The following is a 66,380-nucleotide window of genomic DNA, read 5'->3' as shown; positions in this document are numbered from 1 at the left end:
AGGACCTTTCATTGCTCTTGAAACTCCACACAGTTAACCGCTGATCTTCCCTCTGCCCTCCTCATCAGTCTCTTTATTCTCCTTGCTCCTTCCTCTGAGCTCTCCAGCAGCAACCCCATCCTAAAAATAGCCCCCCCCTTCAACCTGCCTGCTGATTCATGGTCTTTCATGCTCTTCTACAGTGCTCTTCCTTTTTTCCTTTCATTTCTAGGTGCCTTTAGAAAATGAGGGGGAAATCTCACTTCAGCAATTTAATAATAATCATAATGTAAATCACAAAAGTGGAGAAAGAATATTTACTGAGCATTTACTTTGTACCAGGCACTGAGCTAAAAAATATACAATAAAATGTATATATATTTGTATGTGTGTGTTTCTGTGTGTATATAGATATCCAGCATGCATGATCTCAGAATAAAAACATCTTCTGGGCTATTTTTGTTTAGACACAGAATGTGATTGGTTTCACACTGTCCACTCTCTAAGATGACAATAATCGATTGTGTTACCACACGAGTGCTTTCAAGTAGCCCTTCATTGTGTGACAGCCACACTCTATAACCAACCATCTGGCTGTATGAGGCCTGCACTGTAGCCAGAAATGTGAAGATGGATGACCATCCCCTCCCACCCCAGGGGAGCCATGAGACAGGCTGTCTCAATTTTATTCTTATGCTACCAAAACTCAGATTTCAACATCTTTCACCAGAAACACATCACTCCTGCTTGAAATGCTACCTCAGTTTGAAGCCATGCAACATGACAACCCAATAGCCTCAGTCTTACGAATTTGGAAAAGAAATGAGTGTGAAGATGAGCTTTGAAAATCTCTCACTTTTACCTACAAAGTTCTTATCAAATGTAACTGTCTGGGTTGGGAAATTTGATAATATCTTCCTCATAAAGAAATTCCACTAGAGGGGCACCTGGATGGCTCAGTCGGTTAAGCCTCTGACTTTGGCTCAGGTCATAATCTCACGGTTTGTGGGTTCGCGCCCCGCATCAGGCTCTGTGTTGACACCTAGCTCAGAGCCTGGAGCCTGTTTCAGATTCTGTGTCTCCCTCTCTCTCTCTGACCCTCCCCTGCTCATGCTGTCTGTCTCTCTCTCAGAAATTTAAAAAAAAAAATTTTTTTAATTTAAAAAAAAAAAAAGAAAGAAAAGAAATTCCACTAGAACTAAAGATCTAAATAACTCATGGAACTTGTGATACTATGTTTTCTATGCACCCATTGTCACTTTTTAAAGGACTCGGTTGAACATTTATCCTATTCATCCTATTAAGATAAGATTGGTGGGGCGCCTGGGTGGCTCAGTCAGTTAAACATCTGACTTCGGCTCAGGTCATGATCTCACGGCTCATGGGTTCAAGCCCCGCTTCGGGCTCTGTGCTAACAGCTAGCTCAGAGCATGAAGCCTGCTTCAGATTCTGTAACTCCCTTACTCTCTGACCCTCCCCTGCTCATGCTGTCTCTCTCTCTCTCTCAGAAATAAATAAAAACATTAAAAAAAAAGGTCCCTCCTCATAGATCCTTTGGCACAGAACCAAATGTGCCACAAGTTAATTTGATTTTTAAAATATGTTGATTTGACAACCATGCAGATAGAAGCATGCAGATTGCCCACAATTTCAACATTAGCTCTTTTTCCATTTCTTCCTTAATCATATTTTATTTCCATAGTCACATAAGAGCTAAAGAAATCTTCAGTAAGATGGTTTTCCTTGATTTATATTTCACATCCACTTAGTTTTACAGCTCAGGAGAACCTGAAGTTAGTCTTGTTTCTAAGATTAATTCTGTATCTTTCCTGCACAGAAATAAATAATCTAGGCCTATGGTCACTAATTCCTAGGAAAAAGGATGTACCCAGTGGAAAGCTGGAAGATAGGCCATATAGGATTTCTGAGAAAGAACCCTTTGGAAGGCAGGATTCCCTTCAAGGACTCAAATGATGCTCTCCAGCAAAAGGTAAATATTTCTGTTTAAAGTGTTTCGTGATGCTATTTCCCTAGGGCAGGAGCGCTGCAAGCAAGTACCTTTAACTGTGCCAGCTCCTTTTGTGTTTTCCACAATTAGCTTATCTCCAATCACATAAATACGCACATGATGACAGTCTTTAGTTATGAAGGTAATACAGGAAAATACAGATTACTTCGGCTTTGAGAATTGGTTTGAGGACAAACCAGATTAAAGTTTATATGGATATACAAAATAATAGGCAAATACTGGTGTCTGCTTTCCTTACATTATTTTATTAGAAGAACATATTAATTATAATGGAAGTAAACTTGGACTCTGTGGGTTTTGAAAAAAATTCCTTTGTAGCATCACGGCAGGATTTCCCACCATTTTTCTCTTTCTGATGAAATTAACTCCCCATGGTTGGTCAGCATGATAATCTAATTTTAGCCAATCAGCTTGGGAGCTGCTGTTGACCTCACAAAGGGAGAGAAAAGTATCTGCAGTCATAGCAACCACCCGCTCAGCTCTGATCATCTCTGGACCCTTCCGCCTAATGACAGACACCGGCTTGCTTCTTAGATGATTAATCTTTTCCCCTGTGAACCTCCTTGAATACATTAGCCAAACAAGTCTGATAAATTTGTTTATCCCAAGACAATCATTAGAAAATTACCTGCAAAAGTAATTCTCACTAGAGCAGTTTGTGAATGGAAAGCCATATGGCAGATGAGAACAGAAATAAGCAATAAAATCTCTTGCTTTATGTCGCAACAGGTCAGGAAAGTTTTCTCCCCTTAAAGTTTATCATTTTACATTAAATCACAAAAGCACAGCAGCCTAAAGCCCATTTTATATGAGCAAAAGAACCTTCTATCCAGTCACTAGCTGTTCCTCCAACACCACATCTACTAGGTGTTGAGTTTTAGGGATGCTCCTCTGAGCTATCTCCGCCATCCTCAGTCCCACAGTGCAGTGAGAGGAGACACACATGTAACTACACCATAAGGGCCAAAGCAGAGACAAAACAGAAAGCTCTGAGAGCATTGAGAAGGAGTGAAAATTGTGTATTTTTCCGGAGTCAACAAAGAGTGTCGTGACTATGACTTTCAACTTTGGCAACAAAGGATGAGCAGGATTTTCCAAAATGGAAGAACATTCTAGGCAGAGAGAACAGCATTTGAAAGACATGGACTTATGGACAATGGTGATAAACCCCTAGGCAGCAAAATGTCTGGGGCAGCTGGATATTGACCACATCTCCGTCTAGGAAGTGAGACTGGAAGTGTGAGCTGGGACAAGGTTGACAGTACTTTGCACAATGGCATGAACACATTTATGGGGCTTCAAGAAGGCTGGACAATGAGGATGGATGGGAAGGACCAATCTGGAAACTCCTTCTAAAATTTTGTTTTAATGTTTATTTATTTTTGAGAGAAAGAGAGACAGAGTGCAAGTGGGGGAGAGGCAGAGAGAGGGAAACACAGAATCTGAAGCAGGCTCTAGGCTCTGAGCTGTCAGCACAGAGCCCGCTGTGGGGCTTGAACCCACCAACCGTGAGATCATGACCTGAGCTGAAGTTGGACGCTTAACCGACTGAGCCACCCTGGTGTCCCTGGAAGTGCCTTCTGAGATTGAATCAGGAGAATATAATTGTAGTCCTACCCTTGGTAATGCTCCTCACTTGTGGAAAGACTGAGTAGACAGTGAGCGTTTGCTGCGGCCACACAGCCAAATGGGCCATTTCCATATGCAGTCATTGGACCCACTACTAAAGGGTCAACTTGATGAGTGGGAGAGAGAGCAGGGTCTCTGTTTGGTTGAGGGGTTTAAAATGAGAGAATGTGTTTAAAACTGCTGATGAGACAACATTGCGGTCATAAATGTGGGCATAGTCTAATTGACCCTACAACAGGCTTTTAGAAACCAACATTCGGCAAGCCTCGTGCAAACCAGGGGTCAGGCAGCAGAGGGCTGGACAGCAGCCCAGGCAGTCTGAGTGCAGATGTGGACGCTAGCAGCAGCAGGAAATTCAGGCCCATGCCAGAAGTTCCAGAGCAACACTCTGGTTCCATTAAGACAGCTTCAGAAACACAGACTGGCACGAAAGATGTCATGGAGCTGGCCCCTCACTGGTAATGTTCTCCAAAGCCATTCAGGAACCCCAGCAGAAAGTGTGCTCCAAGCTCAGACCAAGGCCCTGGGCCAGAGGGCTTCTACATCTACAGGCCCGTCTGAGGATCCCAGGTCTGGTCTCCGGTTCTCTCATGTCTTCCAAGATAAGTGTTGCTCACCAAACTCACTCCACAAGGTCTCAAAAAAGAAGCCCTTCAGTAAGCTGAGAAATCAGTATTCCCTATATTTTCCAAATAATCAGTAGTGAGCATGTTATTAAGTTTCTTAATATAAACATATCTTCCACAAAGCAAAAATTACAAATCAAGTGACCTCAAATGCTATTCTCTATAATAACAAATACACAGCTAGTTGAACATAAATCATCACAAGTGCTTCCTTAGCACCTGCTCAGAACTAGGGCTGTGTGAGCCCTTCACAGGCCCTGAGTGGTTTAATCATCACAGCGACCCCAGACAAAAAGGAGTTCTGGGAGTTTCTCCTGTTTTTTTTTTTTTTTTATGGGGAAATGAGGTTGGAAATGTACTTCTTTTAAAAAAAAGTATAAATGCAATTACAGTTTTAGATAGACTTATCTTTAAAAAAGGACTTATCTTTAAAAAAAATTCAAGATTTTAAAGAGAATATTGCCTTGAGGCTATTATTTTTAAAAACTATATGTATATATATTTATCATGTATATGTACATATGTATATATAAGTATATATATATATACTTATACATACACAAATATACGTATATATAAGTATACATATACTTATATATGTGTCTATGTAATGCATACATATGTATGTAATATGTTCTGAGCACCTGTATGCCAGGCTCTGTAATACAAGAAGAAGCACATGATATGATGAGGGAGACACAAGACAACTAGTATATGATGGTATGATATGTGCCTTAAGAGCAGGTTGTGCAGAGGTACCTGGATGGCTCAGTCAGTTAAATGTGTGACTTCCTCCCAGGTCATGATTCCCCGGTTCGTGAGTTCGAGCCCTGCATCTTTGCTGATATCTCAGAGTCTGGAGTCCCGCATCCGTGCTGATATCTCAGAGTCTGGAGCCTGTTACGGATTTTGTGTTTCCCTTTCTCTCTGCCCCTCTTCTGCTCAAGCTCTGTCTCTGTCTCTGTCTCTGTCTCTATCTCTGTCTCTCTCTCTCAAAAACATTTAAAAAATTTTTTTAAGAAGAGTGGGCTGTGCAGAGTAGTACAGGAGTGTAGAAGAGCCAGGAATCAGCCCATAAGTGCCTTGTTTGAGCAAGAACTGCCCTTCATTGAGTACCAGGCTACTTCATTTACGTGGATGATGATGGCGGGGGGGGGGGGGGGGGGGGAGGTGTCGCTGTTTTCTCCTGACAGTTTGTAGCCACAGAAGGTAGAGCTTAGAAGTTAGGGAGTTTATCCAAAGTGTCATGGTCATTAAATTATAGCTTTAGGATTTGAGCCCCAGTCTGTACAATTCCAAAGTTTGACTGCTTTTCACTACATTGTAAACCACAAGAAAACACTCTACACCCATCTCACAAGCTCAAGTTCTTTATGCCTGGACAATCAACTTGCATTCAGAGGCAAATTCCCCATTTACACTCCAAGAGCTCTTCCCTGGATTTGCTTCATTTATTCCTCAGTTTCCTTGTTTCCTTTACTCTCTCTGAAAGAGGACCAAGAGACAGTATTTTCTCAAGGTCCAGGGCACAGACGACTGCTTCATGAGAAACTCTGTGTTTCTTTTTTTTTTTTTAATTTTTTAAATGTGTTTTATTTATTTCTGAGAGAGAGAGAGAGAGAGAGAGAGAGAGAGAGCATGAACAGGGGAAGGGGAAGGTCAGAGAGAGAGGGAGACCCAGAATCTGAAACAGGCTCCAGGCTCTGAGCTAGCCGTCAGCACAGAGCCCGATGCGGGGCTTGAACCCATAAACCATGAGATCATGACCTGAGCCCAAGTCGGACGCTTAACGGACTGAGCCACCCAGGCGCCCCTAGAAACTCTGTGTTTCAATTCCAAATGACACAGGCTACATGTTTAATTTTTTTTCCTATATATCTCTTCAGACCCTGGAGATTTGCTGGAGTCTCTCTTTCTCTCTCTCTCTCTCTCTTTCGCTCTCTCGCTCTCTCTTTCTTTAATGCTGCAAGTCCATAGTCTACCTTTTTTACAAAGGAGTTCTCCATCGATAATAACATGTCCTCTGTTAGTTTTCCCACTCTGAAACCCACATGATTAGAACTATTGACCTTAACCTTAACTCTGTAAAGGAATGCAATGGATTTAAAACCCAAGGAGACAAGACAGCAATAAGGCCCTACATGAGGGTAGGAGGCCTCATCATATAACTCAGGATTGCTGTAAACTCCAAGGAACTTAAAGCCAAAAACACTGGACCTTTCATAGAAACCTTTTCCATTTACTTTCTTGCTTTAGCCCAGAGGGAAATGACCTTTAGGACAAATCTGTCTAGGCAGAACCCCTGAGTGTCTCAAGGCCGGTGTGCATCCTCACCTTCATGTTCATGCAGAAGTGTCCACGGGGACAATTACAAGGCCCTGCAGGGCACGGGACACCTCATGGGGATGCAGATGTTCCAGGGGAACAGGGTCAGCAGAATGAGGATGTTTGGTTCTATGGCAGATTCCACTGGGTAGAGACAGTGGTCAGCAGTACCTGCACAGAGTTCTGATCACCTGGAGAGGGTTGGCTGATAGCTTCTGGCAAACATGCTGAGGTCCAGAAAGGATGACTATTTCAGCACAGTGAACTAGAGAAAAAACAAGAACCCAGGACAGAAACCCAGACACATCACACATTACAGCACTAGAACCATCTACTATGTGCTGTTCTCCCACCTCCAAGGCTGCTTCTACATCATGCTGCATACCTGTGACAGAAGAATTATTTCACACCCCTGCTCATGAACCTACTATAGCTCCCTGTTGCCTCCTATTACTGCGGTGATCATATATCCTCATTTGCTACAAAGTCTTGGATTATACTTGTCCTCACATAATTACTAATGGCCTCTCTTACCATCCTCAATAGTGTTCCAATTGGTATAATCAGTTATGTGGTCACTGTATCCCCTGGCTCCTTCATACTCCTCTACCCACTTTACCCTCTTTTTTTTTTGCTCTGTATATCTCAAATCATTTTGTATGTACAGTGACACATTCCAGTGATTAGATTGGACCCACCATTTTAACTTGGTTCTCCAAGTTAACACTCAAGACTGAGTGGAGCTACTTACTGCTCTGTCTGTGCTGAGCCATGGTTCCTAAGCATTTTCATCAATTACATATTTAGTAAGGTACATGTTCCAGTATGTACAAGCTCCTTTTTGGAGCTAACTGTGACTTTGAACACAAGTGTGTTAGAATCCTGACTGTGCAACTTATAAAGTGTGTGGTCACAAGCAGATAACATATCCTCTCTGGACCAGATTTTCTTATCTATGAACATATATGAATATGGGCATAATCATAGAATCTAACCAGAGGGGTTAGTCATAAGCTTTAGGTGCAAAGATGCAGGTACAGTGCTTAACATGTATATATGCAGGCTGACAGTGGAGGTCCCCATCGCCATTCCCACTGCCTGCTCGTCAAGGGCCGCCGGACAGGTGATGGTTGCACAGTATAGTGTTAGCTCTTGCACAGTGCTACACTGCACACATGGAACATGATCTTGAGACCTGTCTGCTGAATTGATTGTGTCTTAGTAAGGTCTGATTTATCAGGGGAGTGCTCTCAGCAGAAAGGGAGTAAAGGATGAAATATGGAGAGAGTATGAAGAGGAGGGAGGAGAAGAAAGCAAGAATGTGATCTCAGCTTCAGATGAGCTTCGGTCAGTTCCCATGAAAGAACTCTGGAGCACAAAGCGCATCACAAAGTGGTTTCCAGCTCGAGCAAAGGGGCTGGCCTTTTGTACCCCATGCATAATGGTCATTAGCCGAGGTCTCGAGGGCTGTATTCCCCCCACCCTCTGGGAATGAATGCAGCTGAGGGATGCAGCTGGCAAAGTGGATGTTACTGTGGGCACCTGCAGCATCCATTCATTTGTGATTCCCACGCCGACCTATGTATGCTCCCTTACGCCTAGACAACCTCTGGAAGACTTTGGAGGCTTGGGCATTTAATACGTGTGACTGAAGGCGAGTCACTTAATTTCTCTAAGACTCAGTTCCCTTATCTGCAAAATGAGGCTGGTAATGCTTAATACTGTAGGTTATTCTCAGGATTTAGAAAGAACACATTCTTAATCCTGGCAATAAATGGGATGGAACTGCACATCTTTTTCTCACAGCCAGATTTTTCTTTGTTCATTATGCACAGAATCTAGGTGCTTCCACTTACATGCCTTTGTCATGCTCTCTCACCACTCCCCATGGAAAGCAGTGCCTGATCACATATGCACAACACACACACACACAACCTTCCCTTCAAGTTGCACCCACCCCAAAATAACCTCCAATGTATCCTCTACTTCAAATTTCCATATCCAAATTCCTCCTCTCTCAGTCTCATCCATTTCCTCAAATTTACACTGTTCTTGCCCTTCTCTGAAATCCCTTTTCACTTATTTCCATATAACTTAACATTTCATTGACTTCTAATTGCCCTGTATTTGTTTGGTCCCTTCCAACCAGAATTTAAATATCTACGCCCCCACTCGCACTCCAGAACTCAGGCATCCAGAGCTAGACACCTAGTGGGAATCCAATATGCCCTTTTGGTTCCATTAAGAATATTTCTTGATCAGAAGAACAATGTTGACCATTTCAATCCTTAGGATTCTCAAAGCTAGCAAAATTCTTCCCTCTGATCTAGAGGTGCTCGGCCGACACCCCAGAACAATAGTGCATGTAAAATGAATGATAATGGCTTCCCCTGTAATTTAGCTCACAGATGAATCTTAGGTGAGATTTTTCTATTGGGTTCTAACAGTTGCTGAAAATTGGTGCCCTAGGAGGTGCAAAGTGGAATGCCCAACACAGCTCTGATTATCAACTGCAGCCTATGCATGCATTACAATAACGGCAGGCTGAGGCTGCTCTCAGCATCTGAAATCTTTGATTAAATCAAACCTTGAGTATTTAACAAGTGTGGGTGTGTCCTGATTTATGCAATAGGTATGTTTCTGAAGAGTTGATTTATGCAAATTGAAATTTGGGGGGCGAGGGGATCAAATTATAATTGAAATTCCCTTGGAGTACTCTTTAATTGGTGGCATTATGCTACTGGGAATTTTTCCTATAAATAATTACCATTCCCTTAGTTAGTTTTAACATAGCATTTTTGGTCCTTTCAAGTCAAGATTTTCTCTCAGACATATAGGGAAATAAAATTTAAAAGCCACCATGATTCAATACTATTTTTTGGTCACTCCCCCCCCCCATATGAATTACGTAATTTTGTTTGTTTATTTTAAAATACCACCCATTTCGGAAGTGCCTGGGTGGTTCAGTCGGTTAAGCATCTGACTCCTGATTTCAGCTCAGGTCATGATCCCATGATTCCATGAGCTTGAGCCCTGAGTAGAGCTCTGCACTGGTAGTGTGGAGTCTGCTTGGGATTTTTCCTCTCTCCCTCTCTGCCCCCTCCTGCTCATGCTCTCTCTCCTTCTCAAAATAAATAAACCTAAAAATATATAAAATGCCACCCATTTTTATGTCACAATCTCCATTTTAAAGATGAGGAAATGAAATTTGAAGAGGTTAAATATACAGAGGTACACAGTACCTTAGTGTGCTAGGGCTACCATCACAAAGTACCGTGGACTGGCTTAAACAACAGAAATGTATTTTTTCACAGCTCTGGGGGCTAAAGGTCTGAGATCAAATTGCTGGCAGGGTTGGTTTCTTCTGAGGCCTCTCTCCTTGGCTTCTAGATGGCCTTCCTCCCTTGTTTCTCCCCATGGTCTTCCCTCTGAGCCTGTACATGTCCTAGTCTCTTCCTGAAAAGGCACGAGTCACATTGGATTAGGGCCCATCCTAACGACCTGATTAAACTTTAAATTTCTCTTTAAAGGCCCTATCTCCAAATTCAGTCATATTCTGAGGTACTGGGGCTAGTACTACAATCTTAGGATACACAATTCAGCCCATGACACACAGCCGAGGGGAGAAGAGCTCAGGTTAGAATCCAGCTACTCAAAAGTCTAAACCAAGGTTCTCTCTCGCTACTTTCTGTGCTTATTCCTAGCTATGTGTTGTTTGTGGAATTATGTTAAGAATAAGGTATTCAAGTAAATATCAGGTTTCACTTACAGTCCTATGTTCCATGTACAGCATTTCTGCTAGCATACAATATATGTGTAACTGAAGAAAATCTTTCCTTCTGTAAAATTGTACATGAAAAATAACAGACTTGGGGCACCCGGGTGGTTCAGTCAGTTAAGCGTCCAACTTCAGCTCAGGTCATGATCTCATGGTTTGTGAGTTTGAGCCCCCCACGTCAGGCTCTGTGCTGACAGCTCAGAGCCTGGAGCCTGCTTCATATTCTTTGTCTCCCTCTCTCTCTGGTCTTCCCCTGCTTGTGCTCTGTCTCTCAAAAATAAACGTTAAAAAAATGTTTTTTAAGAAAAATAACAGACTTTATGGGGGAACTAAGGGTAGGCAGACCCCACAAAATCTATAGAGCTTTGTAATACAACACTAATAAAAACATTAACAGTCCTTTAAAACTCCTTAGCAGTTAAGTCTCTATTAGCATTAGCACCTAGTCTCAAATCAGTCTCCATCATCTGCAGCCTTAAACCTCAGAATTTGGGTGTCCTCTTCCTTTAAGATGTATGTATCAAATAACATTTGCTTCCAAGAGAGACCACTTTTATCAAAATTTAAAACTCTGATCTTCCAAATGCCATATGTTTGCACGTATAGTGGATTAGGAGGAACTTAATGGAGGACCATGGGGGAGAAGAAGGGGAAAAATAGTGGGGGAGAGGGAGAGAGGCAAACCATGAGAGACTCTTGAATGCTGAGAATAAACTGAAGGCAGATGGGATGTGGGGAGGGGAGGGGGGTGATGAGCATGGGGGAGGGCACTTGTGGGGATGAGCACTGGGTGTTATATGGAAACCAACTTGACAAAAAAAAAAAAAATCTGATCCTGAATGCAATCTTCATAAAGATGGTGTCCTCATACTCTTCTTAATATTGTTTATATGTACCTTATTCCTGGGGACCAGGGAACTATGAAGGAATCTTAATTTGTGAAGTCCACACATGATTCTATGGCCCAGAAGTGATAACATGATAATTATTACACTAATAGCTACCATTTCCCAACCACACACCAGGCAGACCCTGAGAGAGATCTCTTACACGTCTATAATCCTCATGGCAACTCTTCAGAGTAGGTATTTTTATCTTCAATTTTCAGCCAAGGAAACTGAGGCTAACAGAAGTTATTGGACTTCTTCAAAAACACCGAGGCACCCAACAGTGTAGTCAGGAATTGTTTCAGAAAGTTGCTTGTTCAAAAGCCTTTGCCTGGTCCGTACTTCACAGGTAAGCTGGCCTGTTGGATGTAGGTCCAAGCATTCAACCAGCCACCAGTTTTAGTTAACTACAAGAATTGTCACCATCCTTATTACTTTCCTCCCCAAAAGTGAAATGTCCTGACCATTGTAAAGTGGGATGACTTGACTTCTCATGAGATCGGAAACAGAGTAACTGAGATGGTCCATCAACATTTCACACAAACTGTTGTCATACCCGACTCCCAATCCCTCCTTTAGGCTTTGATTGTTTTTTAACCTAAATCCATAATTTTATAGTAATCTTTGTTTATTTTCCTCATTTTAGTTTAAACCCACTGTTCAAGAATTGGTTATCTTTTTACACTTGTCATCTGTTCTATGAACTTTCCCTCACAATCTGGACTTCTCTGCAAATGTGATGAATATTATATATGCCCTCATTTAAGTCATTAATAGACACTGAAGAGAACAGGATCAAGGTTAAGACCTTTTCCTTTTCTAAAGAATCTCTCTCCATAGTCACAGAGACATGCTGTTAATCCAACCAACTCTTCTGCCATCCGGGCTTTTAATGAGACTGTATCATCTTGCTGAGAATAAGGTAACAGCTTATCAATGCATTTGGTTCTGACAACTAATAACTCAGCTTTTCTGTTAGGTGCTTAGAAATCATTAGATTTATGATTTGTTTTCAATTTTTGCCTATGATCAGCACTATGATTTTGTAGCTCAATAGTTTCCCCTCTCATCAGCAGCAATAGCATGTGCTCATTTCTTGCCTCCTGGCCCCACTCCTGGCAACATCTCCTTAAGTTCTGTCAGCAGGGCCTTGGTGGTCACATCTGTAGACTTAGTGATCATCCTGCATATATCACTCAAAAATTGAGGCACGAATCTATTTTAAAGGCACCGGCTTATTTAAACTTTTTATCCTATCCTAGCCGTGTGTTCTGTCTAGAATATTTACCCTACATTTTTGAGTCCGAATACTATGTTCTTTAATAAGGAAGAAAGGCATTGATTTTATCTGTCTTCTTTCCACCTTCTATTAATATTACAGTTGAACTTTTAACAATGCAGAGGTTAGGGAGGCCAACACCATCTCCCACCCGCCCCCCACCACAGCCAAAAATCCACATTTAACTCCCTTAACTACTAATAGGCTACTGTCAATCAGAAACCTTACCAATAACATAAAGAGCCAATTAACACATATTTTGTATGTTATATGTATTACATACTGTATTCTTATAATAACATAAGCTAGAGAAAAATTTTATTAAGAAAGCCATAAGGAAGATAAAATATATTTATAGTACTGTACTATAAAACAATCTGTGTATAAGTGGGCCGTGCAGTTCAAACCCATGCTGTTCAAGGGTCAGCAGCAGTCTGTCATTCCCAAGCTGCACATCTTTTTCTTCTTGCTCTCAATGTCCTTTCTGTGGTCTTTGGTGTTTCATGAGGCTTAATGCATTTTAAAACTAACCTTTCTTACAGCCTCCAAACAAAACTGTGCTACTGTTGCATTAATCCGATTTTATTGGCCATTATTCCATGGCTTCTTACCATTTGAGCTCAATGAAAAACTCTGGGCAATCACATTTTTCTCTTCTGACACCTCCCCTAATATTTTGAATGACTTCTTCAAGACTTTTGAACAAGATTTTTTGTGTTTTTGTCTCCAACCACTTTGAATGTGAAAGATAGATTTGCTTCACAGGTTTAATAATGTTTAGGAAATATTGTAACATATATCATGGAATTTTCCTGTTTTCTTAATTTATGCAATAATTTATATAACAGCTTAATATTTTGCAGAGCTTGCAAGGCCTTATCAATAACTTAGTTTTAATGTTTTTATGTTTCTAACACATTACTCTAATTATGAGATATTTATAATTAATCTATGAAGCATATAATTCTTTTTGATTGTTTTAATTTAGTAAACTAAGATGCTAACTTTATCATATTTTCATAAAAGTGGAATAACCAATTCAATTAAAAATGTTATATTGTTTTAACAGACACTATACTGGTTACATAACAGACACTATGCTGGTTAAATAGTACATTAGTAGTTTCAGTCACGTTTTCAGCTCAACAAAATGTTTCAAACTTCTTTAAAAAATCTGGAAACTTGGCAAAAGCCAAAACATGTTTTGTCAATACACGTAGCTTAATTTCTAAGCCCATGTGAACTCCAGAATAACTTCATTCATCAAAATATAACTTTGAAAGGAGTACTTGATGAATCCAGAATTTAAATTTTTAAGTAGCCTTCTTGATATTACAGTAAGTAGGGATCAATTCCCAAACATCTAAAATTTATTTCAAAATGTATAATTCTATAGATGAAAACTTAATTAAAATTGCTTACTTAGAGACACTTGATGAGGTTATAAGAGCTTATGGATAAACAGTGGGTTCTCCTACTCTTTACTCTAGAAGGCTAAAGCAGTATTTGCTAAGAGAAGTTCATGCCGATAAACAGAAGCAACCACCCCATGCCATGCTTCTGGCCACGTCTTCTCCCTACTTAGTTGACATGGGTTTCATAATGCAGGAAGAGTAGGCTGAGGCACACTGGCCCTTAGGAATACAGCTAAGTGATAAGTATCACTTATCATGCTAAGTGATAGACAGAGGTACACTGGAGATTAAAACTGACCTTTGGCTTGTTAGATGTCCTGTTCTCGGTCATCGATGTGTTCTTCTTGGTCCATATTAGGCCTTCAAATATATTCATTAAACAAAGGTACTAATAGATAAATGAATGACTCTATGGCCCAGTAGTTAGTAGACTTGAAACTGCCAACAGAGTTATTGCTAAAGTCATGAGCGTTTCTGGATCTCAGCAAGGCTGAGCTTACAGAAGATGGGCATGATGGAGACTGGCAAAAGGTAGCAAGTGTCCACTAGAAGGAAGATAACTAGTGGTGTCTTGGTGAATGTTTAAGAACTAATGTGCCAGGGGCGCCTGGGTGGCTCAGTCCATTAAGCCTCTGGCTCTTGGTTTCGGTTCAGATCATGATCCCACAATTCATGGGATCAAGCCCCATGTCAGGCTGTGCACTGACAGCACATAGTCTGCTTGGGATTCTTTCTGTCTCTCTCTCTGCCTGTCTCTCTCTCCTCCATCCCTGCTCACTTACATGTGCTCTCTCTCACTCTCTCTGTCAAAATAAATAAATAAACTTAAAAAAAAAAAAAACAAAAACAACTTTCCAGGAAAAATAAATGCCTGATTTGCAGCATTAGTCAATTTTCATAGTGTAAATATTCCCACCGTGACCAAAGTGACATTACTGAATGTAGAGTTGGGAAGAGATGCACACGGTCTGCAATCCCTAACACAGCGTGAGTGGCTTCAGTGCATCAGTAAGCTACTCAGCACATCAGCAGTATCCAATACTTACATGTACATTATGACCTCTTTTTTCTGGCATATATATGTATAATTGTATTCAAATTAAAAATGAGATTAAGTAATTTAATCTCCAACTATTCAGAAATGCAGTAATTTAAGCTTTTTTCTAAGTTTATTTATTTATTCTGAGAGAGAGAGAGAGTGGGGAAGGAACAGAGAAAGAGAATCCCAAGCAAGTTCTGCACTGACAGTGCAAAGCCTGATGTGGGGCTTGAACTCATGAACCGCAAGATCATGATTTTTTTTTTTAATTTTTTAAATGTTGTATTTATTTTTGAGAGAGAGATAGAGACAGCATGAGCAAGGGAGGATCAGAGAGAGAGGGAGACACAGAATCCAAAGACAGGCTCCAGGCTCTGAGCTAGCTGTCAGCACAGAGCCCAACACGGGGCTCGGATCCATGAACTATGAGATCATGACCTGAACTGAAGTCGGACACTTAACTGACTGAGCCACCCAGGCGCCCAGAAATACAATAATTTAAATTGACAAAGTAGATGATATTTATAGACATGAGAGGATAGTCTGTACCAATATTTATTGATGGGAGAGATGGCAAAACAGTTAATACAGCATAGCACTTTACTGAAAATATAAATACATAGGGGCATCTGGCTGGCTCAATCAGAGCATGCAACTCATGCTGGTTATGGAGCCTACTTAAAACTAAATAAATTAAAGTAAATAAATATAAATATATATGTAATGAAATTCACACCCAGAACACTTCAGAGTGAAAATGTAGAGTATGGCATGGACACAAAGAGAAAACATGGAGCAACTAGTGTAAGGCAGGTTGGTCTCTTAAACTACAATCCTTTCTAATAAGGAGTTCCCCAGGTTTTGGAAAGTTACCTATCTTTTAAAAGTACCTTGAACTATCAGAAAATATTTCTTTAGGATTATAAATCATTACTAATAATTACATGTAGATTTTTGACTAAGTGGTGATGGAAACATTCTTTCACTAGTTCATACAAAGCTGGTCATGGGTTCCTTCAAGTTATTTGGGTTGAAAGCCATGGTCAAGAGGCAGAAACATGAAAATCTCCTTTGATTTCAAAAACTGCATTATATTTCGTTCTTATCCTGCTTCAAAACTAAATTTTCTATACTTCACTTTCATTATTAAGAAATATAGTTGTTTGATAAAAATGACCCAAACTTTTTATGAGAGCTGAGGTAAGTATGGAAGTAATTTTATGTGTTAGCTATTAAAGAATCCTCTCGTTCAGCTTAGTGTGTTAAAGAGGGAGGAATAAAGTAACCTTTATGTTCCCCCATAAATATGAGGACACTGTCTTGAATCACTGTCTATGGGCTTATCAACACTGACATCTCATCCTGAAAGTCTATCCCATTGTCAAAAAGAGACACTACATTTGGGAATTCTATGATTGACTGGATCCAGAGACAAATTCAAATTCTAGTATTGCTACTCCCAAATGAATTTCTAAATTTTCCATACTGGATGCGTGATTCTAAAACAGGCAAGGTTGATTCAAATAGTGTGCATGATAGGACCTGGAAAGAATATAAACAGAAAGTTAACCCTTCCCCACTGGATTATAAACCCTAGGAGGACAGGCCTCTTGACTTCTTCACAGCCATGTCCCTTGGGCTTAGTGCAAAGTCTAAGAAAATTTTATTGAACCAATGAATTAATGTATGAATTTTTCTGGTATACTTGTATTTTTTTATTTGAAGCACTGAAGCTTTAGCATCTGGAAGAATTTATTTAAAGCTCTTTGTTTAAAAAATACAGTCTGTAACTCTGTGTAATCTCATGTAAGCACAAAGAGGAAAAGGAGACGACACATCAAAATATGGTCCAGAAACCCAATTCAATGTGTAGTTAATGTCTACTTAATAAAGTTATCTCCCTCATAATGTTTGGTTTCAAACTATGTACATGAGAGTTCTCAGGATCACCTGGGCCAGAATCTACTTAGTCAAGCCCTGACAGGACCAAGAAAAGAATGAGAAAAGAGCCAGCAAATCTGATGTATGGGAAGGTAATGCCGGTCAATGACCCCTATTTCCTCTCTGCCCAATGTTATTCTTCCACCTTTCACACCCTTTGGCAACCCTGCTACTCTCACCCCCACCATCATTCACTGTTATACCTAATGTGTTACACCTTACTTAGCTTTTGGTCTCTGCATTCTCCTTCCACCCCACCTAGAACTTTTTGATCCCCACACATAGGCTGCCTCCCTCTTTCCTGTTTTAGGTACCTTAGGCATGAGAAATTCCAGCTTTCATGTCAGTGCTCTGTCTACAAGGCAACAACAAACAGTAAGTTTTTATTGATTTTTAAGACCATACAACAGTTTTCTCCTCTTTATTTCTTTGGTCAAGTCATCAGCTTCGTGTAAACATGAACACATGGGCATATGCATGAATATACATGTTAATGCATACACGTACATATACAGAGACACACACACACACACACACACACACACATCTTGTATAATCAATAATGGGAGCTGAAAAACCACTTCCCTAGTATCAAATGCCTACAAACTTAAATAACTATTTTTTACAGTACAGCACTATGATGATTTCCATTCATGTTGACAGCCCTTGACGTTGCAAGACATTCATGTGTTTTATGGTATAGCAGAGATTAATCATTTCTGAATGGTTTTAATGGACAATGGGTTCGAACCAGGCGAAATCTGACAGTTCCATCCTGAAGGGTGCTTACTGGTTAACTCCTTCTAGGCACTGGCTTGGTGACTGAATGTCCACAGATTCCTGAGAATTGAGGTTTCTCTTCTCAATGACACCTGAGTGGAGTCTTTAACTGATGTCTAAAATGGACTTTATTGGGGGAAAAAAAGCCCTTGTAAAATTAACTTAAATTCCGTCTATCTAGGTGTCTTTCTATGTACCTTTTCTAATGCATCCATCTATGACATATATTAAGTTATAGAACTGCCTGGCATCTACTATGTGCCTTATAAGAGTTCACTATTATAACACACGGTGTCATGGGCAAGATTTACTGTTCAGTAACCTGGCTTAAAAAGCCAAGGTCTGAGTTTTCTCCTCCTGTTATCTGCTTCTGTATCTAGTGCTGTCTCTTTTTTCTTTCCATGTTACTTGATCTACATTAATTTTGTCTTCATATTCACCACTGGAAAGTAGTATTCACCTACTGGAAAATCAGAAAGCATATAGCATTCTAGGCAAATACTCCGAATTCAACTAACTGAACATTTAGATTTTTAAACCTTAATGATAAAGATGTATTCACTGGTTTTCTTTTCACTGCTATTAATCTTATATAAATTTCTGCACTCAGAATGAGCTAATTTGACACCTTGCAGGGATGCTCCTCAAACTTTTCATGAAGACTTTCTCAGGGCACCCTCGCAAGCCTCTAAATGAGTCTCCAACTGGCAGTGGAAGACTATTTACAGACTTTAGCAGGCTTAGAAAAGGAACAAAGAGCTTCCCACAAAGTGTTTTTCCTATCTCTCTTATTCCCAAATCATGCAACTGATACACATAGTTTGCTATAAGCAAGAGGGCAGAGGAGAGAAAATATAATTTTAATTATCACATGCGTGCTACAAATTGCACAAATATCAGCTATTTTGTTGATCTTCCATCTCAGTACAATAGTAAGTTCTCAATAAATGTTTATCTTATAAATAAATCAAGGTCAGTAGATTTCATTCACCAACACATCTAATCTTACATTGTTCTACTATAAGTGGAAGTTTATTGCATGCACCTCCACTGCTTTATGTGAATCACAGGGATCTACCCCCAAAACCAAGAGCACACTGTATGCACTGTAGGTTAGCTAACTTGACAATTATGTTAAAAAAATAAAAAATAAATTTAAAAAATCACTATGTATGTTCATTGAAAAAAAAATGCCATTGACTATGTAGTGAATGCTTTCTTTCAGTGTAATTTAACCAGAATATCAAAATAAAACAGTGTAATGCATTTCAGTCATGCCTTCTTTTTTATTCAGGTATAGGTCTCTTCTTATTTCTTCAAAACTTAAAAATAAGGCTGAGCAGATTAAGTAATGAAAAGGAACATGTTCCACCTTGTGTTTCATAAGCATTGACCTCTAAGGACAGTGGAAAAGTCTGGCTTTTTACCTAGAAAATTAGAGCTTAGAAACCATCCACTCAGAGGTCTCAGACCAACACCCTGAGGCTGAACTGGCCCCGGTGCAACAGGCTAACATGTACATATGAGATACCAATATTTAGAAATCCTGGATTTCCAGGGTGCCTGGGTGGCTCAGTCGGTTAAGTGTCCAGTTCTTGGTTTCGGCTCAGGTCATGATCTCACAGCTCATGAGTTCGAGCCCCGCATCGGGCTCTGTGCTGACAGTGCAGAACTTGCTTGGAATTCTCTCTCTCTCCCTCTCTCTCTGCCCCTCCCCTGTGTGCTCGCTTTCTCTCAAAATAAATAAACTTTTAAACAAAGAAATTATAGGTTTTCTATAAAAAGTATAGATTTCTAGTTTCTCAGAAAACAAAACAAATGAAAAAGTGGGTTCTGAGCTCCTCAGACCTGGAGGCTTCCCCCCTCTAGGTGGGAGGTCAAAACTGAGGAAGCCTAGGTGTCTCCAGGTATCATTAGTTACACTCATTTCCTTCAAGCTGCTGTAGAAATAAGTAGGCCCTGACCAACTTGTCACTCTTTTCAATCCTGCAACAGAGAAAAATCCAGATGCAAAAGGATACAATTCTGTCATTTTGAACTTTTGCTTACTTATCCATTTTACAACTGGTAAGAGCACATGACAAATCTCCAATGCCAAAAGCTGTTCTCAGCATAAATGGCCACATTTTAATCAGCACAATATTCAAACTGAAACAGAATTGTTGTTTATTGGAGTTTGGTCTGCCAGCAAACCTCAACAGGTTGTAAGGTCTTTGAGAAGAAGGAAATGTTACAGCAGGCCCTATTCCTCCAGCACCTCACACCACCACCGTCGTGTGGCTTGAATACATGCGAGATGGGCTGAGATGCTGAAGGAAAGAAGAGTCAAAGTTAAAGCAACTACTAGTTACCTTTGTTTTCATGCCTACGTAAATGACACGTCACAGCGTTGGTTAAGAACATACAAAGGAAATTTGAACTTTGCGCTCAATTCCTAAAATATTCAGATCACATTGTTATTTCACAAAATGGATTTCAAAGCCCAAATTACTTTAGTAACTGACTCCATGCACTTCATAGCCTGCGTTACATCAACTACCAATTTAGGAAGGAAATATTTAAACAGTAAAAAATGAAATGTTTCTTCACAATAATTGATTCTCCTTATCAAGACGTTAAAATCACTGATACTTTTCAGTTAGTGACAAAAACAAATCCAACTTTCAGTGAATGTAAATATTTTTAAGGACAAAAACCACTTAAATGTAAAACTGAAATTGTTTTGAAGTGATTCATGAAGGCAGAAATAAAAATCATAAATAAGCATTCAGACTCTGAACCAAATTCACTTCATGAAGCAAAACACATGGAATCAAATATTTTTCCATATGATTTTCCTTAGGAGGCTTGGAAAATTCCCTCCAAAGTTCTGATTGATAAGCTTTGTAAGAGAAAGGCTGCTTTTTGATGTAGTAAATCGCCTACTGACATTCTTCACAAAGCTTCAGTGTTTAATACCAAGCTGCCGGGATACAAGTACAAAGACATCAATTATCCCAAAATAGATTGGGGCAGAGTCCAGTTCACTTATTAGTCCTTTAGGCTATGTCCATAGCGGACAGCGAGAAACACAGATTTGGCAATCAGCTGGTTAATTTGATCACTGCAGACAACTGCCTCGTATAATTTAGGTCGGAAACATACCCTGACCTGGTATTCCTAATTTGGAACATTCATCAAATTAATCAAATAATCACCAATTCTCAATTTCACTCTACCCTGTAAACAGAGTCCTAGCATCAAGCTTTCCCTTACAATTACAAACAAAATGCAAGTCTCTGGGCAACTGCACTTTTCAGGGATGTCCCATTTTCTACAGAGCCCTTGCAAGCCATCTTCATTGTCCTCAGCTATCAGCCTAATGCCCCTTATCCCTACTCCTTTCTGCAGAGATGCACTTGCTTCCTACTGTACAAAGAAAATGGAGTCCACAAGCTAGAAACTCCCTCAGGCCCCCATTTCTCAACATATCTACAAACCCTCTTTGTAGCAGCACCCTCCTTAACTCCTGTCTCAACAGGAGAGCTTTCTTCTACAAAACTATCTTCTAGCACCTTCTCCAGACCTCAGCAATACTACTTCTCAGGAACCTTGTTCCATCTTCTTTATCATCAACCTTTCCCTTTATACTGGTTGAGTCAACTTAGCATATAAACAAATTAACCCTCTCTCAGGTGAAGAAGGTAACTTTGTTTACCACTGTTAAGAATTTAAATTAGTGGAGGGGTGGCTGGGTGGTTCAGTTGGTTAAGCATCCCACTTCAGCTCAGGGCATGATTCTTGCGGTTCCTGGGTTCAGTCCCCACGACTGGGTCTGTGTTGACAGCTCAGGGCCTGGAGCCTGCTTCTGATTCTGTGTTTCTTTCTCTCTCTCTGCCCCTCTCCCACTTACACTCTGTCTCTCTCTCTCTGTCTCTCAAAAATAAATAAACATAAAAAAATAATTTAAAAAAAAGTTTAAATTAGTGGAAATGTCTCTGGAAAGAAATCTCACTATATGTATCTAAATACCTTAAAAAGTTCACATCTTCTGACTGGATAAATTCCTCTTCTAAAAATCAATTCTTGAAAAACAGTATGAAATATGGACCAATCTTAATTTCAACTATACTTCTGGAGGTGTCATTATGAAGAGAAATAGGAAAAGAAAGCTAATGATTTAACATTAAGGGGAAGATTTCAAAAGACTTTTTAATGTTGGAGGAAATATCAAGTGGGAAAGTTATATAAGAGAAACTGAGAGCCTGTCTGTAAGATCTGGCAGGTGAGTGTAATAGGGGTATACCATAGGATGGAGTGAAGGCCCTCTGCAAGTGACACTATTCAAGCATCATGAGACAAGTGTCTGCCTCACCTCTCCATCCCTTAGCAACTAACGCAGTGCACATGGTAGACATCTAATAAATGTTTGTTGAATGAATTAATGAGAAGTTTTATCTCTGTCTAATTAAATAACTCCATACAGAAAAATACCCAGGGTGCAGTGAAGAAGGAGAAGGATCTAGCCAATTAGACCCACCAAATCCATCCTGGTAATTAATGCAGGGACAGCTGCTAAAGCCAGTCTTCTGTGTGTGTGGAAGCAGAACCTATAATCACTAATATGGTCTCTTCCCAACTTGGTACAATGTGTGAAAAAGACTGGAAGGAAATGGTTAAAAATAGCAGCAGTGTTGGGGCTCCTGGGTGGCCCAGTCTGTTGAGTGTCCAACTCTTGATTTTGACTCAGGTCATGATCTTATGGTTCATAGGTGGGTTTGACCCCAAATGGAGCCCAACAAGAAGTCCCACAACAGGCTCCATGCTGATAGGACACAGCATGCTTGGGATTCTCTCTCTCCTTCTCTCTCTGCCCCTCCCCCATCTGTCTCTCTCTCTCTCTCAAAATGGATGAATAAACTTAAAATATATATTTTTTAAAAATTTTAATGTTTATTTGTTTTTGAGAGAGAGAGAGAGAGAGACAGAGTATGAGTGGGGAAGGGGCAGAAAGAGAGGGAGACATGGAATCTGAAGCAGGTTCCAGGCTCCAAGCTGTCAGCACAGAGCCTAAAGCAGGGTTCGAACTTGCCAGCCATGAAATCATGACCTAAGCTTAAGTTGGATGCTTATCCTACTGAGCCACCCAGGTGCTCCTCCCAAAAAACTTGTCTTAAATAGCAGGAGAGCTTAGAGTGAGTGGTAGGATTATGGTGATCTTTTTGGCTTTTTAATACTCTGCTATACTGCTCCAATATTGAGTCATGAACATGTACTCTGCCTATAATTTGGGAAAAAAAAGCTTAAAAGCAAAACTCTACACTTACTCTACATATATACACCTCTTCTCCTCATAAGCAAGTGTCCTCCAAATCCGTGGCTTTCCTTTCTCACCCTGAGTCATCCCACTGCAATAAAATTGCCCTGCTATGATCACCAAAGAGCTCAGAGTTGTCAAATCCCATTGTCCTCATGTTGCTGAACATTTTGGCAGCAATTGACACTGTCGGCCCCTAAACCATCTGCTTGAAACCCTTTCCTCCTTGGGATTCCATGACAACTTTTCTATCTTTTATCTTCCACTCACCGCTTTCTCTTTTTCCCTTCTCATACACCAAATGATGGTCATGTCATCCAGGATTCTCTCTTTATCCTTCTTCTCACTATAGATTACCTTTAGGTGATCTCATCACACCTTTACTTCAGCCACTCTGTGTTTATAACTCTCTGAACTTACTTCTCTAGACTCTTCTAAGCTTTGACTGATCCATATGCAAGTATATGACCCACCAAATCATACAGTAACTATGAAATGTGTAACCCACATATTACCAGGTCTGAAGAATGAAAACCTGCCCTTCTGCCTAGAACCTGGATCTCTGTTCATTGCATCCACCCCAAAACCAAGGATCCTCTGAGATACATCAATCTCCATCACTGCTCCAAAATATACAGTCACTTAACAGATTACCAAGTGAACTTTTTTGGGGACATCTGCTGTTCTTTCATTTTTTTCATTTAGCGTCCATTATGTCCCTACAGGTAAAACATGAAATAAATACATCTCTGCACTCAAGGGCCCACAGTCTAGTGAGAGAAGAGTCACATCAGTCATCATGACAATTTCAGTGATGTGGGTATATACAGGATACTATGGGAATGAACAGTTGGGTGAATCACAAGGAGTTTTTGGCAAAGGATTCCTGAAGGACAAAGTTCTTCACTCCAGCCAGTGGTGGTAGGAATGAAGAAAAAGAAAAGATGGGTCTGTGGATATTCTGGATGACACTGGAAGAGTGGTCAGAAAGGACTCTCAGGTTTCTGCCTTCAGTGACTTGATAAATGACCCTAATCCCTCCCTACTGCCACCACCAATTGTGTCAAGGACTATAAGAGGAGAAGCAAGTTTGGGTGGTAACGAGTAGTTGGAACAAGGTAAGCATCAGATGCCCAGTATCCATGCATGTGTGTTGTTTTCACTTGTTAAACAAAAAAAGCATAGACACGAAGTATGTGTGTAATATTCTACTACTGTTTGTGTTAGGAAGGGGAAAAAATAAGAAGCCACATTCTTATTTGTCACTAAATACAAATCAATTTGGATTTGCTGATATGCACATAAAGAACGTCTCGAAGGATACATAAGAGACTAAGAGCAGGGGCTGTCTGTGGGCAAATGAGAGACAAGGATGGGAAAGACACTGCTCTTTCCTTTTTATGCTTCTTCTGGGTTTGAACCATAAATGAGTTACCAATTCAAAAGATACTTGGGGGTGTGTCTGGGTGGCTCCATCGGTTAAGCATCTGACTCTTGATTTCGGCCAAGGTCATGATCTCAGTTTGTGAGATCAAGCCCTACATCGGGCTCTGTGTTGACAGCTCAGAGCCTACCTGGCATTCTTTCTCTCCCTCTCTCTCTGCCCCTCCCCGCTGGCTCTCTCTGTTTCTGTCTCCCTCTTTCTCAAAATAAATATATAAGCTTTAAAAAGAAAAGATACTTTAAGGGGAACATGGTGGTCAAGAAGTCCCACAAAACAAAGGCTGAGACTATGGCTGGATAAGGAGGTCACTGGGGTATGGTGACAGCAGTGTAAGGAGAGGGGGCTGGGGGGAGAGGGGCTACAGGTCTAGAATGGGAAGGGGGGAGCCCCCTGCAGCTGGTGGAGTAAATAGACAGAGGAAAGAGGTTGTGGGGACAGAACACTCCTTTGAGAAGCATTGGTGAGAGGTGAGGAGGTGACAGGGAAGAGACAGAGAAAAGTTAAAAAGGGTGTCTGGTATGGATCTGGTCTTCTAAGCAGCCTCCCAAAAGTCCCTCCCTGTCCTCAGTCTGACCCTCCTGCGGCCATGGCGCCCTTGGGCTCCCCACCATCTCTCAGTGAACGCCACCCCCGTGACACACAAGTCCCTTTACACCACAGTGTTGCTCACTGCACCCTCTGCATCTCCCCACTCACCACAGAGCCTCACTCTTCTAACCAGTGTCAAAGGAGTGTCATTCCTAATATTCCCATTCTTTCCTTCACACGCTGGCATGCTTTTCCCCACCTGGCAAAGGTTCAGTCAGACATCAGCCCTCTCAGAACTTTCCCCTGCCTGCCTCCCTGCCAGGGTCAACAGCCTCTGTTCTGTATGCCAGTAACACCAGGGCCTCCTCTAATGAGGTGTTCCTCGTTGGTGTAACCACTTCACCACATCTGATCTCTTTCTCTCTGTCATTTGGCAAGGACTAAACATATATTGTGTGCCAGACAATTTCTAGCAAGGTGCTAGAAATTTTTTTAAATGAGCAACACCAATATGGCTCTGCCTTGAGGATGCTTACAGGATATGTGAAGGAAACATGAATGAAACCAAACATTAGCTACTCACAGATGCAGTAAGAGCCAGGAAGAGAAGGTACAGGGTAATTCTGTAAGCTATGTGATAGCAAAAATAGGGATTTTTTAAAATTGAACTGAATATAAAAATGTTAACCATTTAACTGAAAAATTAAAATGTAATCAGGTTATTGCTATACATCTAAATAAGTTTGTGTTTCAGAAAATAGTGCAGGGCAAACAACACTTGATAAAATATGTCATATAAGGGCACCTGGGTAGCACAGTCGTTTGAGCATCTGACTCAATTTCAGCTCAGGTCTTAATTTCATGGTTCATGAGATCGAGTCCCACATCGGGCTCTGTACTGACAGTGTGGAGCCTGCTTGGAATTCTCTGTCTCCCTCTCTCTCTGCCCCTCCCCTGCTTGCTCTCTCCCTCAAAAGAAACAAACTTCAATTTTTTTAAAAAAATAAAATAAAATATGTCTTACAGATAAAGGGAAAGCATTGACTAGAAGAAAATCATGACTATCACTTTTTTGTCAATCCTTCTAATTAGTGGCAATCCTTTTAATTGATCGGTTTTCTACATTACTACATAATGTTCCCTAAAAGGTTTATTGAAGCTCGAAAGATTTTTTGGTCACACCAAAACACCCAGGTGCTCTACTGCTTAGCAGTGACTTAAGCTCTCTTAGCTCCTTCATTGGGTAAGTTAAATGTTGGAGGTGTATTTTCCTCACTGACCTCTGACCCTTTAAGCTAATTGTGGCCATGCCCACTTGTCCGTTTACCTGTCTGGGGCCCTCAGCACAGACTGCTAATGTTTGGTCTTCTGGCATTTGAGTCTCCCCTCTCTCTGCTAGCTTTTGGCTCTGCTTTGCTTCTGGACTATCATGGGGAAATCCCTAGCATGATCACAGCCTCCTCCCAACCTAACACCAGATTCAAATGTTGCTGAAATATTTTAATTTTTTTTTTTTTTTTTGAGAGAGAGCAAGTCAGTGAGAGGCAGAATGAGAGGGAGACAAGATCTGAAGCTGACAGCAAAGAGTCAGATTTGAGGCTCAAACTCACAAACTATGAGATCGTGACCTGAGCCAAACTCAGATGCTCAACTGACTGAGCCACCCACACACCCATGAAATATTTTGAAACAGAGGGCAAGACCTCTGAGTTTTTGCTGGTTTGTGAACAATCAGGGGCTCCTGTCCAGGCTAATAAGCTCGGTATGTTAGGACATAAAACTAATGAGACTAAGATCACAGATTTTTCCTAAACAAGTCCGTCAGCTCTGACCTTGCCTAAGGGGCTAAAAAATTTTTGTAAGTTTCTCTATATCTCCTCTTTGACTTCAATCTGAGGTACATTTGCATCGGGAGAGATAAGATGTCTCTCCAAGAGCCAGGTGACTAGAGAAAATGAGTGGATTTTTTTTTTTTTTTACTTTGAGAGCTTCTAAATGTCAAACCTTGTGAATCCGTTACTTATTCCTCAAAAACTCCATTTTAAAAACAAAAGTGAACATGCTCACCTCAATGCCAGTTTGAGAACTTAGAACCTAGATAACCAGGAGTTCCAATATGAGTCTGTGGTCATCATTGGCCTTGCCTCCCACCCTCTCTCCATTTCTTCCCTCTTCCCCCCCCCACTCCCCACCCATGTTCCCTGTTTCCTTTCATCCATGTGCCTTCTGCTTTCCATAATATTGGTAAGTCCTCAGTGCCTAGAGCAGTTGTTTTGCATTTGAATTTCACATGTTTTTCTTAATAAATGCTTACTATTAAGCCTTTTAAATCATGTTACAGCTACAGAAAAAATATACCTTTAATACTGGCCAAATGGCTTACAAATATATCTCTTTGGTCACAAAGGTGACTGTAAGAATATAGAAAACAGTGCAGCACAAATCACGATATCATTAAGTTTGGAACATGAAAGCTACCAATTGTTCATTAAGTTAACAAACATATGCTAGCCTCTCCCATAGGCAGGACCATGAAGTTGGGGAAACCTCTGTTTGATACCCATAGATTATATTTAAATCCACCCCCTTTAACAACATGAATTCATTAATTCCACAAGGATTAAAGTCCACTTTTGTGGCAAGCACTGGGCTGACCCTAGGGATACAAAGTCAAACAAGACATGGTCCGCATCAGGGTCAGGTTGTTTGGGGGAACTGGTGGGCTGGTTACATCTTTGGGTGCCTGTTTGCCTGAGGAGATGTGTGTGGGGAATGTGTTTTTCTCCACAGGAGAGAGTAGTAGTAACTACCAGGGACTGCAGAGGTAAAATGAGGAAAGACTGGCAGGGACCTGAAAAGTCAGTTCGATTTCAGTCCATTACCCCATCCCACTCCCCACCCCCATCCCCCAAACACAGGCACTGGTTTAGATCCACCATGATGAGGGAGATTTTGGAGTGGGAACTTGAACATTTTTCATGAGAGTCACTCATTGGAACACTGGGGGCACAAGCGGGATTTCTGTGAAGTACAGCGAACAGAGTGCTCAGAGGGCCTGAGAGCACACAGTTCCTCCCCCAGACACTGCCACGTACTCTGTGACTCTGTGGAACCCTAGAATCTCAGCAGAACTCTTTGCCATTGAAGCATGTTGTCCCAGGGACCTGCAGCTGGGCCAGAGACAAGTGACATGACAGTTACCAGACGAGAAAAACATGCATGAACTTGTTCCCACTCCGGAAACTGGAAGAGACGTTAAGGGGAGGTAGAGTCCTACAGTCATCGAAGGGGGGCATCAAAGGTCATCACAATTTGGTCCATAATCTTAGTAAGGCCTCATTTATAATCAAAGGCAGACAGAGAAACCCTTGCCCCCAAAACCAATAGCACACTGTGTATACTGTGTGTTAGCCAACTTGACAATAAATTCTCTTTTTAAAAAAATAATAATAAAATAAAATAAAATTGTGCCCAAAATTTTCTCCATGAAGTTTCATCTTTTGACCCTATTTCTATCCCAGTTTTACTGGATTATTTTAAAAATAGCCAAAGTATGATCTACTCAACTGTAATTTCCTTGAAGACAAGTGCTCTATCTCATTTCTCTCCAGATCCATAGTTTCCATTGTAACACCTGTGTTCAACAGATGCTAAACTGTCTTAAATAACATCTAGCCGCATCGACTCCATGGGAAAATACTGCATATTTACATTTAAAAGTTAATAGCCATTTTTCCCTATTCAAAGGGATAACTTGTTTCTTACTTTGGTTACGTGTCTACTAACTGTAATAAAATTTGTGAAAATAAGGCCAGGTCACAGGATTTTTAAAGCTTATGGGAATACTGACCTACACAAAGAGCACACAACAGTAAAGAACAGAGCTGAGAGAAGGTCCCCCTCATTAGTACTACACCCATCAGTGGCATCCTTACTTTACCACCAGCCTTTGCCTGGACCAGAAGACCACAGGCAAGTAAGAGTTACAGGGAATTTGCCATCATCTTTTCCAGTTCTCTCATCATACAGTGTCCAAAGGTCCTCACAGCTTTAAACTCTAGCACTCTGAAAATTTATACTTCTGTAGGTTAAAAGGCTGATTTCTAGGAAGGCTTTGCAGCATTTGTGTGAGAGGAACTGTCTCAGTCTGCTCAAGCTGCTATAACAGAATGCTAGAAGTAAGGTGGCTTATAAACAACAAGTTGTTTCCCCCCCAGAGTTTGGGAGGCCAGAAGTCCAAGATCAAGGTGCCAGTACGTTGGGTTCTGGTGTGGACCCTCTTCTTGGTTGCAGAGGTTGACTTTTCATTATGTCCCCACATGGCAGAAGAAGAGTGACATGGCCCTCTGGGATGGCTTTTGAAAGGGCACTATCCCATCCATGGGTGTTTGACCCTCATGATCTAATCACGTCCCAAAGGCCCCACCTTCTAATACCATCACATGGGGGGTTAGCATTTCAACATACAAATTTAGGGGCGGGGGACACAAACATTCACTCCTTTGAAGGAACTATTTAAATAATAAGATTCCTGTAAGTTTATGAGATTCATATCTGAACAAAATCTTTCAGATGTCAAAATAAAGTTATTTCCATAGTACCATGTAGCAGAAGAATTGCAGGATCAAAAGGTATGAACGTTTTAAATTTCAGTAGATATTGTCAAGAGCTTTCCAAAAAGCTTGTAACAATGTATGTAACTGAAAGCAAGCTCTTACTTCATCTGACCTGTTCTATATGTGGAAATAAAAGAACACCACATTAAGTTAGTAGCTAGCAGACACAATCAAGAGTATCAAAGGTTGTAAACAAACAACTCTCCTCTTTGTACCTTCCCCATCCTCACTGCAAGAGACACCATGTGTCCAGCAAAGACCACCAGTGCCCCAGATGGCTTTCTAGATAAACAGTAGGAGAGAGGAGAATGCAGACATGTAGGCCAACTAAAAGCAATTGTTGGGAGCAAGACCTTAGAGACAAACCAAAAACCATGAATATTTTTCTATCTAGTCCATAAAAAGTACACATATATGCCCAAAAATAAATAAGGAAGGTTATTAAAGCATAGTTTATACCACCCCTAAATTATCTATAGGGGCGGATAGTTAGCAATGCTCATCCGCCATCAAAAGGATAGTAGTGTCCCAGAGATGTGTCTGAGAGATTCCTAAAAACAATGTGAAGAGTATGACCCATTTGTTTATAGGCACAACCGTGCATGTTTCTGTGTGTGCACACGTGGTGACAAAGGAGAGGTGTAGGGTGACATACACCAAATTGCTATCAATGTTATCACCCCTCCTCCTTGAGAGGGGTAGAAGAAATGGAATGGGACAGTGGCATAAAGGGGCTTTTCCTTTATCTGTTTACCTCCATATACTTATAAAAGCTTTTGTCTATCATTTACTTGTACAAATATTGCATGACAAGCATGTACTACTCCTACAATTAGTTCATAAAGTGATGAATCGCTAAGACACTTCCTGTTCATGAGGAAAAATGTTGCAGGCACCAAGGAAACTCTCGTTTTCCCCAGGGACATGGGCCAGAGATTTCTACAAGTGCTGTCAGGTCGGCACCACAGTGCTTGGTGATTAAAACCTGCTTCTGAGCTGCCATTGACCATATAATCTAGCTCTCAACAGGATTCAAATATATCACAGCTTGACTCAATTCCATTTTATAGGATATAATTTCACCCCAAGCCAGGACTCCAGGTCCCCTAGATAACAGATCTGACAGGCTGTGCCATGAGGCAGATGGAATTAATGCGCTGGAATGAGTGGGAGATGAGAAAGTCTTTTTCCAAGCACGTATTGATTTTGAATGACAAAAATACGTCCCCCTAGAAAATAATCTAAACCATAGCATGGTACACAGTGGAAATTCTCTGTCTCTAAAACGTTCATTCAGAAAACTCAGACTGAACACCTCACCAAGGCCCACAGAAGTCTGTCTGTGTCTCCTGGAATGTGAACCCACTACTGTGGCTCCAAGGGCAGAATCAGCAATGGTCACCTACTGAGGAACAAGCCGCTGCTGTGGAGTGCTCCCCAGGGATACAAATCCACCAGCCCTCACTCTCAATTTTGAAATCCAAAATGGCTCTAAAATGGAAACTCTTTTAATAATGCATTTGCCCCCAAAAGTAATGAGACCTGAATTCAAGTGGTAAAAAACCTGATGTGAACTAATAGAAGCTACTTATGGTCTTTATTTATTTTATATATTGTAACATATATAATGTAAATATTCAGTATGTTTAAAATATTAATATATCCATATTATGAAATAGTAGTTATCCAGACTCCCTAGAGAAATTATATTCATTCAGAACATTCAGTATTCTATCTTCCAAGAATATTTTTTTGAACTCTTCACTTAAAAATATATCTGGCTGTAAGAGTTTCAAATAATGGATGAAGACCTATAAGCTCTGATCAGTGAAACTGTGAAAGAAATGAGATTGAAGTTTTCCCAATAATCAAGAGCAATATAGTTCTTGAACACACACACACACACACAACCTTGTTAAGAGCTAACAAATAATAGTCTCATTACCAGAGAAATAAAATGAGTTTCAAGGAATAAAGAGAAGTAAGTGGAAATACGCCATATCAAAACAGCTAGTAATAGGAAATGACTTTACTGCTTTGGTACTGAGAGAGATTGCCCTACATTTGTTAAATGATGTAACACAGACAATATTATATTCATGATATAGAAAATAAATACAGTTTCCTGATCCTGCTGAATGAATATGCTCTTACATTTTCTTTTGGGAAATATTTTAAGGAGTCAGTAATAAAGGTGGGGGTAGTTGATTCTGTACATATACAATAGAGCCAAACTGTAAAAACTACTGTGTAAAAGTAGCAAAGGCTGCTCTGTAGGTTTAACTACGTGACCCATCGATTTCACTCAAGAAAAGGCCAATAGAAACATTTTCATCTAGTCTTTGAAATAACTTTTTATAAAATTTCTAGAAGAAAACAAAAGAGAAAATCTTTGTGAGCTTGAAGTAAGCAAAGATTTCTTAGATATGATACCCAAAGCATCATCCATAATAGAAAAAATTTAAAAACTTAGACTCATCAAAACTAAATAATAAAATGAAAAGATAAGCCAGGGATTAAGGGAAAAATATTTATAGGTGTGCCTGGGTGGCTCAGTTGGTTAAGTGGCTGACTTCAGCTCAGGTCATGATCTTGCAGCTTGTGAGTTTGAGCCCCCTGTCAGGCTCAGTGCTAACAGCTCAGAGCCTGGAGCCTGCTTCAGATTCTATATGTCCCTTTCTCTCTTCCCCTCTCTCTGTCTTTTCTCTCTCCCTCTCTCTCTCTTTCTCTCAAAAATGAATAAACATGAAAACATATTTATAAAAAAAGAAAAAATATTTATAAATCATATGCCTATATATAAATCATATGTATAAATACATATATATGGTTTGTATTCAGAATATATAAAGAGCTCTTACAATAATATAAGGCAAAACGTCCAGTAAAAAATGAACACAAGATTTGATTAAGCACTTTATCATATAATATATATGACTGGCTAATAAACACATAAAAAGGTGGCCAAAATCATTAGTTAATAGGAAAATGGAAACAAAAATGAAAATGGGATACCACTAGAAGACGAGTAGAATAATTACAATTAAAAAAGCTAACAATACAAAGTGTTAGTGAGGTTGTGAAGAAACTGGAACCCTCATACATTGCTGGTAGGAGTATAAAATGAAACAACCATTTTAGAAAATAAGTTAGTCTTTAAAAAAAATTAAACGTATACTTATCATAAAACCCAGTAATTCCACTCATAGGTATTTACCCAAGAGAAATAAAAATATATGCAAAAACTTGTACACAAAAGTTCATAGTATCATTATATGCATTGCATCATTATAGACTAAAACTGAAAATAGTCCTACACTGAAAACAATACAAATGAATAAATAAAATGTGTATCTATGTATTGGAACACTACTCAGCAGTAATTGATTCATCCAACAACATGGCCAAAACTCAAAAAATATTTTAAGAAGCCAGACACAAAGAACTATATATTGTGGTTCCAGTTATGTGAGATTTCTAGGTGAGGCAAAACTTCAGAGATAAAAATCATCATCAGTTGTTGCCTAGAGCTGGGGTAGGTATGGCAATTCAAATCAAAGAGGTAGAGAAGGGAACTTTGGGGGGGTAATAGAATGCTCTAAGGCTGGGTTGTGGTGATAATGGCACATGTGTACAAATGTATTACAAATCACCAAGCTGTTAGTCACTTACTTTGTTCACATTTGAGGCTATCCCCTTTGGAAGGCAGGTAGACCAAGAATGTTTGGGTTGAAGTGACCCTAGGTGGCAATAAATTACTCAGTGGCTACAACTGAGTTGGTACGTTAAGTGTCATTCTGCACTCAATCCAGCAGTGTTTACTATAGAAATAGGGGCGTCTGGGTGGCTCAGTCAGTTAAGCATTCCATTTCGGCTCAGGTCATGATTTTGCGGTCTCTGGATTCGAGTTCCTTGTCAGGCTCTGTGCTGACAGCTCAGAGCCTGGAGCCTGCTTTGGATTCTCTGTCTCCCTCTCTCTCTGCCTCTCCCCACTCATGTTCTGTCTCTCTCCATCTCTCAAAAATGAATAAACACTAAAAAACATTTTTTAGAAAAAGAAAAAAAACCTAGAAATAACTAATGTTTATCAACAGAGCAATGGTTAAACAAGATAAAACACCCATATTATGAAAGATCATGCAGATGTAGCTATAAAAAAAGAATAAAAAGATCCCCAAAAAATGCTGTTAAGAGGGGGGGAAAAAGAAAGCAAAGTCATAGGGACATAGGAACGAATAGTATAATTTACATCTAATACACACAAATGCACGTATATACTAGACTACATTAAGCTTCCTTCTAGGGAAGATTTAAGACAATGAAGCAGAAGTGGACTTTTATTTTTTTAACATGCTCTTCTGTAATATTCTGATTTTTTCACAATACATGTACCACTTTTGCCATGTAAAAACACAGTTTAAATGCTAGCCCTTGACTAAATATCACTTCTCAGCAATACCTGGCTTCTGATAAAACCATGTTTTCCTTAAAAGGAGACTAAATTACTGTGAATCGTGTTGGAAAAAAACATATAATAGAATTGTCTGTCAGCCAGCATTTTGATATCCTGGTAACTTACTAGTAATGATAATAATTACAATACCAGTCTTTATACACATAGTTTTCTCCTCTGACAGCCCTATGATGTAATGTTGCCACCCTACTTTGGACAGGAGTCTGAAGCTCAAGAGGTCAAGAAGTGCCCAAGACCACCCAGGTAGGCAGAGTGGGAGTGAGGCCTATAACTTAAAATCTGGTTTTTTATGCAGCTGCCTGCCTCCTCAAGGATGATGATATATACATAATGGTGACCCTGAGGCACTGCAGGATCCTAAAGGACTTATGAATCATCAAAGAAAGATTTAATTATATTTAGTGTAGTTTGGGTTTTACGCATACTTTATTGTGTTATAATCCCTGGAAAGGTATTCAGCTACGGATAGCACACACCATCACCCTTGTTCAGAATATGTGATTAACCAGAATGCCTCTGGCACAGCTGAAACATAGAGAATATGATTTAAGTCTTTATGTTTCTCTGAAAGAGAAGATACCTCTCTGCCCTACTTCCCCTCGACCTTTACCTCAGAAAGCCCTCAGTTCTCTCTTCCCCAAAGACGAAGTCAGCCCAACCTTCCAACAGGGGGGAGGGAAAGTTGGGGGGGGGGGCAGAAGGGTCAGAAAGAGACAGCCTGAACTATGGCCAGCAGAGGACTTAGGGTGCGACAGCCCTGAGGCTCTCTTCCCAGCTCCCCTCCTACAGCTCAGGCTCTGGTGAAAATCTCCTGGCCACCACACCCTCACTCCGGCTGGGCATTCCCACAGCTTATATACATGGGAACACTCACAAACAAAAGGAAGTGGGTGAGCAAGTGAAAGTGCATCTGAGCTCAGGCTGAACGCCTGCTGCCATAGTGCATTTGCCTATGAATTTGGAAGCAGGCTCCTTCATGGCACCAGACGACCCCAACAAGAGTAGGGTAATTTGGGGATAGATCTGCTCATCTAATGCAGGCTAAAACAGGCTGGGGATTTAAATGTCGCAACAAGAGCTAAAGCTGTAAGACTGGGAACCAGGTAGCCCATGTGGAAAATAAGGCAGAACTATGCATACGAGCCCATTTTGGAACCAAACAGGTTAGCCCACCATGGACTCTAGTTGGATGATTTGAAAGAAGTTACTTTACAGATGAAGAAGTTGAGGCATAGAGAGCTTCTTAATCTCTATGCCTCAACTTCCTCTATAAGATAGGGTATTGCATAACCTACCTTCATAGTACAATTAAAGGTTAATCTACATAAAGTCCCCAGTACCAGTCCTGGTGCACAGTGGATGCTTACTACAAGATACTATTCCTATCAAACTGTCATTCCAGTTTTGCCACAAAACTGAGAAAATGTAGTAGATGATTCTTCAAGATTCTTCTAGGTCTAACACTTTATGGATCTATTATTGAAATTAGCAAGCTGGTAGCATAACTTGATTATCATGACAAGTCCACAGGCCTCCCTAGCTAAGGACTTCATTATGGAGAGTTATCCTGGGACCCTTTCCAGGTCCCCAAGACATCGCTTGTGTCTGCTGCCCAAGGAGCACTAAAGGAGATCCCAGGTTGCCTCCTTAGTACGTCACAGCCCAGGTGCCAAGCCAGGTTTCCTCTGCAGAAGACATTAACCATAGCAGTGAAATGAAAAAGCACAATTCCTACCCCCTACATCATTTCCTCTTAAAGGTTTTTCTTAACCCTCCATTGATAAGAATAACACATGCTCTTTGTGGGTTGGGAAGTACAAAAAACCAAAGAAGGAAGCTATCAGCTATAATCTCACATGTAGCTATAAATACCTCAGTTTACTTCAGATCTTTTATCTCTACACATTCCTCTGTACGTAAGTGAACTCATTACTGCATGTTAAACTGTCTGTTTCACTTAACATTTTAAAAACAACCCGTCCCCCCAAAACAGTGGACAAGCTTGAAGCTTGTAGCTGTAGGCTCCATGCACTGGCAGATGCACATTTCACTCAGCCCATCTCCTAAGCCTTGAGGGTAAAAGATTTCCAGATAAATCAGTAGTCACCCTTCTCAAACTACTTGAGCCCCATGATATTTCAGAGTCCAAGTTTATTCCCAGGACACAGTTCTCATTTAGCTCTTAATGGCCTCCTTGGGGGAAGGAAGAAAGCATAGAAGGGAAAATTCATCTCTGCCCCTGGGGTTTTGCATCTGACCTTCAAGCAATGGGTATAAAAGGCTGAATAGGTATAAAGTGGGGGGGGTGGAGGGGAATTATGTACATGGAGAAGCTGGAACAGAAAAGCAAAGATCCTCCTAATACCTACTGTTTGTGTAGTGGCCACCTGAAATGGGTCAGGGCCCATTCAATGATATTCACCTGGTGGTCCGTGTCATAGGCCATACATACCTCTGAAAGCCTTGGCCTCATAAGGACGTACCTCTCAGGCTAGGTGATCACAGGACAATGTAGTCTGAGGTTTCTGTGGGCTGTAAAAAAAAGAAAAGGGGCGCCTGGGTGGCTCAGTCGGTTTAGCGTCTGACTTCAGCTCAGGTCATGATCTCATGGTTCGTGGGTTTGAGCCCCGCGTCGGGCTCTGTGCTGACTGCCAGCTCAGAGCCTGGAGCCTGTTTCAGATTCTGTATCTCCCTCTCTCTCTGACCCTCCCCTGCTCACGCTGTCTCTCTCTCTCTCTCTCTCTCTCTCTCTCTCAAAAATAAATTAAAACATTAAATAAGAAAGAAAGAAAGAAAGAAAGAAAGAAAGAAAGAAAGAAAGAAAGAAAGAAAGAAAGAAAGAAAAGAAAAAGAGTGAGGTGAGGAAAGGACAGAGGGAGGGAGTGAGGGAGGAAGGAAGAGAGATAGGATGGATTAAACTATCCTAAAGCAGAATATGAAATAAATTAACATAACTTAAAGTTTAATATTGGCAGTATATTTGATAAACCTGTGGATGAAAACCCCAGAAGCCTGTGTGGGACTAATCTTTCGTCAGGACTGGCAGAGTTGGGATGGTGGCAATGCTGTTTTTCAAAAAATAATACCAAAGAATCACTTTTCCTTTCAAATATGACATCTTGGTCCAAACATGAAGGCAAAACTCAAAAATTCTCACCTGCCAAGTGTCTGATATCTGGTTGCTAAAACTCCAGATTCAGAAGCATAGCCAAGAAGGGGGTGCTGTTGCAAGCCAGGGGTTTGAAATAGGAGGTAGACTTTTAAGCACCTGCCACTTCAAGGATACTGGGGGGTTGGCAAAGAATCGGTGAGTTCATGTTGCACTGAGAGCCGGCCTGGAGCATTCAAGGAGAAAAACTTCCAGCGCAGCACAGTGTGGTCACCTAGGCAGGCTGCCTGGGAAAAGCCATATACCTGACCCCTTACTTCTCACATGGCGCTTGCTAGACTTGGACAAAGTGCAATGATGGCATTGAGAGAAAATTATCTTATTTTCACTTCATTCTCCTTTCTCCTGGGTTGAGCAGAAAAGTAGAACTAGCCAGCCTAGAATATTAATTCTCTAATGCAAGTTGTACCGATCCTCATTTTCCAGCAGGACCAGGTCAGGGAAAAGCACCTATCTGAAAATTCTCTTAATCTTGTAATTAGTACGCATCTTCCATCTTATAGGAGTCTCTTATACCAAGATAGAGCCAAAAGCAGACCAGGGTAAAGGTATTCATCTCAGGTTATAAAATGTGCACTCGCAGGAATTATAAAAATAGCCACATTGACAAAATCCATTAACTACCTACTGTCTCACAACTTCGGGTATAGCTTATTCCGTTTAAGGATATAACTTCATACTACATACAACTCTTACCCTAAATCATTAGACTTGCCTCAATTTCAATTTTCAATTTGTTGATGGCCTTTTGGTTTTCTTTCTTCTTTGAAGCCCACGATAATCCTTCCAAGGGGTGGCCATCTTGGAGGAACACGGTAACCAGGTAGCTGTGATGGGGACCGGGGTTTCTGTATGAGTCTCCTCAGTTAGTCAGGGCCCCTCATAATGACTTCTAGAAAGCTGAAGAAGACACTAAAAAACCCACAGTAAGCACAATGCTTATAATAGATGGGATATTGAAGGCACCCCAGATCGCTCAGAGAATCAAGGTACATCTCAGCTCCTAGGACAGTTTCTTGCCCCCACTCCCCGCCGTGTTTCTCCCTCCAACTACCTAAATGTTGTCTCTGGTTTTCTATACAGATTTCTCTAATCCCCTTCTAAATGACTTCCCAGAAATCCCTTCTTCCTTTGGATCAATAGTGCTGTTACTATTGGTACTATTTTATAATGTCACTGCCCTATGATGTTGGTCATTATGTCCCATCCTTTCACATAGTTTATTCTCTCATGAAAATTAAGAACTTCCTCTTAATTCCAGAAAATTTCCACGGCACTCAGAGCAGTGGCTTATAATGTGAAGATTGGTACCAACTCAAAGCCCCATGAGGGAGTACTAACCCACTCCTGACCTCCAGTGACCTTGCATTATCTGTTCTCACCCCTGCCTTTATTTCTTCATCATCTGCCACCTAATCTCCATTCCTAACACCTCTCTCCATCCAACACGGAAACATTGTCCCTTCTAGTGCCCAGCTCTTTCAGGTGGCTGGAACCCCAAACGATATTTGTTTTGTTTTGTTCTTCAATTTTATTTAAAATTCCTCTCATTCACAAGGCACAGAGCTCTCTCAGGTATGGTGTCCAGATGGGTTTAAATGCTTATCCTTGGTGGATACAGGTGTGCTGTTTCAAAGGGACACAAGCACCCCAATGTTTATAGCAGCTCTATCAACAATAGCCAAAGTATGGAAAGAACCCAAATGTCCATTGATGGATGAATGGATAAAGAAGATGTGGTTTATATATACAATGGAGTATTACTCAGCAGTCAAAAAGAATGAAATTTTGCCATTTGTAACCATGTGGATGGAACTAGAGGGTATTATGCTAAGTGAAATTAATCAGTCAGAGAAAGACAAATATCATATGACTTCACTCCTATGAAGACTTTAAGATACAAAACAGATGAACATAAGGGAAGAGAAGCAAAAATAATATAAAAACAGGGAGGGAGACAAAACATAAGAGACTCTTAAATATAGAGAACAAACAGAGGGTTGCTGGAGGGGTTGTGGGAGGGGCGATGGGCTAAATGGATAAAGGGCATTAAGGAATCTACTCCTAAAATCATTGTTGTACTATATGCTAACTAACTTGGATGTAAATTTTTTAAAAATTAATTTAAAAAACTGATGCCTACATTAAACAACAACAAAAAAAATAATTGTCCTTGGAAATACCACATCTTTCCAGTGACAAGCCCTGCTGCTGAGTCTAGTCTATGATGCAAAATGCCTTACTTTAGATGATTTTTCTCTCAGGAATGGAAGGTTCATCAGCAGTGCCCAGCCTAGTCCATCAGTTACAACTGTCAGGATCTGAATCTCAACTGCCGAGAACACTTAAATTCTTTCCCAGGGTGCTCCTGGGCATCAAGCCAATCAGATAGTGAGATGTCAGTTTTGTCACCTAAGCATTCTATGGAGGTTAGGAGGGTCTTCCCCTTAGATCACAGGCAGGAACCTTGAGGAGGAGGGGCATACTCCTCAGGCCAGTGAGTTAGAATTGGGTGCTGACATATTCCAAACTTTCCAACCAGGAAATGGAGAAATTCTGGGGAAATTAGGGCAAGCAGGTTTTCAGTGAGGACTCTGAAACTCATATTGTACAGAGCTGTACTTGCAGAACACTTTTTAAGTTTATTTATTTATTTTGAAAGAGACAAAGTGTGAGCACTAGCAGGGGAGGGGCAGAGACAGGGAGAGAGAGAATCCCAAGCAGGCTCCATGCTGTCAGCACAGAGCCAGACATAGGGCTCGAACTCACAAACTGCAAGATCATGACCTGAGCCAAAATCCAGAGTCCCAAGTGCCGTGAGAGCACTTTTTTAATAAAGAGGTTTGCTTCTTTTAGAATTTTTGGTTTAATACTAGAGAGCTTTCTTGAAAAGGTGCATTGGCCAATTCCTATCAGCAATCTTGCTTTTGTAAAATGTCTCTCCTTGGAAGACAGTGTTAATTCTACAATGCATGTGCATGTGTGGTCACCAGCCCTTCACGGGTTACCATGAACAGCTTGGCTTCTCTCCCCAAGCCCCGCCCTTCCCCATGGATTACAAGTATTACAAGTTCTAACAATAACCAGTCTTCCATATATTATCGCTGAATAATTCCTTCTTGGTGGCTTTATAAAACATTTTTAAAAGAATCTGTATTGTTCTGCTTGACTCTTTTGAGATTCCTAGTATCTCATTACGTCAGGGTAGTCTTTGTTTCCTCAAGGTAAAACACACACGCACACACGCGCACGCGCGCACACACACACACACACACACACACACATGCAAAACAGGAACCCACATATTACTGGCCTTTTTATTTAGCTGTCACAATACCAGCAGTGGGAGAGTCACTATGTGGAGGAAACAATAGTAACATGGATCACTTCACATTAAAAAGTGGTATCTAATTATTGTTTTTAGGGGCAGTTAATGAGTGGTACTTGTAGGTGATTAAACACATTTGGGTTTAGAAGACCAATGGGGTGAGAAGCAAGCCTCTCTGCTTGGTAACAGTGTAGGGGGAGAGAGACTTTGAGTACCACATCTGCTTCAAGAGTCCCATCCCACCCCACCCACGGGCCTTCTCATGGGGTTTAACAATGGGCTGAAGATGTCTGGGAAGCCACCCAGCCAATAGAGCCCATTCACGAAGAACATCCCTAGTTTGCTTGTATCATTACAGGTTCAGCTCAGCAATCACTGAGAACAAACAAACAAACAAAAAAAGCTAGTGTATTTACAGCTAGTGATGCTGAATGGAAGGGCCCTGAAAAGGTCAAAGTTCAGAAGCCCCTACTCTATATCATGTATTGTACCAGATATTGAAGACACAAAGATAAATAATAACCCTCCTGACCCTCAGGAATTCCACCTTGCAGCCAAGATAAACCCATATACACTGCTATAGACTGAATGTTTGGGTCCTCCAAAATTCATATATTAAATCCTGACCCCTAGTGTGATGGTACTAGGAGGTAGAGCATTTGGAAGATGATGAGGTCATAAGGGCAGAACCCTTATGAATGGGATTAGTGCCCTTATAAAAGAAGCCTGAGAATTAAGGAGTGTGCTTATCATGATGATCACTGGGTGACGCATGGAAGGGTTGAATCACTATATTGTACACCTGGAACTAATATAGCACTGTATGTTAACTAACTAGAATCAAAATAAAAACTTTAAAAAAAAAAAGGAAGAAAGAAAGGAAGAGGCCCAGAGAGTTCCCTTCCACCCTGTGAGGATACAATAAGTCTGCAAAACTCCCTGGACATGCTAGCACCCTGATCTTGAAATTCCAGCTCCTAGAACTATGAGAAATAAATGTTCGCTGCTTATAAGCCACCCAGCCTGTGGTATTGTTATAGCAGCTTAAATGGACTAAAACATACCCTTAACCAAAAAGCACAATGATGTGTTAAAATAGAGATATGAGCAAAGCATTATGGGAGAACAAAGAGGAGAATGACTAATTCTGGCCAGTTTAGAGACACTGAAGGGGAAGGAAATAAAGGCTCCATGGCGGAAGGGTCATTTGAGCTGGGCTTTCAAAGAGGAGGAAGTTTGGCAGGTAAAGGCTGGACCCTCTGGCAGAGGAAACACACAAAATAGCAAGGGGACATTAAAGTGTGTAAGCACAGAGACCAAACTGGCAAAGCACTTTCAACCTGACATGCACAGTAGCAACTTGTTCATGCTTTCTCGAAAATGTTCCTTTCTTTAATGGTTTAGGTTGCTATAAAGATAATGCATGTTAAACGCCTTTCCCTGATTCAGCCAGAGCTTGAAAATCAAATCAAAACTTCCTGTTACCCAACTCTACAAACTAAGTCTTTTGTTCAAATTGTGAACACCAATTAAAAGATCAACTTTGGGAAACTTAAAAGATAAGGTGAAAAGAAAGCAGTTCCCAAAACAAGCGATGCTTTCTCAGTGGAATCCACTATTGAGCAGGACCCCTCAGCCACTGTTTCATTTACTCTAACCACACGGTCCTAAGCACTGAGGTTAGAAGATGAATTAGAGGGGCACCTGGGTGGCTGGGTTGGTTAAGCATCCAAATTCTGCTCAGGTCATGATCTCACAGTTCATGAGTTTGAGTCCCACATTGGGCTCTGTGCTGACCACTCAGAGCTTGGAGGCTGCTTTTTTAAATGTTAAAAAAAAAAAGAAAGATGAATTAGATATGGTCTCTGCCTTCTAGGAGCCCACAAATCGGTGAGCAAAAATAAAATGGCTGGAAAGCAAAACATGGGTTTGCTTTGGTGATACAGAGGAGCCAGAGCTGGTTAATGACAATGCCTTTGCCAGTCTGAGGCAACATAAGCAAACTTTTTAACTTTATCCTTCATATTCTCAACTCATCCTTTGCAATTGCTACATGCCATCTCACTGCACAAGCCCACGATTCTAGGGTGACACTGATCAGAAACCGTGTCTTAATTTTCATCAAAGTAAATGCACTTGAATTTTTAAAATTTTTTTAATGTTCATTCATTTTTTATAGACAGAGAGAGAGCATGAGCAGGGGAGAGGCAGATAGAGAGGGAGACACAAAATCCGAAGCAGGCTCCAGGCTCTGACCTGTGAGCACAGAGCCCATCGCGGGGTTGAACCCACTAACCATAAGATCATGACCTGTGGGGAAGTCCACCACTCAACTAACTGAACCACCCAGGTACCCAGTATTTGATATTTTTTACCATGAAATGTCATTCCTTTGGTAATACAGTAGTAGATGGTAGTTAGGTTATTTAAATGCCTTTACTCTCAATTCATTTTAATTTTTTAACATTTATTCATTTTTGAGAGACAGAGGGAGAGTGTGAGCAAGGGGAGGGGCAAAGAGGGAAACAAAGAAGCTGAAGCAGACTCCAGGCTCTGAGCTGTCAGCACAGAGCCCAACACAGGGCTTGAACCCAAGAACCATGAGATCATGACCTGAGCCAAAGTCCGTTGCTCAACCGAATAAACCACCCATGTGCCCCAGTATTTAATTTTTTTATATTGACATTGCACTCCTTTGGTGATACAATAGTAGATGATAGTTAGGTTATTTAAATGCTGTTACTCAAGTCAATTCCATACTGGTCCCAAAAAAATATTTTATCAGTTCTTTAAGTACTGACAAAAGTATGAAAACTTTCACTCTACACCATGCCAAACAAAATGTTTCACTGATTATTTTTTAATGTGTTTGCTAATTGTTTAGGAAATATTTAAATTCAGCCATCAAAGGAGATCCTTACTGAATGCAGATTTAACAGACTAGGAATTAATTATTAACAGGCTAGAAACGAAAACTGCAAACCGAGATTTAAAACACCGGTTATGGTACCCATAAAGAGGGGGGGAAAGCAGATTACAAAATACTGTGTTTAGATATGTGTCCAATATGTATTTTTCGTATAATATTTTATATATATATCCATGGAGGAAAGGAACTGGATGAACTGGATGAAGAGTGTTTATATCCCAAGACAGAATTATAGAAGGGTTTTTCTTTCTTTTTACCTATTTGCATTTTATAATTTTCCTATGATGAACCTACATTGTTTTTAAATAAAAATTATTTATTTTAAAAGAAAAAGAAATATGTGTTGATTTCTTAAGAAGGCACTATAAACTATCAAGATTTTTTTAATTAAAATTGTACCCTGCAATTTCTTCTCAAGTTTCTGTGCTATAGAAATAGTAGCCAAGATTAAAGTCTGTTGAATGATGTGGTCAGTGTGGATTTAGTGAGCACCCACTATGTGTCAGGTACTGTCTGGGGCCTGGGGCACAGATACTCCAAAAGTGCACAGGCCAGTCCTCAGGAAACTCAAGATCAGTGGTCCCTCATCTCTAACAGGAACACATAGAGAGACCAACACTTTTTATTTTTTATTTTATTTTATTTTAGCACAATTTGGGGAGGGGCAGAGATTCCAAAGTGGGCTCTGAGCAGACAGGCTGACAGCAGCAAGCCTGATGTGGGGCTCGAACTCATGAACCGATAGATCATGACCTGAGCCAAAGTCAGATGCTCAACTGACTGAGTCACTCAGGTACCCCACATTAACCTACTCTCCAACCCCCACCCCCCATAAGCCTACTGCTCAGGATCCCCAGGGTGAAAGACAGAAAGCTCCAGTTTAAAAGTTACCTGGTTAATTCTAATGTTGTCAGCCTGGAATCAGCCTCAGAGTACCACTAGTGAGGTGGTTTGTTGCCATTTCTTGACAATCCTGAAAACTTGTAAAACAAGTAATGGTTCAATAATAAAAAAAAAAGAGTTTAATGATGTAAGGATAGTTTATATAATGAAATCTTAGACAGACATTCAAAATCCTGTTTTCAATTACTATTTAAGGTCTGGGAAAATTCTCATAACAAAATTTACTTGAAAAAAAACAGGTTACAAAGTTTTATATTCATTATATTCATTTATTCATTCATTTACATTACATAAAATATATTCAGACAGGAAAAACAATAATTAAAGTTTGGGAGAAAATTGGCCAAAACAGTAACACTGACATCTATTATCTTACAGTGACATATTTTTATTTTCTATCTTCTGTTCTTAACTTTCCTGAGTTTTTCCAAGTTCTCTATAAAATGAATGTGCATTGCTCTAATAATAAAAAAAAAAATCATCTTTTGAAATAACAACCAGCCAGGAATTATCATTCCTCCCTAATCACCAAACTCCTAGAAAGCCAGATACTGTGGCAGAGAAATACAGGCCTCTGCCTCTAGTGTGGGCCTAGAGGTGTTTGGGAGCCAGGACTTTATGAAATAAGCTGATGATCCTCATTTTACAGATGAGGAGATAAAGGCTCAGAAAAATCCATTCATTTGTTAATCAAAAAATTCGTACAAAGCTCATTAGCCAGGCATTCAAGTGTGACCAGGCCTCAGCCTCTCCCCATTAGAATTCCGGGGATGAGTGATTCCTCATTCAGGAATTCGCTCAAAGCTAGAAAGTGGCAGAGCCAAGACGTGAATCCAGATCCTTCTGGTTTCAAACTCAGACTCTTTTTTTGCTGCAGCACAAGGTCACCTAAGCAGGCACACAAAGATACAGCCACACAGTTCAAATAACAATTCCGTTTTGTACTGATAGTTGCAGGGTAACCTAGTAGTGAAATGTTCAGGCTCTGGTGTCAAAATATCCGAATTCAAGTCTCTGCTGTACTATTCGCTGGCTAAAGGCAGATTACTTCACGCAGAGTTGGTGTCCGATCATCAGGCTGTCCTAGAGAGATACCATCAGGCTCATGCCTCCTATCCCCTTCCAGGTCTGCTGGACACGGTGGCTGGGCTCTCAGTCTAGTCCCCGAGCCCTGATGTGAGTCACAAGGTATTTTCAGGATTGCACTGCCCAGATATATTAGGGATGGTTAGATATTCAGAAGCTGGGAATCACCAAACAAAAACAGCCACTAGTCCTTTGAAATCTTGTAGTCAAATATCAATCAAAACTTGCAATGCAAGGTCCTAAATTGAAAACTGTTATAATAAAGTAGCCTCGGTCAGCCTTACAACAAAGGCCCGCAGTCTTTAATTATATTAGAGGACAGTCTTGTGACCAAAGAAAGCAAAATTAATTAAAGGTGGTTTTTGTCTGAAAAGGCCTCGGCCTCATATGGGAGTCATTCATATCCCCTGCTAAGACATGTATGTTTACGTCTTGTCTAAAGCCCCAAGCACACAGTAGGTATACAATATATGCTGGTAATCAACTAATCAAGTAAAAGATGAATTTTATGGGAAAATGATAGTAAAATTGACACCTTTGACCCAATAATTCTACTTGTAGAAATTTCAGCTAAAAATACATTCACATTTGTGGGAGGGGTGGAGGGAGGAATAGAAAGTGTTTCACTATAATAGAAAAAAAGAGAGCCTCACCGTCCATCAAGAGAGAGAAGAGTGAATGAGTTAATGATAATTCTACACCAATGCAGCCACTAAAAAATGCAGAGGCTCAGGGCACCTTGGTAACTTAGTTGATTAAGTGTCCTTCTTCAGCTCAGGTCATGATCTCACAGTTTGTGAGTTCAAGCCCCACATCAGGCTCTCTGCTGTCAAGGTAGAGCCCGGACTGGATCCTCTGTCTCCCTCTCTCCCTGCTCCTACCCTGCTCTCATATCCTCTCTCTCTCAAAAATAAACATTTTTTTAAAAATGCAAAGGCCCGGGGCGCCTGGGTGGCTTAGTCGGTTAAGCGTCCGACTTTCGCTTAGGTTATGATCTCGTGGTTTGTGGGTTCGAGCCGCGTCGGGCTCTGTGCTGACTGCCAGCTCGGAGCCTGGAGCCTGTTTCACAGTCTGTGTCTCCCTCTCTCTCTCTGACCCTCCCCGTCCGACTTTAGCTTAGGTCATGATCTCGCGGTTTGTGGGTTCGAGCCCCGCGTCGGGCTCTGTGCTGACTGCCAGCTCGGAGCCTGGAGCCTGTTTCACAGTCTGTGTCTCCCTCTCTCTCTGACCCTCCCCTGTTTCACGCTGTCTCTCTCTCTCTCCTAGAAATAAATAAAAATATTTAAAAAAAAAAATGCAAAGGCCCAAATACATCCTGACTTGGAAAACTCTCCAACACATATTTTAAAGTTAAAAAACAAAGCAAATTTCAAAAGAAGTAGACATATTTCTATTTATGTTTTTTTTAAACCTTTGAAGAATTTATATTTGTATGTAAAAATAGTGAAAGGAAATTCAAATGACACAGAGCAAACTTCTAACAGCAGTTACCGCTTAAGACAGGTAAGACGGAGTACAGGATTGTGTCTGACAGGGGAGGGCTGGAAGGGGTCAGGATAGAAGTACTCCTTGTATCTTTTACAATAACACTGTATTTGTGTATTACCTCTATAATAATAATAATAATAATAATAATAATAAAAGAACAGACTGTCAAAGGAGGAGGGATAAATAATTTAAATTTTGTTTGAGGTAATTGTTTTAGAAATGATGCAGTCAAAAACATATTTGCCAAAGTCTTGCCACCAGATTAAAGAAATTGATTATTTCAGATCTCTTATTTGCCCCTCTCTCTCTTTCTCTCTCTCTCTCTCACTCTGTGTGGTGTGTGTGTGTGTGTGTGTGTGTGTGTGTGTGGCTTAAAGGTTCCTTTCCTTTAGCTCATTGTGTTTACACTGCCACTTCAAGCTGCCTTATCTGAGAATAAATTCCTTTGCTAATGTGTTTTTAAAAATTAGAAAGTTTCCTTACTTAAAAGGCACCAATCAACGGGATTGACTTTGCCAACAAGTGTGCTGAGCAAGATCTGATTTGGGTGGAATGGCAGGTCCGGGAAGTGAAAAATTAGCATCGCATGGCGTTTCGGAACGTGACAGTAGTCACTTAACAGATTTGCCTTTATCTTTCCAAAGGGGAGCCTTTTAGGATAGAAGTTGCCTAATTGTTTCAGGACATCCAGGTGAAGCCAGGCTGCGTCCACCTGCTCCCCTCCCCATTGTTCCCTTGAACGCTTACTCGCCAGCCCGCACCTCTGCCAGTTACCTGCAGCGGCTTAGAGAGCCGGCCCTGGGGGCTGTTTCTCGGAGCCAGCGTGCTGCATCTTGCTCAGAGACCCTAAAGAGGCTTTGTGGTATCATCACTTTCAGACAGACAAGCTGCTAACGTAAACAGGACGCAAAAGCAACGCCGGGCCACACACCTAAAAGACACCTCCGTCTCAACCATTAGCGCCTGTCAGATGGTTTAAGATTGATTGAAATGCATAGACTCATGCCACCTGAAGTCCCACTCGCCACTCCTAAACGGGTATCTCTCTTCTCCCACTTCCTCAAAAACACCAGTAATCAGAGTCAACAGTCTCAGAGATCTCCAAAGTTCAGGGGCAACAGCAAAGCTCCCAGATTAGGAATGGTGCAGGACATCAAGGAGGAAATATGCCACCCACTGAAAAACATTCATCTGGTTCACAGAATATCGAATGATAAAGATCAGGAAATGTGTTCCAGATAGCAAGAGACAGCACCATTATCAAAAGGATATTTGAGCAGTCTTTTGTAGAGCCTAGTTTTACAAAGCGTCTTCATCTGTCAGATAAGTTCTAAACATCGAAATATGAGTTTGAGTCCAAAATTCAGGAAGAGCTTAGTGATGCACACCATGGAGATATACAACTGTGTCTCGGTGGAAGAGAAGATTGACAATTATCTGGATAAATTGGATTTGGAACTCTGAGTAAGGTAGTCTTACTGGTTAACAGACTTCTACTAACTGTAGATCTGCTTTCAAATCTGTGTCTTGGAGTAGATTTCTCAGCGAGAGATTATTTTCTCAGTTGTGTGCTGTCTGAAATAAACACAAGCACAGAGGAGAGGGAGTGTATTTTGCGTCTCCTCTACTGGGATCTTTTCAGGGCAAAGAGAAGTCAGATCGGGAGACTGTTTGGCCTGGAGATCCTTCTACTTTCCGCTCTCCCCCAAATAGAAGTCTCTATACAGTACTTCTTGACAAACTTGGGGCCGACCCTCTCAACATTCCTTCTGCGAAAAATGCTAAGAGAACATGCTAATCTCTTCCTGTAACAATCCTTACACTAAACCTCCTTTTTAAGAGTAAGATCTGGAATGAAACTGGGAACATGAATATGAGAACACCGGGCTATTAGATTTCCATTTTGGTCTGGTTCTGGCTTGATTTGATTAAAGTCCACTCTGACTATACATCCAACATCTTACTTTCTCATTCTTCCACAACTATTTAATCCTTAATTTCCTCTCCTGCTGGAATACTTCATGCTGAATGATTGGATTAAACCCTAGCCCTTCGGGATGTACCTAAGTCAGCGTGGTGGCCCAAGACTCCTTTAATTGATAAGTGGCTTTTCTGCATTTATTGATAGTAAATGTTTCCTCCTCCTTACTTTCTTTAGTTAATACTTGTGGTTTTCAAAGAAAACAGAATTTTGCAGAAGAAGGGCTATCCCTATTTCAGGGAGGCAGATGCTGGGGCACACCACTTACACGCACCTTTTTTTTTCTCTTCTGTTCAAAACAAACATTGCATTTATTCTTTGTCTCCAGCTTTCATGGACTTTTTGTCTTTTCTCTCCTTTAGATCTGTGTATGCTCACAACACCTGTCTCTCTGGAAAGCACATATCCCGTTTCTTCAGCTCACCAGAAGTAGACATATATATTATTTCCCTGAGGGTTAGAGAAAGCTATCAGAACTTGGCAACATATAAAGTAAATACCCACTAATTGCAATACATTCATTTAAATCAGGTCTTTATCCTCCTTAGGCATTGTAGTAGGTGGCTTCCTTTGAAGTCTTGTTGAATTTGTCCAAAATTACCTTGCCCGAGGCAGACGGCTGTTTGGAACATTTGTTCTGAACCGATCCCCAAAGCAGTAAATCTTAGCGTTGGTAACGGCTCACATGCCACAAAGAGGAAATGTCCTGGGTAGGGCATGGATCCAGGCTTAGATCCCCCATTATATACAAAGAAAAGAAAGAGAAAGGGTGAGATAACTGCACAACTCTCAGGGATATAATGCTATTGTACAACTCTGATGATGTTCTAAGCCACAAACCCTGTACATTATTGAAATACATAACCAAAAGCCTACCAGTGAATGTCTTTCCTGTTCTCTCTGCAGCATCCATGCATACATGCCTCTCTCATTTTAAAATAATCTTGCTAGCATTATTTGTTTGTTTGCTTTCTTGCTTTAAATGCAAGTAGCTTATACCCCCTCATTATTTTAAACTCAACCTGGGAATTTCACTGAACCTGTATGAAAGAATCATGCTCTGTGGGGTTGAAGATACCATACCTGTCATAGATTCTCATCATCCTCACAAAGGCACTGATAATCTGATGCAAATAATCACACTCTGAGATCCTTGGACTTATTTAAGGCTTTGTTTAGTCTGTGTCACATACTTCTGCCATGTACATAAAACAGTTTTCAACCAATTATATCAGAAACTGCTCAGCAGTAGGCAAAGAAGCTTATCTGAACTTAGAGCAAATGGCTTCCTAGTTAATTGTCATGGACACAGCCTTAACTCATGGCCTTCTAGAGTAAGGGAAGAATCTAAATCAGACTGTAAAACATTTACATATTACATGATTTAAGTGCCATATAAAAGCACATTATGGGACACATTGGGTAATAACAACTCATTGGGATCATCTCCAGTGATATCCCTATTGTGGGGTGATGGAGAATGAAACAGAGTGAACAATAGTTATGAACCTCATCAAAATATCAAGCCAAACGAGTTAACTATGCTTTATCAAAATGAGAGAGGAAAATAAGAAGGAAGGTGACAGAGGAATCAATAAGCAGGTGACTTTACTCAGTAAAAAGGAGGAAATTCCCAAGATGGTAGTGAAGGTAGTTGGTAAAGGATGGGCTGATAGTTGTGTGGTCAGCCAGGAGACTTACCCAACCAGGTTAGAAGACGCAGCAGACTCTGAGAGAAGGACTCAGAGATGAACTTGATGGATTACTGGATGTGCATAAATACACCGAGAAAAGATTTAGACAATTAGGGAGTGTGGGAATATAAATTGGTGTTAAATACCTAGAAAAAGTAAGCAAAGTAAAAAAAAAAAGTAAGTAAAATGGAATGAGAACTAAAAACTTCAAAGAATACAAAAAGCTATGAAAGTTGCTATAAAACGAAGTAAGGGATATCTTTACCTCCTATTATGGCATGATCTCCATAATATGTTATTATGTGCTTTCATTTCCCTAATATACCCATTTGATTATATTAAAACAAGGAGAGAGGCAGACAGGTGATAGGGTGCAAACATTTAAAACTTACAAAATAAAACAGGCAAAAAGCAAATCAGAAAATAAAATTTTTTATAAGTTACTTATAGGGCAGGGGACATAATAGCTAATACTTCTGAATAAATATTGTTTTAAAGATTTGACTTTGGAACCAAGTTAATATTCTACATAATTACTAAACAAAATTAAATTTTAAAATACAATCTCTGAAAAATCAAAAGTAAGGTAAAACAGATGAATCCCACTGTGTGGCCAGCTGATAACCTAACCTCACAGAGAGGAACTATTTCAAATGACTTTTACAACGGCATCTGCCCATATGTTCTTAGCAGGAAATACTCTAAAGACAACTGTTTTCACTAATTCTGTTTTTGGTAATTATATTAGTAGTAGTGGTGTTGGTATTGTTATTGTGAGACTGTTATATAATTATGTTATGAGAACAGAATTTCCAGTGTGAATAAAAAGAGATAAATATGTAAGATCAATGAAGTTAAGAAAAACCTCTAAATATGAATTGAAAATATGGGTACTTTTTTTCATTTGCATAGAACATCTTTTTCCATACTTTCATTTTCATTCTGCCCTGTCTTTAGGTCGGAAATAAGTCTCTTGTAGGCAGCATATAGATGGGTTTTGTTTTGTTTTGTTTTATCTTTTCTGCCACCCTATGTCTTTTGATTAGAGCATTTAGACCATTTACGTTTAAAGTAATTATTTATAGAAACTATCAGTATGAAGTCATGTGTATTTTACCATGTAAATAAATATATATTATACAAACACACATACATACACACACGCGCACACACACGCATTTCCTAAATCTGCTCACTGAAAAGGCTTAGAAAAAGCGACTAACCTGGTAGCAATAAACACCACTAGTGTCCAGACATCCTCTCTAAACACCATTTCTCAGTAAAACAGACCAGTGCTCTTTGGAGAGAAGTCCAATTCCAGGAATATTCTGCACACCAGAAATGAAAGAAACTGTCAAAGATTACTGACGTTATATCAAAAGGATGTGGGAGCCAACTTGAAGAGGCTTCCACTGGCTTAAGAAAAGATAATCTGAATCAATAAAGATAATAACTGCAATGGATAGAATCATCAAATATGATGTTAGCACAGTTACACAAATGGAGTAATTATTAGAGTAATTACACAGGAGCTCATTTACTCATCTCCCTCTCTCTTGAATTTTTGTGATGCCCACTGACTACAACATCTTTAATAATGAATAATACACGGGGCACCTGGGTGGCTTAGTCGGTTAAGCGTCCGACTTTCGCTTAGGTCATGATCTCGCGGTTTGTGGGTTCGAGCCCCGCGTCGGGCTCTGTGCTGACTGCCAGCTCAGAGCCTGGAGCCTGTTTCAGTCTGTGACTCCCTCTCTCTCTGACCCTCCCCTGCTCACGCTGTCTCTCTCTCTCTCTCTCTCCTAGAAATAAATAAAACATTTAAAAAAATAATAATAATAATAATGAATAATATACTACTTTATTTTATTTTCAGTATAGCCTAACTTTGCATGCCTTTTAGAAATTACTATATTTTAAAAATAAAATCAATAAATACATACGGTAAAAAAAAATCAAAACATTCCCAAAGGTATAAGTAAAAGTAATTACTTCCTTATTCACACATTCCTGACCTCCTATAATTATCCCCAATAACCCAAAAAGTAACTACTATCGTATTTCTTATAGAACATTAAGAAAAAGGAATAAGCATACACATTATTTATAGACATCTTTTTCTTTTTTTAAAAAAGAAAAAGGCATAAATTAGCTAATTCTATACCATTATTCTACATTTTTAATCTAAAAAATAGATCGTGAGGTTCTTTATATACTAATGCAGAGCTACCTAATTTTTTTAATGGGTACATAGTATCCCATTCATTATACAGATGTCCCATAATTTATTTGTCAATTTCCATACTAATGAATGGCTACCCTTATTCCAGTTTTATTCTATCTATTTGATATTACTATTTAACTCTACACATATTTATATTTTATTTGATTATGAACTCTTAATCAGGGCATGAAGCCTGTGGCATGTTTTTCTATATCAGACACTGTAAACACTAAAAACTAATGTGTGCAAAGTCTCCTTGAAAAATGCCCGTAACCAGTTGCATACTACAAATTTCCACAGTTTGACTTTTGAGGTCAGTGAATAGATGCTAATAATTCACCATTGTTCCTAGGGTAAGCGAGAAGCTCTTTACAAGACTACAGACCATTTAACACTTTATATATCAGAGCTAACACTGGAAATTACACTCTGAGGGAAGAAACAGTCACCATAGTAAAGAAGGGCATAAGCTGCTTTGTGCCCTAAAGATTTGGGTTGATTTTGTTCTTATGGATCTTGTTTCTCCTTAGGACCATTAGATTTTGCTTGAAGGTGGGAGATAACATTGTGATTGAACAGCATTCCATGTACCAACAATAAGGCAACTGTAGGCTCCCATGTTTTCCTCTTCTACATCATTGGAGAGTATCACTACAGTAGGTTTAAGGGCTGAGTCAACTCTTGGCAACAACCAAATCCAATGAAGGGTGTATGTCAGAGTTTCATACTCCTTGGCATATTAAAGATTAATTCCCAGCACATTAAAGAAGTAAATAATGCAACAGATTAAATTTAAGAATAAAATTATTTTATCAGATGAAACAGACTCTGATTTTTTTCCTACTTTCGAAGTAAAGGGTAAAAGTATTAAAGGTCAACATGGAGGTCTTTAAAATTATATTTTTAAATAATAGGAAATATCAGTATCCAATTCTGTGGTCATTTGTGAGATTATTTCTTTGAAATTTAAGTGGAGCTCCCTTCACACTCACTCATGCTCACACACACACAAACAAGCGCATGCACACAGGTGTGAGAAGCCCAATCACTCCAGGATTAGCTGTTCCTCAGAAAGCTCAGTAATGATCTGAAATCCGAAGCCCTACTTGAACTTTTCTACTAATTCAGTAATTACTGCTGTGCCTGAAATTGGCCCCTTTCCTGCAATTACTCAACATGCACTTTCAGTCAAAGAGGTTAACACCTGAATTTAGATTCTAATTAGCACCTAAGGTAGAATTTTTTGTTTAAAGCTTATTAAAATGGGGACTTTTCCCAGCATAAGATTTCACTAGTGTATACAGGTAAACACATGGTTTATGGATCAATCTTTTTCTGCTTATCATAAAAGCAACAGATGATAGAGGTGAAACCAAGATCAACATACCATCATTTAAGATACTAACCTCCAAATAAATCAAATTCAACCAATATCTGGAGTCGTCAAGCTAGACAGACCCTTGGAACAGCCAAAGACCACTGTTTCCAAATCCTCATTTAAATAAATGATTTCTCTCAAAGGAAGATGTAAAGAGACAGAGATAAAAATCAATTAGTATCAGTGTAATTGGCTTTCAAGGCTATCTCTATTTCCTTCCACCAGCTTTCCTAAGTAATAATATCTAAAAGGTAACAATAGCAAAAACTCAGAATTACATGGGGGGCAGTTGGTCTTGAATTCCTCAGGCAGCAATTAGTGTGAACTGAACTTCAACCACCAGTGAGTCTTCAAGTTAACCAGGTATCCTCTGCCACATCCTTGTGGATGCCCAGTTATTGCTTGGAGACCTCCAGCCATGTGAAATTCATATTCCTACTTCCTAAGGCAGCTCATTTTCTTATCAGGCACCCCTAAAAACATGGAATCCATAAATAACAGCTTATAAGAATACTGGGTACTATGGCATTCTCATGATTAAGGTGATTCATTATGAGTTTTCAATATATTCTACTGTTCAACAATTTCTCTCCTACCTTATACTTATACAATTGACATTTTTAAATCCAAGTTTAAGAACTTATCTTTATCTCTTTTAAATTTTCCTCTACTCCATTCAACTCCTTGTTCAACCAATCAAGAATATTTGGGTTGGCTGTGTGCTCTGGTTTTTTGTTATCTACAAATATAATAAGCATCTTTCTCTGTTCCCATTCAAGGACAAACTTGTCTTTAGAAGTCTGTAGAAGTATGACGGTAGGGATATTTTATGATAATGGATGTTAGCCACATTCAGTCACTAATATGCCTTCTGTGTCCCCAAATTCTTATAATCTAGAAATCATTAGCATGTAGTAGATACTTGTAAGTGTGTGGAACTTGAGAAACTTAACAGATACCCTAAAAGATATTTACAGGGTCTCTGAGCATCAAACTTAACTCAACTAACATGGCATTTTTATATAGAAATGAAATTATTGTGCCTTGTCTGCTATTCTGAGAGCCACATCATATTCAGAGCCAAATCGAGTACCAGTGAAACAATACTTGTGTCTTCAAAAACAAAGCAGAAAAGTCAAGGGGTAAGAAGTGGTAAAACCACTTGTATTAGTTTCCTAGGGCCACCGTAATGAAATAGCTTTAAAAACGAAAAACAAAACCAGAAATGTATTTTATCACAATTCCAGAGGCTAGAAGTCTGAGACCAAAGTGTCAGCTGCGTTGATTTCCTGTGAACCATTTCTCCTTGACTTGTAGATGGTCTTCTCCCTTTGTCTTCCCATGGTCTTTCCTTTGTACATGTATGTATCATAATCTCCTGTTTTTATAACAACATCAGTCATGTTGGATTAGGGCCAAACTAATGACTTCATTTTAACTTAATTATCTTTTTAAATTTCACCTCTTCAAATACAATCACATTCTAGGGATTAGGGCTTCAACATATGAATTTTGGAGAAACACAGTTCAGCACATACCACCACTTAAGAGACATTTCCCTCCATATTCTGAGTTATAGATCACCTCTTCTCCTTCAACATCAGTTTCTGTAAATGCTCATGTTAAATCTCACTAAATTTGCCATCTTATTTATTTAGTTCATATGTCTATTCACATTTATTTTTAAGGCCTCATGTCAGTACTTCAGAATCTGCCTTCAAATGGATAGAAGCTTAAATATGTTTAACTTCTTGAAATGCTGCAGCTACTTGATGAAAGGTACCCTTTGCTGATGGACTTATTTGCTGCAATAGCTTCTACTTTAATCCAAACTTTAATGAACACAAATATGTACACATACGTAGATTTATGAAGTTACAGCGTATTTATTTATATTCCTGCCACTATACCAAATCTTTCTTAGACAGAATATGATATGAATATGGAGGTAGCTGGCCTCGGTTATTTTGAGCCAGATGTCACCAAGGAAATTTGGTTAGCTGAACTCCTGTGAGGTCAATTATGTGTCATGGAATGGACTTTGACTCAACTATTTATCTCCTTTAAACGTGTCTCATCACAGTAAAGGCCTATATTATACCCAAAAGAGCTCAAAGTCTGTAGAAGTATGACGGTAGGGATATTTTTATGATAATGGATGTTAGCCACATTCAGTCACTAATATGCCTTCTGTATCCCCAAATTCTTATAATCTAGAAATCATTACCATGTAGTAGATACTTGTAAGTGTGTGGAACTTGAGAAACTTAACAGAAGACCATGGGGGAAAGGAAGGGGGAAAAATATAGTTTCAAACAAAAAGGGAGGGAGGCAAACTATAAGAGACTCTTAAACACAGAGAAAACACTAAGGGTTGAATGGGGCAGTGGGGGAGAGGGGAAAATGGGTGATGGGCACTGAGGAGGGCACTTGCTGGAATGAACACTAGGTCTTGTATGTAAGTGATAAATCTCGGAATCTACCCCCAAAACCAAAAGCACACTGTACACACTGTATGTTAGCCAACTTGACAATAAATTATATTTTAAAAATATAAGAATAGATGTTTGGTAGAATTCTCCTGGAAAAAAAATTTTTAATTAAAAATTTTAAATTAAAAAAAAACACCAGCATAATTCCCTTTTGACCATACCGTGAGCTAGAATGTTGCTTTAGAGTCACTGTGTACCTGCAAGCACTTAAACAAAAACTCTTCCCTTGATGTAAAATTACTTCAGTTATACCGTGTAATCAAAATAATAATATATCAACTGAAGCAAAAATCTGGCCTGAAGACAGCTGCTAGACTCAAGAATGAACTCAACTGCTAAACTTACTTCAACAAGTGAATAAAGATGTATGTGTGTTCCCCACTCCTCATCCTCAGTATGCTCAGTTACTCCATCCAACTTCCAAAGGGCTGACCATATGTAAGATCGGCCACATGGAATCCAACTACCACCACAGATGATGCATCAGTAACCCAAGAGGGAAAAGCTAAGTAAAAGATAACATGAACGGTGCCATGTTGTTTTTAATAACACCCCTCTGTTCTGTAAAATAAGAAAACTTTACAGCACATTCTCTCTAGGCCCTGGAAAATAAGAGAATTTATGTAAAATAAAATAAATCCCTTCAGAAATGTTTTGCTGGGGCGCCTGAGTGGCTCTTTGGGTTGCGTGTCTGACTCTTGGTTTCGGCTTAGGTCACAATCTCGTGGTTTCGTAAATATGAGCCCTGCGCTGGCAGCGTGGAGCCTGCCTGAGATTCCCTCTCTCTCTGCCCTTCCCCTACTTGTGCTATCTCTGTCTCTCTCAAAATAAATAAACTAAAAACAAACAAAAAAAAAAACCAGAAATTTTTTGCTCATTTTCCCCAATACCTGAGTAGAAGTTTTATCCATATCTTTAACTAACCTTACCCCAAATAGTACAGTGATGGAGGACATGGACTCTGGTGCTAACCTGGCTGAATGAAATTGTAGCCCTTTCACTTGCTCACTATTAGCATGGGAAAGTGACCTCAGCTTCACCATCCTCACCTGTCACATGAATATTATATTAGCATCTACTGCTTAAGACTGTGGGAGATTAATTGAAGTGAGCCCTTAGGGCAAGGCCCAGCATGTAAGAATCACTCTAGAAATCTTCGCTGTTATTATTTTTGGTTAATAACATTAAAAGTCACAAAAATCTATGATTTGGCTATTTTCTGAATTTTACCTGAGAAAATCGAGACTTGCCCAAAGTCAACAAATTACTAAAAGTTGGAATTGAGATTTCTGCCTCACTCTTGCTTCTGCTGTAACTTCTGCTATAAACGTAGTCTTGCGTGGAAACAGATTGTCTCCCAATGGTCAAGGGCACATAGCAGTGGGGAGTCAGTTAGAAGGCCCTTAAGAGAATTTAGTCTTTAAACAGCTCTTTTCTCATGCGAATGAACGCGGCAATTCAGGCATAGTCTGGGCAAACACCTGAAGTGGGGCGAGGCAGGACACCAAGTGGGGGGCAGAGGCATGGGGCAGATCCTGAAGTCAGGGCATCAGTGGCATTGTGATTCTGAGCCATCTGTCCATAACAGCGGGATGCCAGCAAGTGACAAGTTAGGTTAGGGCAGTGATCTTTGAGGGCAGGGGCCTTGTCTTCTCCAACTTTGTGACAGGCCAATAGAGCATAATAAATACTCAATAATAACAGTTTGTTAAATTGAGTTGTCTTGAACTAAATTGAATTGGCCAGCCATCCTCACTTGTATTGCTTAAGAAGCATAAAAGGCCCCACCCCTGCCCTCACATCCCCACATGCCAAAATAATTCATTTATTCATTTGCTCATCAGATATTAATTGAGTGCTTTCCATTGGAATACTCGATAATAAGCAAGACAGACAGGGTCTTGCTATCATGGAGCTCAGAGTTTGATGATGGAGGAAATGGATAATGAAGCAAGTAATTACATACAGTTCAATGACTGTTCTGAGAGGGAAGCATGAGGTGCCACAGGAGCACAAGGCAGGGAGACCTAAATGCAGTGGGGGGCCCGGAGGGGGAGGAGCGTGGTGGCAGGGAGTCATAGGGGATTGGGGCTGGAGGACTAACCAGAGCCTTGCCCGCCTCGATAAGGACTTTAGGCTCTTGCAAGTGACAATAGGTAGGATCTTTTATGCTCTTAAATATTTTTAGGCTGGGGAGTGATATATTCTAACTTGGATTTTTAAAAGATCAGTCCGGGGGCACCTGGGTGGCTCAGTCGGTTAAGCGTCCGACTTCAGCTCAGGTCATGATCACACGGTTCGTGGGTTTGAGCCCCGCATCGGGCTCTGTGCTGACGGCTAGCTCAGAGCCTGTTTCAGATTCTGTGTCTTCCTCTGTCTCTGACCCTCCCCTGCTCTCTCTCTTTCTCTCAGAAATAAATTAAAAAATAAAAAAAAAACATTAAAAGATCAGTCCGGCTCCGTTATGGAGAATGGATTGGACAAGAGCAGTCGGGAAGGGGAAGATGGTGCTGCCGCCAGAGTCAAGGTGAGAGATTGTGGTGGCCTAGGTCAGGGGAAGGAGAAAAGTGGAAACATCGGAGATCTGTTTTGAAAGTGGAAGAAGGGTATGGAAGTTTAGAGCTGAGATGAGCTAAGAGTTTTGGCTGGGGAAAATGGGATGATTGTAGCTCGGTTCACTAAAATGCAAAAAGAAGAGGAGTCCAGTTTGAATACGCTAACTTTGCAATGCCCCTGGGACATCCACGTTGGCAGTTGTTCATAGGAATCTGAAGCCCAGGAGTAAAGATAAAGATACTATAAGCTGACGTGCCATAAATAATGAGGTGGTCAGCATATATGTGCCCATTGATTGAGTGAGACCAAAGTAAGACTAAGAAGCGAATACAGGGCGGGATATTGAGGTATACTATTATTTACGTCTCAGAATCATGGAGTAAATTATTAAAAACATAGGACTCCACTCCAGGAGTTTCAAATTTAGAAAGTCTGCCCTGAGACCTGAGAGTTTGCATTTTGCTGGATGTTTCTGATGCAGAAAGACTGTGGACCACACCTTTACAATGCTAATTTTGGGGTGCCTGGCTGTCTCTGTTGCCAGAGCATACAACTCTTGATCTTAGGGTTATGAGTTCAAGCCCCACATTGTGTGTGGAGATTATTTAAAAATAAAACCTTTAAAAAATAAAAACACTAATGTTACTGATGGGCAGGGGGAAAGAAACACAATGAAATCTAAGAAAAAGCAGCTGGAGTAGAAAAAGTAGGACTAGAATATAGGCCCAAAGGACGAATAAGACAGCTTCAATAAGGGACAAGTGGTCAGCCACACCGTTCTCTACACCAGCCTTCCCAAGATGGCCGACCCTAAATGTTACAGCACTGAAGGTCCCTGTCAAAAAGGAAATGTGCTGTTACCTAAAATAAGTCACACACGTTTGGCTGCTACAGAGTCAGTCATTTATCTAAAACCCTTGGGGCTATATGTGTTTCAGAATTCCGAATTTGGGAGATATTAGAAGATTACTTATGCCATATATTATTTAAACGTCCAGGAGGATCTGAGATATCGTTTAACTGTCAAATGCAAAAATATTTTTGCAGCAAAGTGCATAAATATTCACACTATGCAAAACAAAGAGCCTCACATCAGTTTAAGCCAGGTGCTAACAAACGAACCCAAACTGGATCAAGTTTTACCTAAGCTGAGTTACCAAAAACATTTCAGATAACCTTTCTTGTAGCACTTTGTAATAACTCACAAGAGCCAACCCTCCCAATGCATTTTTCTCCAAGTAAACATCAGCTCTTTTTCCAGATACAGTGCCCTGTGCAATGTAGTATTTATACATTTCATCACCATTTGACATGGGTACCACTGTGCTACCACTTTACTAGGTTTCTGTCTTTTTATGTGTCACTGACAACGTTTCTGAGTGTTGTCCCTTTAATCTCATTTTCTCATAAGGATTACAGTTTTTATTGTGCAGTTATGCTGAACATGTATATTCTCAGAAGTGCATATATCACATTAGAACAGAACTGACTATACCCCTAGCATTCAACAGGATCTTAAAAGAAGGAGATACAGGGACTGCTGGGTCCCTCAGTTAATTAAGTGTCTGACTCTTGACTTTGGCTCAAGTCATGATCTCTTTAGTGAGACTGAGGCCCGCCTCAGGCTCCATGCTGACAGCACAGAACCTGCTTGGGATTCTCTCTCTCTTTTTCTCTCTCTGCCACTCCCCCCCTCACATGTTGTCTCTTTCTCTCAAAATAAAGAAATAAACTTTTTTTAAAAAGAGAGATTCAGAATAAATAAACCTTATTGGAAAGAGAGTAAAAAATAATCTTAAGCATCAACTGGGATACCCTCACTCCTACTAAAAATGTATGTGACATATAATAGAATTAGAATACTCAGAAAAGCTAATGTGATCGTCTCAGAATAATGGGTAGAGAGTAATCATTGTCTTTATTCTTTATTAAATATTCCAGGTTTTGTGCAGTTAGCATCTACTATTTTTATAGTCACAAATACATAAATTGTTGGCTTTTGGTTTTGTTTTATTATTTTCTTGCTTCTTTGGAATCTGGATCCCAGCCAAGCAATCTAGGCTTAGGGAGGAAATGACAGTTATGGCACCCGCTTTGGAAGTTTCTGGATACTTGGGTTGGGAGTGGAAACACACCAGAAAAATCAAGATTTCCTTTCTTCACAATTTGGCCCTGGGCTGGCTCGGCCCAACCCTTAACACTCAAGAGTATCCAGGCTCCCAAGGGGCTTGTTTCGGGTCTTCCTCTCAAGTAGATGAGAGCAGGCTACACTTCCTTTCCAGATCTACTGCCAACTATTGAACCAATCGCTAAAAGGGTATTGTGTACGTCAAAACCAAATACCAATCTCCAGGTCTTAGATCCTATCCTCTTTCTTAGAAAATCCAGCCTTAATCCAGTTTGCATTTTTCTGCAAAAGCAGCTTATTCACTAATGGAACAGTCAGATTCCTCCACTTGTTCATTTGTTCACACAGAAAAAGCTGTCTGGGAGGCCACCTGTATGGGAAGGGCAGTTGAGTAAGAGTTGTTTTTCCTGAAAACAGATTTTCAGGATAATTCTCAGGATTTCACACATGTCAAAGTCTCACTTTGCCATATGACCACATGTGGCCTCCACAAGGTATTCCATGGCAGTCTCACCGAATGTAGGACTCAAAAAAATGCATATTAGTATCCGAAGCTAGGAGGTTTCATATCCCCCTCCCCAACCTGACACACAGACACCAAAATTTCACACATTATCTAGACTTTCCCACTCCAAAATCTGCATTGGGCCTAGTTCTAAACTGGTTATTGAGACATAACTCCCAATGATGTTAAGGGGAATTCGATCAAGCAAGGAACTACTAAATCATGCTGCAAAGACAAAATACGTTAGGTAGTTAATTTATAAACAAGAGTGGTTTCTGCAAAGTAGCTAAAAGGCTCCCTCCTCAGAAAGATTAAACTTTCAAAATTGCCAAATAATATTTAATTTTAATATTTTAATTTGCTTTAATCTGATAACATTTTATTTTGTCTCCTTTCCTACCCTGCCAATGTCTAATAGAGAAGCTATAAATAAGAAATTGTTTTATAATATAAATGACTTAGAATATGAAAGGCTTCCTACAGGAAAAAAAAAAAAAAGTCTGTTTTAAACAGAAAAAAATGTCTGTTTTAAGCACAAAAAAGTTCTTCCACCAGCTTCTTTACCTAAGATGTCCCAAACTTAATTAAGTACTTGACCTATTACCACAAGCCATGTCCACATTATGGCAAGCCAAATTTTGGAGTTGAAATTAACTGCAGCACTTGGAAATAATTATGTATTGCTTTCTTTATATGGGAAGAAAGCCTGTCCAACAAAGTGTCTGAAAATGTTTGTTTCATAGCAATGAGTTCTAGTCCTCTAAGGAGATTCAAAGAAAACCCTTTATATGCAGATAGTTAAGAGCTCATATTTAAGTAACACAATCCTAATGGGGGATAGTGGTGAAGGAAGAAAAGTCAAGAGAGGTTCCTGATGTTGTAGATATAAGCATGGTACGCTAAGAAACTTTCATCCTCTGTCTTTGATACATTCTGCCTTTTCATTTTCCTATCAATTCAGCATGTGGCAGGACACATCTAAGAATATTAAGTTAATTTTACTTTCTTTAGTCTGGTCTGTAGGGGTTATTGAGTTATTGTTTTGATTAAATTAGTTATTTCTTTCAAACAACTTCTGTGGCTAATCTGTTTTTTCACTGAGCTAACCAATTTGGGTGGTTTTTATCCACTGGAACTGTAAGTGTAAGCACACTTAGCCACTGCATAGGTAACCTTGACTATGCCTCTATGTCCCCAAGCCTACCTGGAGCTCATAGGAAGAATAAGAAAATAGTCAAACCAATCCAGAGAACTTCCAGACTCCTGAGGAATGCTTGGGTCAGTGCTGATGAGCCCTTGCTCGTCTTTCTCCCAGTAGTGGAGAGATGACTCAGCAGCAATACGAGGATTCACCATTGTCTCACAAGCAATTATAAAACTACCGCTGTGTGGCTGATGAAGTAAATTTCAGGTAGACCTAGACTCCATATTTTATTAATATAGGCCAAGGTCAGTTTTTAAGCCTGTTCTCATTGTCAAAAAGTATTCTAAAGTCCACCCACGATGGTCTCTTTTATCATGAAAAGCTTCAACATTGTGGACACACTGGAACAGAGCCAAGGCATGAAAAGAAAATATGTGTGCCCTCTACCGAGTGCCTACTCTGTGCCAACCGCGCGCCCTATTGCACAAATGAGAGAACCAGGGCCCAGGAATGGTCCATTTTGCCTGAGGCCACACAGCCTTAAGCTACAGATGCAGGATTCAAGGTGAAGAAAGTCTAGTTCAAAAGTGTTTCCGCTGCACTTTGGTGGATAACTTTATGGAAATGTACTTTCAGGACGCTAAAGGAAGAGTGCTTCTCACGCAGGCTTCTTCACCCTGCTGGAGGCTATTGTAAAATAGTCATTGGCTGCGGTCCTGGGCTCTGATTGCAGACAATCTGTCACTTATTGGTTTGTGATCCGGGGCAAGTCCCATAAACTCTCTGAACCTTGGGGCTTACATGTTTAAAAACACAGACCTTGACACTACTTATGTCAAAGGGTGTTGTGAAGGTTAAATGAGGGAATATTCATTAGGTCCTGGTACATGTTAAGTATTCTGTAATGGACTGTTACTATTACCTATCATTGTTTTTCACTGATTCGACCAGTGGCGACAGAGACGTGGTATTTTTACCATGTGATTGCAGAGGGTTAACTCACCTCTGTCCCTCCTCCTCCTCTTCCTCTCTCTCTCAGTCTCATTTCCTTTTATGTCTTTATCACTCTTCTTTCTCTGAAATTTTACACTATTTTATTATACAACATTTCAAACATTAAAATTAGAGAAAATAGAAATCCTCAAGTATCCATCACTGAGCTCAAACAATTATTAATGTATAGTTAATCTTCTAAAGGCTAGCCCTAAATTTTTAAAAATCCTCTTCAATGAACTTGTCATATAGGATCACTTGAGTTTCTCTTAATAAAATTTCAAAAATAGATCAGGAATCATTTTCAAACGTACAAATATGGCTCACAAACACTTCCCTTAAGCTTGTTTTTTCGATTTTTTTTTTTTACTGTTTTATTTATTTGTGTGTGAGAGAGAGAGAGACAGCGTGAGCAGGGGAGGGTTAGAGAGAAGGGGGGGTTACAGAATCTGAAACAAGCTCCAGGCTCTGAGCTAACTGTCAGCACAGAGCCCAACGCGGGACTCGAACCCACGAACCGTGAGAACATGACATGAGCCGAAGTCAGACGCTTAACCGACTGAGCTACCCAGGCGCCCTGTCCCTTTAGCTGGTTTTAAAAATTAAAAAAAAAAAAAAAAAAATTAAAGCTCAGTCTCTTTGGAAGCATGGTTTATTATATTACATGGTACAAAAATTTTACCAAAGACATATGATCCATCAAATTCTCAAACTCAGCATAGAATCAATGTACATATATGAACTTGAGTAGGGCCTGAGATTTGTAAAGTTTACAAATCCTCTACAAAGTTTTTTCCCCAAACCTGGTCCAAGCGTTGGAATCTAAACAAAATACAAAGAAAATGAGTTAAACCAAGTTTTATCCTCAAATTAGAAGCATTCCCCAGAGCTCTATCACTGAAAATTGGGCCTTTCTCTTCAAATGCAGGCCTCCAAAGTCTATGTCGTTGGTGGAGAACCACTGAAGTTATTGCAAACCACATCTCCTGGTCTCTGAAAATGATTTCTAAGTAATGGCAAACTAATTATGTGATTACTAAACTCCCTTCATGTGCCATTAGTCATAGGAAACTGGAAAATATGCCTGTTTTCAAGGCAAATTGCTCATTTTGAATTGTGCCTCAAAACGTAGACTCTCATCTGTAGGTCTAAACTAAAAAATCCACGCCAACTTTTCAATTAAAACTTCTAAACAGCCATCCTTAGCCAGGCCAGCCAATGGTCTGTGATGACTTGGGGAATCTTTTAAATGGAGACAGAAATGAAAAGACTGGAGTCTTCTGCATATTTTCTTCCTTCCCTGCAACTGCTTTAGGGGAATTCAAATCACAACCACTTTTCTTCCCATAACTCAGAAAGCACAGCATAACTATTTTTTTCCCCTGACAAATCCATGTTTCACCAAGCGTTTGGCTCCACTTGTCTGATAATGACAACTGGCCTCATTTTCAAACCCAGACCCACAGGCCCATCCTCCGAATGCTGCTATTGCCCCAGAACTAGAAAGACTACCGCAGAGTTAGGAACGGGGCCGGGGAGAGTTCTATCCACAGCAGAAGAGGGGGAAACCACCCACATGTGGTGTAAGAAAAGAAACAGCACCCACACACACACCCAAAAACCGGGGGCGGGGAGAATGGAATACGGCTGTAAAAGCAGCAAGGGAGAAAGGCTCCAAAACTTGCTCTATGAAGAAGAACTCCTTCAGGCGCAAACCACAAACCCATCCATTTTTGTCACCACAGTGCTTGGCACACAGTAGGAATGCAATGAATGTTTGGTAAATTCAATTTAATTGAAATGAGAAGAAACAGATTGACCCAATGTAGCTTGCAGTGTCTCTACACATAATTAATTCTGGAGGTTCTCAAAATCATCTGAGAGTTGCTTGCAGGCTCAGTAATAATTTTCATCTAATGACAGCTCCTAAGACCAGATATGAATTTCATTAAAAGAGTCAGCATGGCAGCAGCTAGAATATGAGCAAAATGTGAAAGATCTGTATATCACCAGGGTCAGAGGACAGAACAGGATATAGGTTAATTATGCTCTATCAAGCTTTCGCTAGATGGGATTTGTTTCTGAGAACAGGAGCAGATCTGTTTTAGATACGAATCACTGTGATAACGAGTAGCACTCTGTGAGAGTGCGAGCAGCCAGGGCCTGCGCTGCTAACCGCTGGGACGCCCAGCTTGGCCAGTCCGGGCTCTACAGGCACGCCCGGGGCTGTACAGCACAGATAAGTGCGCGCAACAGGACCACAACATCCGCCAAACTGAAATTAACTTGCTCCAGCTGGGCTTTGGTCCCCTTTAAA

The 66,380-nt window shown here is 40.1% G+C and overlaps 1 long non-coding RNA gene across 2 annotated transcripts; it reads right to left on the bottom strand.

The window, feature by feature from the left end:
• Positions 1-19,877: 19,877 nt before the first annotated feature.
• LOC120238544 lies at positions 19,878-39,538 on the bottom strand. Of its 2 annotated transcripts, none has more exons than XR_005530249.1 (4): positions 39,478-39,538; positions 37,931-38,146; positions 36,518-36,597; positions 19,878-20,016 (listed from the first exon to the last, which is right to left on the bottom strand). It is a non-coding gene; the product is annotated as an uncharacterized LOC120238544 (long non-coding RNA). The 2 variants fall into 2 exon arrangements; XR_005530250.1 differs by having other exon boundaries at positions 37,931-38,061.
• Positions 39,539-66,380: the final 26,842 nt, after the last annotated feature.

Source organism: Hyaena hyaena, unplaced genomic scaffold (genome assembly GCF_003009895.1).
Source record: "Hyaena hyaena isolate Hyena2069 unplaced genomic scaffold, ASM300989v1 scaffold_213, whole genome shotgun sequence".
In the NCBI taxonomy this organism is placed as follows: Eukaryota; Metazoa; Chordata; class Mammalia; order Carnivora; family Hyaenidae; genus Hyaena; species Hyaena hyaena.
Note: the sequence above shows the minus strand (reverse complement) of the source record. Positions and strands in the feature narration are given on the sequence as shown.